At 42.0% G+C, this 58519-nt stretch overlaps 4 protein-coding genes across 5 annotated transcripts; 2 read left to right on the plus strand and 2 right to left on the minus strand.

The window, feature by feature from the left end:
- Window positions 1–7370: 7370 nt before the first annotated feature.
- LOC142378913 (retinol dehydrogenase 13) lies at window positions 7371–11311 on the minus strand. The gene is made up of 7 exons (XM_075463898.1): window positions 11025–11311; window positions 10353–10493; window positions 9783–9974; window positions 9479–9640; window positions 9231–9347; window positions 8914–9118; window positions 7371–8644 (listed from the first exon to the last, which is right to left on the minus strand). The coding sequence occupies exons 1-7, from the start codon at window positions 11098–11100 to the stop codon at window positions 8548–8550; spliced, it is 990 nt and encodes a 329-aa protein (XP_075320013.1). The 5' UTR covers window positions 11101–11311; the 3' UTR covers window positions 7371–8547.
- A 670-nt stretch (window positions 11312–11981) lies between these two features.
- Window positions 11982–15247, plus strand: tmed3 (transmembrane p24 trafficking protein 3). The gene is made up of 3 exons (XM_075463922.1): window positions 11982–12226; window positions 12586–12831; window positions 14269–15247. The coding sequence occupies exons 1-3, from the start codon at window positions 12080–12082 to the stop codon at window positions 14500–14502; spliced, it is 627 nt and encodes a 208-aa protein (XP_075320037.1). The 5' UTR covers window positions 11982–12079; the 3' UTR covers window positions 14503–15247.
- Window positions 15248–15685: 438 nt separating this feature from the next.
- LOC142378918 (isocitrate dehydrogenase [NADP], mitochondrial-like) lies at window positions 15686–19766 on the plus strand. Its single transcript, XM_075463911.1, has 11 exons — window positions 15686–15936; window positions 16887–16978; window positions 17164–17329; window positions 17503–17663; window positions 17764–17907; window positions 18040–18176; window positions 18277–18428; window positions 18528–18640; window positions 18911–19008; window positions 19099–19191; window positions 19314–19766. The coding sequence occupies exons 1-11, from the start codon at window positions 15816–15818 to the stop codon at window positions 19396–19398; spliced, it is 1362 nt and encodes a 453-aa protein (XP_075320026.1). The 5' UTR covers window positions 15686–15815; the 3' UTR covers window positions 19399–19766.
- A 1610-nt stretch (window positions 19767–21376) lies between these two features.
- On the minus strand, window positions 21377–44620 carry znf710b (zinc finger protein 710b). Of its 2 annotated transcripts, none has more exons than XM_075463944.1 (5): window positions 44515–44620; window positions 26818–28389; window positions 23964–24155; window positions 23508–23679; window positions 21377–23159 (listed from the first exon to the last, which is right to left on the minus strand). In XM_075463944.1, the coding sequence occupies exons 2-5, from the start codon at window positions 28345–28347 to the stop codon at window positions 22978–22980; spliced, it is 2076 nt and encodes a 691-aa protein (XP_075320059.1). In that variant the 5' UTR covers window positions 28348–28389; window positions 44515–44620; the 3' UTR covers window positions 21377–22977. The 2 variants fall into 2 exon arrangements, with proteins under 2 accessions (XP_075320059.1, XP_075320049.1); XM_075463934.1 differs by lacking the exon at window positions 44515–44620 and adding an exon at window positions 29690–29734.
- Between the last annotated feature and the right edge of the window lie 13899 nt (window positions 44621–58519).

Consider the following 58519-nt stretch of genomic DNA (forward strand, 5'->3'; position numbering starts at 1 on the left):
AAGCATCCTGCATTGTCCACAACCAGAAAATAAGGTCTAGCTCGTTCAGGTTTGTATGCAAAATGCAGAAATTGCATGTTGATATCCAATGAGGCTGACATTTCTCAAGATTCTCTCTAGGAAAAGCCGGGGTCCCTTGTGCAAGTTGATCTACCAGTTCCTGTATTGAGAGGTACCTGGAAAAAAGCTAAGTTAACCTTCAATAAAGCATATGAAGCACCTAACCAGTGCTGCAAATTTGACAAATTTAGCATCAATTCCTCATCTGATGCTGGCTAACACCAGAAGCTGTTGTGTGTTCACATTGTTAACACAATATTTTCCTTTACTAAACGGGTCATAGAGATGAACTACAGCAACATAAAACTTATGTCCAGATTTACCATGAGATCTACGAAGACAGACTTCACATTTATGATTTGGAATTTAGAAATACAAGACTATGCTCGAGTCCTCTCCAAAACAAATCCTCCTGTTCCAGTCATGTCTGAATTTCTATTTACCAAAACCCGCAATGACTTTGCTGCCTTTTTCACAGAATGCTTTCACAAGCATTTCCACACTGTAGAAGTCAAATTAAATCAAGTGTAATCTCCACTTGCTTAATTTGAGACCTCCTGGATATTGTTAACACATCTCTACACAGATGTGCATAGTGACAGCGCAAAACTTCTTTTGAATCCTGCTTAAAAGACAGAGACCACTTTGTGGGTATAGGTGATCACACGTCTGAGCAGACAAAAATAGCATGTGGTATTTTCCCAGGGTTAGATTCTCGGGGCAATTTTGTTCGACATTTACATGTTCCCACTAGCTCAGATTATGCACAGCAGCAAAATATGCCACCACAGTTATGTGAACAACCGACAAATCCACATCACTATATCACCTGAGGATTATTATCCTTTGCAAACACTCACTTAGTGCAGTGTTTGCATCGAATAGGGCATCAAATAAATTAACAACTGCCCTATCAAATCAGCTATGAAGGTAACAATCATCTGAAGAATATCTCAAGGATTAAATGACAAATGTGTCAGAGTGGCTGAGAATAGCTTGTCCATGCATTTATTTTCAGGAGACTTGAATACTGTCTTTATCGCGCTGGCTAAAAGATCAGTCAGACAGCTGCAGGTGATGAAAAACTCTGCTGCTCGAGTTCGATCTAAGACCAGAAGAGTGAATCATATCACTCAATACCTGATGTCTCTACAGTGGCTTCCGGTCCGTGAAAAATATGTATTTTAAAATATTGCTCTTGGTTTATAAAGCTTTAAATGGTTTAGGGCTAGAGTACATCTCAGATCTTCTTGTATATTATGAACCTTCAAGTCCAATCAGGTCATCAAGAACAGGTTTGCTTTCTGACTCCAGAGCTAGAACTAAACATAGAGAAGCTCCTAGTTTTTATGGACCACATATGTGGAACAAACTACCTGAGAGCTTCAGGTCTGTGTCAACTCTTGCTTCTATTAAGTCCAACCTTGAAACTTTCCTGTTCACCGCTGCATTTAATTGATTGATATAAAGGACTTGATTTAAAGGATTAATCATTTTCACTGCACTGTATAGCTCTCACTGATGTTTTTAGAAATGTACTTTTAATGCTTTATATTCTATGTAAATCACTGAAATCATTTTGCCTTGATGACAGTGAACCAGCAGGCACGATGCACAATGCAGTTGAGTCGTTCTAATTAATAAATGACATACCTTTTCTGCTATGACAAGTCAAAGTGTTCTCAAGAAAAGAGACCTTTTCCTTCCCAAAAACATGTTGCACAATGTGCTAATTCGTGAAGCAGAACCATTCACAACGGTTAACCGGAGTCATCCCATGTGAGCTTCCTCCCACCCAAACACGTAATGGCGACAATTCCACAGCAATTTAAATTTCAGGATCACTTAACAGAAGTTGTTCTCAGCCGTGTGGCAGAAGGTGTGCAACAAGAATCTTTACTGGTAGGAAAACTTTCTGCAGGGCCTAAGGAAGTATCTGGAGACATTCCACTGGAGTCCATCCAGGAGAGGATTCGACACTCCGGGGGGGAACTTTCCCCCCCTGTCTGCCCAAGGCCAACATAGCATGTGATGACATTTTGTGGCCTGATGTAGACAGAGCATCCAAGCTCAGGAAGATGAATTAAGAGGGAATATTCATAATGTCCATGTTTTGCTTTTTGTTGTCGCATTCCTTATGATCATTTATTTTTCCCATCACTGTGGTCATGAGATAAAATATCAAACCAGGTTGTTGAGTATGGGTGTTCTGTCATGTATTTCTAATATGTTCTGTTTGCATTTAATAGTGTTTCGAAGAGTTACATTTCTGCACATGGAGTCTTAGGGGGTTGATTCAGTTTTTATAAACTGAGAAGAAAAAACACAAAGTTTGGAGATTTAAATGAGCAGTAAACCTGCCATTGTATAAGCATGAATTTTATAAACACATTCAGAATGGTGAGGCTAAACTTAAACTGAAGTCAATATTCCTGTCTTTGTCTTTGAATACATTCTAACTACACTTATATGCACATGGAGAGGACTGGTGGGAGCCTCAGTACAGCGGGGTCAGGAATGTGCTCACTCTAATCCCGGTTGGGGACAGAAAATGTTTTAGTAGATCTCCTTTGGTCCACATGAGTAGCCCTGGTGTCTGATGTTCCCACAAAACCCCGGAACTGGATAAAGAGACGCCAGTGCCTGTTTGCTTTGCGCCAGACTTTCGAACTGAGGAGAGGAACTCAACTAAATAATCGACAACAATGCCTGCAGAGATGGCTTCAGCCCTTCCTCTGCCGATGGTATGCTAAGATATCACAAAATATCAAGAACAGAATGTCAAACCATGCGGAAAAAGGGCTGCATTTCAACAAGTGGAAGAATTTTAAACTTTTCATACCTTTATGGAGCTAAGTGAGACTAAAATATTTGAACACATCTTTAAATGAATGATACATAACAATTTTAAAAATCACCACAAAGAAATTTAGATATTTACTGTCATGTCAAAACACTTTGATTTCAAAGTACAGGCAGTTTAATTTAGCAGTGGGAAATAATTGCCTTAAAATACTTTTAAATATGACAAGTTAAGAACTTCATTGTGTCAGCTTTAAAATGATCAATTAACAATCAAACAACAATATTAAAAGGTGTTTCTTTGAATATAGATGTGGGGGATGACCTCTGACTTGAGGAGCTGATGGGAACCACTTGTTGAAAAGTCCAGAGCAGCGCAGCGTGTGCTAAACCAGGCAGACAGCTGACTCAGCGCCTGGTGTGTTGTCTATGTGCTCATTCAACAATATCGTTATCAGTGGTGACAGAATACCGCCTCAGGGCCCAAGCACCCCTCGCAATCCTCTGAAAATTCTCCACCCAGCCCCAGCCCTGAAATTTTTGTAGACACCCCTGATCCTGATTCCGGTCGACTCGTTCCCTCAGAAAAGTACCCTCAGTCCTCCTCAAAGTATGACCACAACCATGAATGTCAAACAAACTATCCTACTTCAGTGCAACACCAATGCACAGATGCCAAATACAGAGGGGCACTTAAAGGTGTAGGCTTAGAACAATTATGATCCAACCTGCTGACTGTGTTTCGATTCCCTTTTAGCTCATCGCTCCACCCACACACGTTGTGTCCCAGTGGCAACTTACTTTATGTTGAAGTCAATAGCACCCATATCAACTCTTTTAATTTTGTTGACAGTGGCTTTGCTTTCTCATTTTCTGGAGTCCAAATTGCTGTGTTTGTAGAAAAAAAAGAGCAGTTTTTATATTCTTATAAAAAACGTTATATAGGTTATTAGATTGAAAAAAAGTAATCGAAAGACAAAACCTGTACTTTGGGTCCACTGAATTTCTTATGTCCTTTTAGACCTTTTACAAACACACTTATCTATCCATCCATCTATTATCTATTCCCACTTAATCCAACTCAGGGACACGGAGGGGGCAGGAGCCTATCGCGGCAGTCATTGGGCGAGAGGCGTGGTGCACCCTGGACAGGTCGCCAGTCGATCATAGGGCCACACAGAGACAAACAACCACTCACCCTCACACTCACTCCTTGGGTCAATTTGGAGTCACCAATTAACCTAACATGGATGTTTTTTGATTTGAGATGTGAAGCGACGGTGCTAACCACCACACCCACTGTGCAGCCCCCGAAAACACTTATCAGATCCAGAAAGATACATTTAATTGAATTCAGTGAATCAGTTCTCAAAGCATAGAAAAGACTCTCTTGCATCTCTAGGATATTCATGATACCTTTGTCAGTAAAGTAAAACTCATTTCATTGTGTGCTACACATCATCCTAGAAGCATGTCTCTGGCACTTTTGCTTACTCAATACTACTCATAAATTCAGGCCTTTGGAGAGAGACAGGAAAGTGCTCATTGATAAGGGGATTTCATTCAGTAGTTAGGGCCATCAGTCAAGTCTTAAACCCAAGTCTGCTGCAATGACGACCGTTAGCCTCTATAAATAGAGTAATCTTGTTTTTCCCCTTTATACATATATAAATATATATATATATATATATAAATATATATATATATATATATATAAATATATATATATATATATATATATATATATATATATATATATATATATAAATATATATATATATGTGTGTGTGTATGACTCTTGTTCTTGTGATATATTGTCTTATACCCTAACTTGTGCTGAATAACTTCTAGTCTGCCTTACTAAACCCGTGTATAAATTGCATAATATGATAACAACATAGTGGCATCATAATTATCATTTTTATGGCTCTTTATGAGATTTTTTCATACTGCTATTTCCTTGTATTTAAGGACCTTCTTTTATACACCTACTGTCCAGTTAATGACTTAAGCACTGATGAAATCTGTAGCTGTTCATTAGTGACAGCCTACCCAGACAACCTTCGTCACTGTGGCCGCTCTGACTCAGCTCAACACAAGCACAAACAAGTCCACAAGAAGTCAAGGCATGGCCCGATCGCTCTGTTCTCTTTCAGGCCTACAAATGCAGCAAACTTGCATTCCCGCACCTGCCTGAGGCATACACTGTTCATGTCTGTACCCTGGCAAAGAAAGAGAAACTGAGAGATAGAGGGATTCAAAGGAAAAGAGCGAGAGAGAGCGAAAGACATAAGGAAAATGGCTTAAATAGAGAGGTAGAGAAAGAGACACCTGCATACCAGAGGGGCAGACAACACAAATCTCCACTTCACACACATTCTCTTTGAGGCTTTATGATCCCCACAGGGAGAAAACAGGCGCAGATGATCTGAAGTTCTTTGCTGGGGGGGAGTACATGCCACTGCCTGCACCTGTGCTAACCGACGCCGCATGTCAGGGCGTCCACTGAGATTTAACTGTGGTTCCTAGAAAACCTTAAGCCGCCTTCATCCACCATCCGAATTGCTTCACCAATTCAAAGAGAAACTTAAATCTCAGTGACTTCAATTTTTTTCTTTTTTTCCCCACTCTAAACAGCTTTGTCGTCTCTCCTACAGAGGAGCAGCCTGCCCCCTCCGTGTCCCTGAGTTTTCGTATGCCTTTTTTTTTCGCTCACGACAACCGCACTGTTATTGAAAAGAGCTCAGTGACATCAAAAGGAAGCAGCTCTTCAAGAAAGAAGAAGAATTGAAAAGACTAACAGCACGGCTTGCTCGTTTGTGCGAGTGAAACAGGAGTTATATCTTTCTCCCTCTGCTTAGGCCCCAGGACGAGAAAAAGAGGAGAGCAAATGGGAAACGGAGGTCGCACTTTCTAGGAGCAGTTGAATACAAGAGGAGCTGACAGGTATGTACGTACTGGAATGTGCTTCTCAGCCACACCTGTGTTGAACACACCCACCAAACCTGGTCTTGCATCCCACAGGCGGATCTAGCTCCTGACTGACAGCTGCAAGAACTATTTGGCTCAAGTCCTCAGAAGCCAGGGGGGCAGGTATGGTGAGTTCTGAATATGAACCAATGGCAGTAGAGAAATCCCTGCTGGCCAGGCGGGGCTGCAGTGAAATAAAACTCATCAATGGGGTGTGTCTCAAGTTTGTCAGCAGTCAAACAGCGAAGGACTGCTGTTGCTGGAACCCACTTCAACTGGTAAAACCTAACTAGTCCTCCGCAGCGTGATGATCTGAAGAGCCGGCAGAGATGGGTTACAACTTTGCTGGCGTACTGAAGGAAAAGAAACAACCTATCTCATCTGCTTGGGACCCTGGGACCTCCACTTCCAGGACTTTGACCAAAGCAGAGGCAGCCCTATGAAACCTCTGATTGGGGTTTTGAAAGCTTTCGTACACTTTTAAGCCTCTGGAGTCATTTTTGCCATGAAAAAACAATAGGTTTTTCATTACAGTATGAGTTAACAGATGGTGTTGTGATACTATGGTCGCTCACATCTCCTTATCACTTTTCCAGCCCAGCTATAGATTCTGAATCCGTTGGACGGAGAACTGATAAGGGCATGTGCATGACATTAACTACTGATACTGAGGAGCCAACATCTGAGCCAGGGAGCTTTATGGGTAATTCAGTCAATTATTAGTGATCATGTTTAATGTTGTTATTAGTGTCTATACTTTGCAGCTAAGTTTTCAGAAGGTGAACTAGATTAGTCTAGTGCTGCTTTTTGATGCTTTAAAACGATGTTAGAAAACAAGTTTTACGTTTTAAAATGTGAATTGGTTGTATTGCGTAGTGTCTCGTAATTTGTCTCAACTTTTTGTGATGATTCAGTGCCCTTTTTGAACCCCACTGCAGGACATTTAACAAAAAGTTGAATTACAAAACTGCACTACTAAGGCGTGGTGTTCCCTGACATAAAGTTTAGATACCGGCCTGATACAGCATGACAATCATCGTTTATTAACTGTATACTGAGGATGGCACAGCCGGTTAAGTGGAACACAAAATAGGTGAGTTTATTCAAGGTGTATATAACATATTCTCACTCTCCAACTTGGCATGCTTACTCTTTAATTACAGCTCAAGATGAGGGCTGTAACAAAAAAGAAAAAGAAAGATGATGGAAAATACTTACAAATACATTGTTGTGCTGTATCGCAACGAGCTGGTTCTTGCATGGAAGGATAATGACTTGAAACAGTAAAGTACGCAGTGGCTTGTGGTTTGTAATGTGAAAGTCCTGACACGATAACCGAAAAAGAAAAGAAAAAGGCTCAGACTGCCGTTCTTGAAGCCTGGGCCTGTTTCACCCTTTTTAATCATTATTGTCTTAAAATGTGCCATCAGCCTCATATGAAAACCTGATTGTGACACTTTGACATCTTCAAACGTCGTGGAAGTTTTTACTCATTTACAAATATACAGTGTCTCTGTGTTTGATCCTGTTATCAATGACTGCAAGAAGAAATGTCACCTTTCATCAGACATTTATTGCCAACATTTTTCACTTGTATGTTCAGTCGACAAATTCAGATACATTTTCACCTCAAAAAACACGACTATCAAAACATCCTCAGCATGACACTGCAAATAGCATCCATGAAACACACACACACACACACACACACACACACACACACACACACACACACACACACACTGTCCCGGCTATCAGCACGGGGGTCGAAAGCCACTTCCTTTATGTAACAGCTTTCTACCTTTTGTCTCCTATATTTCACGACTGTCGTGAGGTTGTTACAAAACTGATGGTACAAACAAAGTTCTGCTCTCACTGTATCATTTCAATTGTTATGGATCATAAATAAAAGCAGTATTTTGAAGCCTTAAAAATCTCTTTTCATTTGAAGGAAAAAGTCATTGTTGTCGCCCATATGCATTCAAGAGCTCCAAATAAAAGTCTGTGAAAAAGAGCCTCCTAATAGCAATGAAAATAAATCAGAGTAAGCATTAAGATAATTTAACTTATACGACCTTATTTGGATAAACATGTCAACATAGCATTAGCAGAGATGTAGTGCAAATCATTAAATATGCAGAATATATATTATACAAAGAGCACTGCACTGCACTTGCATATAACAGATTATATATAAGAGCACTTATTATGAGAGAATGGTGCAAAATGTTGCGGTGGAAAATCTTAATTAGTGTAAAGTTCAAACTAGACACGGTGAAGCAGCTTTTAGCTGTTATGCTGCACACAACTGGAACAAACTACCAGCAGAACTGAAATCAGCCACAACTGCAAGCACTTTTCAAACAAATCCAGGTTAAAAACATTTCTCTTTCTGTGTGCTTATGGTTGAGTTTATATCTTTCTTTTTCCCCTCTTCTTTGATTGCTTTTAACCGTGTTTTAAATTTTTATTCTATTTTTTTTTTTCTCTTTAAATTGCTGCTTTATGCTGTTCTTTTAAATGCCTTGTCTTTATGTAAAGCACATTGAGTTGCCTGTGGTATGAAATGCGCTATATAAATAAAGATGCCTTGCCTAAAGACCCTCAGCATATAAGGTGATAACGATGAATTTGAGAGCACTGTTGATCCTCTCAAACAAGGCTGCCAATGCCATCACCAGGCAGGGCTGAGAGAAGCAAAGCAGGCTGCCCTGTTTAAGCCAGACCAACCATGGAGGCACTGAGGTCCCACAGCTTCTTGGCAGCAGCATCATCCAGAGCCAGTGGCGCCGGCGTTTTCGGGGCACAGTCACTTTACAGTGAAATAAATGAAAAAAAGAAGGGGAAAAAAGTCACAAAGTTAGCAAAAGTGATGCTATGTACTGTTGATGGATCGCAAGAGGTTTGTTTGAAACAAAAGCACATGCTCTCAAATAAATCTCTATCTTTTTTTACTAGAATTTGACCCTTATAATCTGTCTTTGAGAGAAATGAAGTATTTATTGCGAGACAAAATTTCCAGCGCACACGCATAAAGAGACGGAACGGAAAGTTCAGACGTTCGCAGTCAGATGTACTTGCCTGTAGTAGAGGCCGCTTTCATTTGCCAGTTTCTCATCAACGGCGCAGTAAATGGTGGTTTGAGCTCCTTCCCAGGGACCTTTGACTATCTTCATGAAGATGGAAGCTGCAATCCTCTTCCACAGAGCCAAGGTAGGGAGCAAATAGCGACCCAACTCTGTGCGGATGACCCCAGGGTGAAGGCTGTACACGGTCACACCAGTGTCTAATGAGGGGGGTCAATCAAGTCAATTGTTACTTGTAGTGTAAGGAACGCAGTACCGCTGTTAACAGTTTGTATGCTATATAGAAAGGAATGAATGTTTACAGCACAGTACCTTTCAGTCTTGCTGCCAGCTCCCTGGAAAAGAGAACATTGGCCAGCTTGCTCTGGCGGTAGCTCACTTCAGGTTTGTAGTCTTCATCAAGGTTAATGTCATCAAAGTGTATACGACCTGCAGAAAATACAAAAGTAAACACAGAGCATGATGTTGGATAACTGAGATGGGACAGGAGACTTCTTTAGAATCGTCAGTATGTTCTTTTAAAAAAACGAGAAACAGAGATGGATAATGAAGCATTTTACCTCTCTCGTGTGCCAGGCTCGACACGACGACGACACGACTTGGAGCTGACTTCTTCAGCAGGTCAAGGAGACAGTTGGTGAGGAGAAAATGCCCCAAGTGGTTGACCCCAAACTGCATTTCAAAACCATCTTCAGTCTCCCATTTAGGACACATCATAATACCTAACAACAACCAAAAAAAACCCCAGCATCAATAAAGTTGACCCCTAATTAAAACATTCATTCTACCCTCTTGAAATTCTTTGTGGTGGTCTTGCTGAGGAGAAAACATGTCTCTTCTGCTTAATGAATCAAGAAGAAATACCCGCATTGTTGATGAGAATGTCCAGGCGCTCCTCTTTCTCCTGGACTTCTCTGGCCAGGTCTCTGACGGACTGCAGCGAGGCCAGGTCCAGTTTCTTTACCACCACGTTGCCGTTCCCACTCTTTTGACGGATCTCATCTGCTGCAATGCGGGCTCTGTTCATGTCCCTGCAGGCAAGGATCACTCTGGCTCCTGCATAAGAGCAAGAAACATCGGTGATGTGTCCTATAATAGCAAGTCCACACTAAAGGAAGTGCTGGAACAACACTGTCAAGGTAACACACATATAAAAGTGCACTCTAATTAGATTTGTTGTCATTTATCAAAAAAATAATAATAAATTCCATCATTCGTTTAATGTTTTTTTTATAATCATACAAGCCTGCTGAGTAGTCCACTAGGATACTCTGCATATGGCAACTAAAAAAAAGAAGTTTGCTTTGTTTTTTATGCTTTGTTGCCTACTTAATGTTTAATTTTCTTTGTGGGGATCCGATTCTAGTTTAGTGACGCTTCACATAAATGTACAACAAGCAAAGCCTCCCCCTTCCCTCCAGAGGAAGGTCTCACCTCTCTGGGCCATATCCAGGGCCGTCTCCTTCCCAATGCCAGTGTTGGCTCCTGTGATCAGGACGGTTTTGCCTTCCAGGCTGGCCTTGCTTCGACATACTCCCCCTGCCATCCATCTTTGCAAGGCCAGCAGGCCTACCCCTAACAGAGAACATTGTTGTTAACAAAATAATAACACCTCAAACAGAGAATAACATGTTTCCTTTTTCTTTTATTTGTTGGGATATTACTCGTTCGACTCATTGTTTACTTATCCTTATTCCAGTGATTTGACAAGATGGGAGCGTAATGAATTCCTTTGGGAAAATAAGTCACTGGCAATAGAGACTGTATCTCCTTCCTGAACTCCTAAGAGTTGAGGCTAGTTTACGATGGTGAAATACCACAATTGTCAGTATTTTGACACGAATATTCACTTAACAGCACTGACTCTCGCATGTCTGAACACTCCCAGTTCTGAAGAGTAGTAATCACGCTGGCCTCCTTTATGATGGAAGAGGTTAACTTCCTGAATTTCAGGTTTCTATCTTAACTTATATATATAATATAGGATATACGATTTAGTGCACATTGTCACCAGCAGCTAGTTCTCTTGGTCTGACATTGTGGAAAGCATAATAACTGTACAAGACACAGTTTAAACAATGCATCGTCACGATGGAATTGATTTACCTGCTACAAGAGCAACCGAGAGACCGGTCGCATGGCTCTCTACAAAGTCCTTGATATCATCTGCGTAGTTTTGCATATTTTAGGCTGTTTGCCAACTCAAATTAGTACAACTGAATATGTTAACAAACTTTAACTTTTTTTTTTTTAATCGTTAACTTCACGCAGAAACGATACGGCGTTGACTGGATAAAAACTTATACAGTGGAAAAACAGGACGAATTGACGTTTTTCCTTCCGGATTTTGGCGCAGACGGACTGTTTTGTTTTGCTAACGTTAAAGCTTTGCCGGAAGTGGAGGCGTGGATTCTAATGACAGGGGTTTTCAGAATAAGACTCCCTTTAAAATCGTAATTTGTTGTCATAGCAACCAATTCATGACCTCTTTTCATATGTATATATATATATATATATATATATAAATATTGGCCTTTGACCACGATAAAAGTCTTATTTTGTCCTTGAGAGCTACCGAAACACTGTTTCACACAGGTTTGACAGTGTATAGCAAGTAAGAATTTATCCAGTTTTTTGGGGTTTTTTTTTAACCCTTCACTTTGTCCTGCTTCTACTGCTGCAGACGACGAACACCTAGTTTCACATTTTGAATTAAATTCCATACATGACTTTTTTCTTTTGATGAAACGTATTTCCGTCCGTTTCCGGGAACAGAACGGATGCAGTAAGCTACTCGGACAGATTTGAGTGCCGTGCCTTTAGTGTGTTATTCATTTATTTTGAAAGTGCCGCGTTGCTCTAATTGGCTGAGTCCAAATTCCTCGTCTGTCGCAGTCCTTTTTGCCTGTCGTAGCTTTAACAGTTTTCTCCAACATTAATGGCTTTTAGCTGAGGTTTGTTTTGTTTGTCTTTTTTTATTTTATTCCAACTGTTGTGGACTCATTTTTTATTTTAAAAAATAAAATAAAAATAAACAAACCTGTCCCGGAAGTTCTTTGTGCTCGCGCCACGTCAGAGCTACCCAAATGTTGTCATCAATATAACTGTGTGAAGGAGTGTTTGCACTCTGCGACTGAAAGTGCTTTCTTTTGACTTTCATCATGCTCTACCTGCTGGGCCTGAGCTGCGTACTGCTGCGTGTCTGCGCGGTGTTTGGGACCGAGCTCACTTTTGAACTCCCCGACAACGATAAGCAATGTTTCTACGAGGAGCTAGAGCAAGACGTAAAGTTTGACATAGACTTCCAAGTAAGTTACCTTTTTACGCTTCTTCGCGTCCCTGTGTGTTTGAGAGATGCAGCAAAATGTACTTTTTTTTTTTTAGGCTGAAGCATTCACTCGATCGTTTTCCATCTCTTGCTCTCAGAAAGTCGAAAACATAGCCTACATATTTCTGTCCAAGTTGTGCAAAATGCATCACTTTCAGTGAATGCCCATTTGTTATCAATGCTATTCTTATAGTGTATAATCTCATAGTGTTAATCATTGTTGCATGACTGCACTTGCAGCTCAGTATTGCAGGAGATGTAAAAGCAACAAGGTTATAACTGCCTTGTCAATGACACTAACCATCAAACAATGCGTTTTTCTGTTTTGATTACTCCCAGGTCATTGCTGGAGGCAACTATGATGTGGACTGCTTTGTCACGGATCCCCGAAACAATGTTTTGTATAACGAGAGGAAAAAGCAGTATGACAGCTTCTCTCACACCACAGCTATGAAGGGAGTCTACCAGGTCTGCTTCAGCAATGAGTTTTCAACTTTCACGCATAAATTAGTGTACTTGGACTTCCGCCACGGAGATGAGGAACCTATTCTGCAAAGCATGAGCAGAAGTACAGCACTAACTCAAGTAAGTCTGCTGAGCACCGGGCAATGTTTGGATGGAGTGGAGGAAGGCAAACGAATAGAAGAGACCAAACAACAACAAAAGGCAACAGTACATACAAGCAAAAACACTAATAGGATATTGAATGAAAAATTAATACATATGATTAGATCATTAATGTTACGTTTGATCAGTTGTTGGGTGAATGGAATAGTTCAGCACCACTGTTACAATATCATCGTCAGGGTGTCAGTGGTAAGGCAGTTTAAACAAAGTCCACTGGGTGGAGACAGAGTTTTTCTGACTCATGTCAAATTATTCTTTGCAAGTCTTTGCTCTCACTGCGACTATTGATAACGCGTTGGCCCATTTCAGCTGTGTGCATCCTGGATTTTTAATTGCAACTTTTATATTATGGCTCACCAGCTACAAAATTAAAAGCACATGCCTTATGTTATGTACACCGAAATATCCCTCTGAGGGGTGTCCTGGGGTGCACAAGTATACCTGGACGCAGCTTCAGAATGGAGCAGTGTTAAATGTTAATAGTCTTATGGTTTCCAACATGGTTTTGAGATTAAAACATCAAATTTGGACATGGTCATTGCTTGATTGAATTGGCTTTGACTTGGCTTGAAGTGAGGTTATACAACACAGCTTGATGAAATCAGAACCACTAAACCACTTATCATTGAGGCTTATAGAAAAAGCAAGGCTTTAATTTGCTTGGGAGCACAGAGATTGGGCTCTGGATCAGCGGCTAAAAGGTCATGTGTTCTGATGGGTCCAGATTTACCCTGTTCCTGAGTGATGAGCGTATTAGGAAGAGCAGCAGGTGAAGTGCTTGACCCACCATGCTTGGTGCCTGTCATACAAGCCTGTGAGGGCAGCGTTATAATCTGGGGTCGCTGGTTGGTCGGGCACAGGTTCATCCAGATCAAATTTATATTCTGTAAAATCAGAATAAAACAGCAATATACATACAGTATAACAACACTATCAAGTCAAATGACAATACTATGGCAGTATACAATATATGCTAAACCAATGGTTTCATCTCATGAAATATTACCAAAAAAAACACATTCAAAGCTTACAGTTAGCATCCAGTCATAGTTGGTGTTTATGGCTAAATTTGACAGTTAAACTGGATCATATCATAGAGTTTGCTTTACACTGAGCCCCACCCCTATTCTACAGGCTGTAAGCAGATAACCTTTGGGACGTTGCGGGTCCTTTAGGCTCTGTCAGTAGTAAGATGGGGCATCTGGATGAGGTTTGTTCCTGCGCTTCCTGTTAATGCTCAACCAGATTCAAATCTGAGAGTTTGAAATCCGGTTTGTTGGTTTTAATGCAATGTCTAATCAGTTCCTATTAGATCATTTGCTGCTTATCTCAACTTCCAGTCCTAAAAATTCTTTTGCCAATTGTTTTGACTTGTATTGATCTTTCTGCTTTCAGTTGGAGTCATCCTGCGTCGCCATTCATGAGGTCTTGAAAGTGGTGGCTGACTCGCAGACACGGTACAGGCTAAGAGAAGCATACGACCGCACAAAAGCAGAGCATCTCCTTCAGCGGGTGACCTACTGGTCCGTCGGAGAGACCGCCCTGCTGTTTTTCATCGGCATCGGTCAAGTCATGCTGCTTAAGAGCTTCTTCAGTGAGAAGAAAGGCTCTGTGGTGGCAGCTACTTAAAACTCGGGTAGACAGCTGGAAGTTTGCCAGTGTGAGTGTCCATCTGGATATAAGCACATACTGTAGCCTTTGGCGTATAGATAGTTCAAGGGGTTGTTCTGTTACCGATTGCTGTCTGTGTCCAACAAACTCGAATGGTTTTGTCATGTTTTGTTACCCAGCTGAGCTGAGAAGAACCACCACACACGTGAGGATACTTGGCTGATATCTTTCAACATTTCACTGATTATTTATGATGATTCAATCGAAGTACAATATAAGCCAGGTTTAGTTTGATTTACCTATTAATTACCCAATCTGTCACACAGTAGGAGCATTGTGGGTTTTCATCTAGATATACAGCAATCACACTGAAAATTGGGGCACATGGATAGTAACCAGAGAGGCATTGCTTCTGAATGTTATTTTAATTTGTTTTATTAGTGTTTTTCATGTTTATTGTTTCAAGCTTTAAGAACTCTGCCTCGCACGGTCTTGTATGTCTTGCACAAAGTGCCTTAAAAGAGAATTTTTCCCTTTGTGTATCAAGTTTACTGATTTCATTTAAACATATATATATATATATATATATATCCTGTTATTACTGTTGGATTGGATTCTCAGTTCAAATTCATTCACTTCACATTATTGGGAAATGGAAAGGGACCAATCTTGATGACTATTTTTTTGCACCAAGTAATTTTTCGGACCAATCTGTTTGTAACCTGGTATACTGTCAATAAAATTAGATGAGAACTCGTCACAAGAGCTGTATGGACTGTGTTTACTATTGAGATTTTGAAAAAGTTCAGATTATGAAGTAAACAAGTCATAAGTCAAAATTCTAGCTGAAAATTCATAAGCAGGACTTGTGACGTCAAAACCTTCAAAAAAATCTAGCATCATAACCAGAGGCCTCCAGTATAAATGCAATGAAGAAACACTTAGCTGGAATTAACTTCTGGAATACAGAGAGAGTTTTATACATTCATTTTTGCAAATCTCTATTACAATTCAAGTCAGAATAAGTCTTTATGAAGAAACAAAATGGCACAGACGGTGTAGACTTTCCCTTTTTTAATTATTGTTTTCATAAGTTGAAGGTACGATAATATAAATTCCCAGTTTTTTTTTTTTAAATGCCGCATAGGTAAAGAAGCGAAGCCGGACTTGTTGGCCAATCAGAGCAAAGCGTTATTTGTCTACACTGACGTGGGTGGAATTTACTACCACCTACGCAATCGTAAGTTTACCTGGGTTTGCCGCTCATTCATAAGGATAGAGGGTCCAGTTCCAGTGGCTACGTTCGTGATCATAACCAATCTCCTGTATAGATGGCGGGATACCTCAAAGCTCTGACGAGCGTGTCTAGGAGCGCGGCCGCTGCGCTGTTGCAAAACCCCGCGGTGCTCTCACCGGCCACCGTCTGCCCTCACAGACCGCACCAGAGGAAGTGTAAGTGAGCTGTCAACTAAAACCACAACAGTATGACTCAAAATGCACTGCTGGCCGCTTTGTCTGTGATGCTCACAAAAAAGAATGCGGTGACATGTCTGCGTGGACAGAGTAAACGTATAGAATAGTTTTACTAAACATTACATGACAGTGGGAAGCGGCAGGAAGTCGCAGGTTGGCGACGCGCCACTGGTGAATCACACATAACAGCATGCTGGAAAAAAAAAAGGAAAAAAACAACAACTTTAGTTTAATCACTGAACTGCTAACACGCATAGACATGAACATTATCATTCTGAATACTGCAGAAAAAGTGGCAGGTGAAATGTATTTAACCTTTCTTTGATGTTTTATATTAAAACCTGAAGTCTGACGAGCAACTTGTGCCAGCCTGTCAAGTTCACGTGTTGCCAGGTGCCGAAAGGGCTGGAAGGAGTAATAAATGCTATCAAAGCCCTCATATAATCGCAAGGCCACTGAGTTTGGCAGTTGTATTTCAGTATATAAAAGATTTTATCTTTTTTTTTATATATATACATATATATATATACAGTCGATGGTGTTGCTGTCTGTGAAAGTGGTGCCAGACAGGATTCTATAAAAATGAATACATGAAATGTCTTATATGAAAGCAGTGGCTGTTCTTGTCAGAGGTGAGATAAAGTAAAAGGTCATTCCGCAGAAATTCCAGGCTTGCTGATTAGCCGTGGATTACAAATCTTTGGACTCTGCGGGAACAATCAGAATGTTTTCAGGAAGCGAGAGCTGTAATCATGGGCGTTTGAAAATTATTCTCTTGCTAGTAAAGCTTTTGGAGATAATCTTAAAAGTGACAGCTTTGTGTTTGTGCACACTTTGACACGTTCCCCCCCCCCTTCCACCATTTCCCCAAACCTCGTCCTTCCCCAGAGGTAATTAACCCTTAAAGTTTGTATCACCACATTTTCCAGATGCAACGACGCGTATCAGGGTGGACCAGCCGGTGGTGGAGATGGATGGAGATGAGATGACTCGCATCATATGGGAGTTCATCAAGGAGAAGGTAGATCGAACAAAGCAGTAAAGCTTGAGTGGCTTCTCCGGCTGGAGCTGTAGTTAGACTTTACCAATGAGTAAAATATGTGAATGTTTGCATTCAGATAATTGTCAGAGAGCTGCGTTTGTGTGTTTTCGAGGTTGCTGTGCAGTGTTGTCCTTGTGCAGATAACTTATCGACATCTTGCACAGCTCATCCTGACCAACGTCGACGTGGAGCTGAAGTATTTTGATCTGGGTCTACCCTATCGAGACCAGACGGACGACCAGGTCACCATCGACTCCGCTCTGGCAACTCAGAAATACAATGTGGCCGTCAAGTGTGCCACCATCACTCCTGACGAGGCCAGAGTTGAAGGTAAGTCAGCCTCACTCAGTGTTATTAGATGCTGACTGTGCTTATCTGTCTTTTTTAACTTTGCACCAAACTCGGGCTGTGAAACAGACTGTGTTTAGCCTTTTTAAACGTAAAAACATTTGGTTTGAAGGATGTTTACATCCTTAAATGGCAGAACAACATCATTTGTGCAGAGTTTAAACTGAAGAAGATGTGGAAGAGTCCCAATGGAACCATCAGGAACATTTTGGGCGGCACAGTTTTCCGTGAGCCCATCCTCTGTAGAAACATCCCCCGTCTTGTTCCCGGTTGGACACAAGCCATCACAATTGGCAGACATGCATTTGGAGATCAGGTATTTGAGAAAAAGAAAAAAGTAAACGTGCATTTTCTTGTCATAAATACAGTCAAACGTGAAGAAGAGCGACTTCACATACTGATGTTTGATCTCCCAGTACAGGGCCACAGACTTTGTCGTTGACAAACCCGGCAAGTTTAAGATGGTGTTTTCCCCAGCTGATGGTGCAAAGCCCCAGGAGTGGGAGGTGTACGACTTCCCCGCAGGAGGCTGTGGGATGGGAATGTACAATACTGATGAGGCAAGGATTACTCAAATGGATCCTCAAGTCTGGTGAAAGCAGATATTTCGAGTGCCTTCTCTGATGTTCCTGCACTGTGGTCGTTTATGGTTGAAATCTGGACTTTTTTTCTGTGACATTTTCTCTGCGCAGTCCATCAGTGGTTTTGCTCACAGCTGCTTCCAGTATGCCATCCAGAAGAAGTGGCCTTTATACATGAGCACCAAGAACACCATCCTCAAGTACTACGATGGCCGCTTCAAAGACATCTTTCAGGACATCTTTGAGACGTAAGTCGGATGAGAGACGAGCACTTAAGACTTTCCTGTGTGGGCTTGTCACAACTATGGATTGAACTCAAAAGTTTGATGGTTATTTGGTCTCCTTCAGCACATACAAGCCTGAGTTTGACAAGCTGAAGATCTGGTACGAGCACCGGCTCATCGACGACATGGTGGCCCAGGTCCTGAAGTCCTCCGGAGGATTTGTTTGGGCCTGCAAGAATTATGATGGAGATGTGCAGTCGGACATTCTGGCTCAGGGTAGGCACACGGCAACTAAAGAACGGGGATACAGCCACAAGTTGTAGTTTTCTCCCTCTTAATTTTTTTTTTTTTTTTTTGCATGCGCTTGGTGTCCAGGTTTTGGCTCCCTGGGTCTCATGACATCTGTATTGGTGTGTCCCGACGGCAAGACTGTTGAGGCCGAGGCTGCTCATGGCACCGTCACCAGACACTACCGCGAACACCAGAGAGTAAGAATAATGTGTGCTCTTGCATTTCTACATTGGCTTGAACTAGAAATGGACTTTTTGGCTAAACAGCTTTGCAGTGGACTCATTCAGGGCTTAGACTGTGTGTTTGGGTTTCAGGTCAGACTCGAGTTTTAGGACACAATTTTTGATTGAAGCTTCCAAAATGTTTTTTTTTTTTTCTGAGATTCTGAAGCCAAACCTTCCAAACCTGGACTGTTCACTCTCACAGCTTTTTGAATAAGCGACATTCTCTGCGTCGTTGCTCTTTAGGGCCAACCAACCAGTACCAACCCCATTGCGAGCATCTTTGCGTGGACCAGGGGCTTGGAACACAGAGGGAAACTGGATGGGAATCCTGATTTAATTAAGTATGTTATCCCATTTCAAGTATGTAGTCCTGCCACATGTGCTTGTGTAATTTGACATAATTTCTGACCAAATGTATCACTGCTCTCCAGGTTCTCTCAGACTTTAGAAAAAGTCTGTGTGGAAACTGTGGAAAACAGCGTGATGACCAAAGACCTCGCAGGCTGCATCCACGGCTTGGCCAAGTGAGTATGAGTTTTCACCATCATCCTGCTGTGAGTTTATTCGTTTCAGAAAACGATGCTTTTACATCAGCAGCTTTTTGCATTTCTTTCCAAACTGTAACCTCTGCGTTGTGATCCCACAGCTGCAAGCTGAACGAGCATTATGTCAACACGTCAGACTTTTTGGATGCCATCAAGACCAACCTGGACAAAGCTCTGGGCAAATGAAGCGCCATCAGAAGGCACACATGCCAGTTGGAGAGCCAAACCCTGTCTGTAGATTGTCAGTCTCTTTTTACTCTTTGCCTGTATTAGCCTTTTTACCTTTGTAATGGAAACAAGTTTGCCATTTCTTGTGCCAATTGTGTGCCTTAAATTGTCGTGCCCGTGTACTTTTAGGCTTTCCTACTGTCATTTTTTATATTGCACAAATTGTTTGTGTGATTGAATATTCATGCTGTTAATTAACTTAAGGTGGCATTTTCAAATAACTTTCAAAGAAGCTTCCATTTTAAATGAGGGAACAGTATGTACAAATTTGGACTATAGAGTTTACCCTGTGAGCACGAAAAATAAAACAGATTTATTGCTCATTAGTTAGCAATGCTTGGAAGTTTCTGGTTGGTTGTCAGAACAGATCACAGAACAGTTTGGGGAGTGGTTACGTTCGTGTGGGTGGAGGGGTCTTTTATCCATTACCTCACTGGAGCTTCAGCCAAATGACAAATCCAGATGTGGAACACGAGGCTAAAACAGCTGCACAAAAGCTGTCGTCCCGCAGTTCCATTTCATATTTTAATTTCACGCACTTGTGCACGAGAGCTGCCATCTGACAGTGCTTATATGCACCTCCAGTGCATGACAGAAGGCATGGTTTGCACCAGCAGGGGGGTGTATCTGATGGGAAATTTTGGCAAAGCCTTTTGTGTTGTGGCGACAACTGCAGCTTTTTACCAGCAGATGTCGACAATCAGGATCAATTAGTCAGGTTCTGCACTGTATTTTAGTGCTTGACTCTTCATTGTACTTTGAAACTACTTTGTCGATCTTTATTTTTATTTTATGATGTTCCTACCTGACCTGCATCATCAGATTATTACTGTAAACTGTTCCAATCTGTGTGTCCTACAGAGGAACTGCAGCGGTTTATTCAAACATCACCTACATCCAAACACCAACTTGTTCTTCTGGCTCATTCTCAACCATTTGGAACTCAAGTCTTGAGAGAAATTAACTTTATAGCCAACCACTGATCTGAAGGAAAGGCCTGTCTCTTGCTTTTAGGCCCTTTTTCACTGAAATGTCAAAGGAAAAAGAGCAAAGTGCCCAGATCAAAAATGAGCAGAAATTAGCATTTAGATGACCCTCATTCCTCACTTTTTTCCATTTCCTCCCAGAAGAACGTTCCCCTGGAAATGCAAAAGAACCTCCCACCTAATATCATCTGCTGCCCTCAAAGAGCTGTTTCACTTGCAAAATGATCAAGTGATCAATCTCATTCTTGGAAATTATTTTTCCTTTATGGAAGTACAGCATAATCCCGGCGCAGTGCAAAGAATCCACGAGGCCGTCACTGTAAAGCAGTTGACCACACGGTGAGCTCAGGAGGGCCTTCACTCGGTGTCGAATAAGCTTCCAGAGGTGGCAGATGTGACCCAAAAGACACACATAACAGGAAATGTGTCCCCAAACATCCTACCATGTTAAATCACAGGATTACCCATCAGCAATGTCTATTATAACGCCTAAGGAGGCCTTTGTTGTTTATTTTAAACTTGTAAAATTTGTTGAAATCCATCCGAAGGTAAAATCCTATAATAAGCCTTTAAATCCTATAAGTATAGCCTTTTGACCTGGCACGAGATTAACTTTTTTTTTGTTTTAAGTAATTACAATTCATCCTGAGGGTCACAAGACCATGTTGAAAAGTCAAAGACTATCCATTCGATAGCTTTAAAGATATATTAGTTAGGAATTCGTAATCATCCTGACGGTGGCAGGAGAGGATACGCGAGCACTGCTGAAATCCCCAGGCATTTATTCACCGAAACAATGATTTTCACGGTTATCCATCCAATAGTTTTGACGTTTCATTATGGACTAAGACTGGCAGGCAGGCCAGCACTGCCATTCTAAGAGCCATAACACGGGTGTAGCTGAAGGATTTAATCCCTGACACACTGACAGATTAAAACGAACACATTCATCATTTAAACTAGAGGACCTTTATTAAATAATTCATGGTCAATTTCCATGAGGTCTCAGTTTAATATTTCTCATCTCAAAAAAAGAACTAGTCGACCATTCTTCAGGTTTAGTGTGCATATCAAGGCTGACCTGCATGGCAGGACAGGGGGAGCTGAATTTCTTCCCCAACGCAGAATCTGAGAAGCAGGACCACGTCAGACCACTTTTAATTCAGTCATTTCAAAATCAAACTGAGCCGGACTGGCAGATAATAGATTTTCATCTCTTCAGCCTAGAGATAGTTTTTTTTAACAAGTTTTTATCGTAATTTCCGATGTTTGTTTTTTTTCTTCTTTTGCCTGAATTAAAAGTGACGTGAACCCAGCCCTGGATTAAGGAGTGCTGAAACAACTAACAAAGAGAGCCTAAACCTCTGATTCTCCAAACAAACTGCTCATTCTTCAACTCGTATATGGACAGACGACTGTGAAATATCTATATCAGGTAATCTGCAATTTACAAAATCCTAATGGGAACAGAACTCTGCTTGAGTTTAATAATATTGCCTTTATGGGACTTTAGAGATTCTACAATCTTGTTTCCCCAACCCTGCTCTTCTCCTTGAGGCAAATGAATTCCCTCCTACTGAAAACAGCTTTCATGGGAAAAAGAAAGGTTTCAATGAAAAAGTGCTTTGTATTGTTCACCCAGTAATTAAAAAAAAAAAAAAAACTAGAGCGGTGTTTTCACTGCCCGGGACAGAGCATTAACGTGGAAGAAAAATGGCGGCTAACACACAGCATGGAGCAGAATCATTTGTACAGTGACAGAGCTTTAACATGCCAACAATTTCATCTTCGGGTTTGAAACCGACAGCGGAGACGGTAACTAACTTTGGCGGTGAATGCCCTGTGCAAGAAAAAAAAAAAAAAAAGCACAAATGCATTGAAAGCTGAACGTGTTTAAACTTAAAAACGGACAGCGGGGCAGCAACGGTTCACTACAGTTGCGACCGGTTGTGAGAGAGCATTCAAACCTATGAATATGTTGTGACTATGTATCCAAACTTTGATATACAGCGAGTAAATAGGTGACACGGTGGAAGCTTTGTTGCAAATGTTTGTAGCTGGCACTTTGAGTCAAAAATATAAGGGCATACGTAGGTTGTGAATGAAAAAAAGATGGCAAACGATAAACTTCTATCATATCAAATGTAACCGATGGCTCTGCAACTTTGTCTTTTTTCTTTTTTTTTCTTCAAATAACTGATACATACACACAACATACAGATTTAACTGTCCATCAGTAAGAGTCTTTGAGTCTGTAAGTGAAGTAATCCTGTAAAAGGAGCTCCAGACCGCGTCACCCAGTTTCAGCGTCTCTGCAATAGGCAACAGAGTTGAAACGTCCCCTTTGAAGCGTTCCTCCTTCCTGGCCTCCTATCATCGTCCCCAGATCCATTTGTTCTGGAAGGAGGCCAAAACTAAAAGAAAGCCACTTTCCCAGAGTCTCCCAAAGCCTCTGTAACTACTCTGTAATTTCCTTCAGGCTTCAAAAGGAAAGAAAAAGGAAAAAAGGAAAAAGAAAGACGTAAACGCATCTTCTCTGGTGCACTGACACTCATGGTGTAGTGTAGCTGTTTGTATCCTTCCCAAAATTGTAATACTCCTCCATGTCGTCCATGTTTGCTGTAGTGAGTTTAGTGAGGTTTTGGGAGCTACCATTGTCCATACTGTCTGGTGATGTGAAACTGAAGTTCTGGCCTTCATACTCCCCCTGGCTTTCCATTTCTGGAAGAACTTCTGAAAAATTCAACACATTTCGGGATAAATACCCTTCCAAAACTCCTAATTGCATTTTTTCCAGTTTCAAGCTCCTGAAAAATTGTTAGCATTGAAAATAAAATGCCCTGATATAATGTCCAGAAGTAATTCAACACTAACAAAAAAAAAAAACTCAAATTGGACTTAGATTAGATTCGATGCAGCACTTATCTGACACACATTAAACAAATAAATGACTTCTAAGATTAACAACCCCCAACCCAACGATATTAAGTTATATGAATCTCATTTCAGATGTCGCTAAGGGACAGAATGCACAGTCAAGGAACCTTTACTTAATATTCATAGAATTAAAGCGGGCCTCACCTTGTCCCTCTGGTGAGACGTCCATTCCATGCTTGACCTTCATGTGCCTGCTGAGGTTTCCCTTCAGGTTGAACTTACTGGTGCAGTAAGGACACTTAAAGGGCTTACTGCCAGCATGGAGGTGCATGTGGCCCAGCAGGTTGTACATTCTGTTGAAAGACTTGCCACATACCTGATGAAAATAAACAGAAACTTAACTTAAAAGGTTGACATTCGTGACATACACATTAAACATGCACCCTGCGGCGTTTGCTGGCAGGTTGTAGTAAGTGAAAACAGTTGCTTCTAATTTCTGGGACTTTCTTTTCATTCCACTTGTGCAAAGTCACTGATGTCAGAGCAGGAAGCAACTCATAGGAGAATCATGCAGCTGCTACCTTCTCTTTACAGAATCCCGGTGCACTCAACTGAAACGAAGAGAACTCTTAACACCCGCTGCTGAGTTGAAATGCTCACCTTGCATTTGAATGGCTTCACGGGCAGGTGTACGATCATGTGAGTCTTCAGGGTCTGCTTCTGGATGAAGCTCTTGAAGCAGACGTGACACTGGAAAGGTCTGACGCTGTTGTGGATGAGCATGTGCCTCTTCAGGTTGGCAGACAGGGTGAACTCTCTGGAACACACTTCACACTTGTGGCCTTTCATCCCCTGCGGAGTGCGAACACGAGTAAAAAAAAAAAAAAAAGAAAAACATTACGAAATGATTTCTGCAAATGTTTACTAGGCTGCATGTAGTCACAGCCAGGATAGGCTCCAGTCTGAACTGCCCGGAATGCCTCATTTGTAGTTTAGACTACTCTTCCGTTGCTCTTTGGCATCACTATGTGACATTACTGCATCGTGCCGGCCTTATGGGATAAGCTGCTGCCTGCACCTGCGACACCAGAGAAAGCCTTCTCATTTCTTGGATACACGTCCTGTGGTTCCTGCCCCTAAAAAGCCTCTTAAGGAGACTGGCAGCAGCTCCAGACATGTATTTAGAGGACTCATGTCTTCACTGAGCAGCTCCGCAGACTCAAAACAAATCTAGAATTTGATGCCAGCAACACACACAGGCAGAAAACTGTGGCATGCTTTCTGTTGTGTTGCATCGGTTTCTATTCTATTCTAAATATAGCCTTATTGATGCTGGTAGTGCATGCTCTCTGAACAGGTACTGCATGTCCTCTCATACCGTTTATATCATGCTTCTGGATTTATTGAGTGTTATATTGTGTTCGACCTCACATTTGCATGGCAGCGCAAAGCAGTACAATTGATCTAAGAAAGCACACGTGACAGAAGACAGTGTTGCCTTCACTCCACCCCCTAAAACCAGCTGTTATGTACAGAGGTGTAAATACATGGTTCATGACTAAAGCATGTCACACATGTTTCATTGAGACCTCAGGAAATTGTGACAAAGGTGACAAAAGGTATTACCCAGGGTGTAGACACAGACATAATAAAGCTATTTCTGCTGCGCATCACAGTTAAACTGCATTTAAATGCACCAGCGCATAACAAAAAAGCCCTATTACTCAAGAACGTGCATCTTTAAGTCTTCCTGGACATTAAAATAATCCAGCAAAAGTTGGATTATTTTGAGGAGTCTAAAACATTCAATCTGAAACCATCCTCTGGTTTAATTTTTTCTCCCACAAAAACAACAAGTGAGAAGCAACTTCCTGCAAAATGCTCTGACCAAAGGGCGCATTTAAAGGTTCGATCTAACAGACAGAGTTGCTATCTTGACACGCAATGTCAGGGGTACAATTATATCCATATCCTGCCAGAGAGAGATGGTGCCCATTTGTCTGGCTTTACAAAAATCTATGGCAGCCATTTTAAGTGTACGAAAAGAGATTATTTTATTGCAGGAGAAAAGCCATCTCTATCCATCTTCATTCTACCCCTGTAACAATTTCAACCTCAAGCCACAGGAAACATAAAGGCTGAGAGGCAGACAGCTTAAGAAAATCTAAGGCCTTGTAAATGAATGTGCTGCTTACTCGTCCTCTCCACCCAGCGCTCAGTTAGTTGAGCAAAGTCTGGGATAGACTGAGTGTATTCTGGGTCAATGAGAGGGACAAATATATATTACCCTGGTTGACGAGAGAGTGTTTGTGTGAGAAAACAAATTTGGCAGACTGTCTGTCCGCCCACCGTCTCCGCAACAAATGGGTTGCGTTGCTGGTGTCCACCAGAGGAAGCGGTGAGCAGACAGCAGGGATAAACACGAACCACCAGAGAGAACACTGACAGCTCGCCATGTATCTCCAACGGAATCACGATGAGTGGGACTTTAAATTCTTTGTGACAATGTGATATTTCTATCCGTCGATGTTTTGTTCCTTTATCAATCTTCATGACTAAAACTGAAATTGTTATGTTCACAGGTTGAGAGTTGCAGGGCTCTTCGTGTTTCTCTTCCTCACCTGAATATGTTCAGAACAGCTCTGGGGAACTGACCAATTACAGACATTTCACTTAAAAGGGGACTGAGGAGTACAAGAAGACGCTTTCTGTGTTGTGAAGATTGAAATCTTAGAGGAAAGGAAATCACTTGACAGAAGAAAAAAAATCTATTCTGCTTCTTCGTCCTTTTCTTTTCGGCATTTCTCTGCTAAAATTGCAGATGAGCCTTTTCGAATGACGAGGTCAAAGCATTTATGCAGGGAAGCATCATTATGTGCAAAAGAGGGGTAATTATAACCTATTTTCACTGAGAATTCACACCATTTCTAGAATCTTAAACAGCTCTGGTCTGAATTGTTAATATGCACGAACCCCTTTCAAAGCTGGGAACTCAATTTTCTTGATGATGTCCCCAGGACACACATCCTGGAGCCGACTCTATGGAATAGTGAACAGGTGATTAACTGTGCTCGGAGTCACTGCAAGCAATTTCCTCATACAGATCTGCTAGCACTCGACTGACAAAAACTTTATGTTGACTAAAGGTCCGTTAGGAATGAAGAAGCTTCCTACTTTTTACATCGGACTTTTAGTCTCCATTAATACTTAACCTGAGTGCTGCTTGGTCTACAGAGTGCCAGGCTAAGAGTTCTTACCGGTCTACTTCAACCAGATATCAGTGAGGAAAGGACAGACAAATACCTGAGGTGACACCTTTGTACAACAGAGATGTGGCCTCCCTTTAAAGATCAGAAAGCTCTCCTTTTTGTGTGTGTGTGTCTGAGCTTTCACTCTCCACTATGAGTAAAAGAGTCCCTCACTCTAATGGTGTATACAGGTAACATTTAGAGGGTGTCTGTAATTAAAGCAGTCAGGAAGTCTGAGTGGGAGTGGGAGGTTCAGGAGGAAGTACCTTATGGGTCAGTGAGTGCTGACGTAAGTGGTGCAGCTGTACAAACTCCAGGCCGCACTGAGAGCAGGTGTAAGGCCTCGGGCTCTGGTGCTTCAGGAGGTGGTTCTGGAGTTGGCTACGGTAGGCGAAAGACTTGTTGCACTCGGTGCACTGGAAGGTGTGGGGGCCTTGGTGGCTGGTCTGGTGCCGTTTGAGGTGGGCATAGGTGGGGAACTCCATGCCGCACTGTGAGCAGACGTGGCAGCGTCCTCGCTCGTGTTTCACCTCGTGCGCCCGCAGTTCGCTGGGATAGGCGAAGCCACGGCGGCAGAAGCGGCAGCTGTAGGGCTTGACGTCAGTGTGTTGCAGCATGTGCCGCTTCAGGTGGCTGGTCTGGGTGAAGCCCTTCTTGCAGACGGTGCACTTGTGGGGCCGCGTGCCTTGGTGGGTTAGCAGATGGGTTTGGAGATGACTGGGCTGCTTGAAGAGTTTCCCACAATGTGGACAGGCATGTGGTTTGATGCCATTGTGGCCCAGGATGTGCGTGACCAGGTTGTACTTGGACGTGTACGATTTATCACACATGCGACACTTCCAGCGCTTCAGACCATCTCCAACATCTACGCAGTACGATTCATCAATCTGGATATTGATGTCTAGCCGGTCAACTCTACGACCGCCATGACGCCGAGGGGGCTGGGGATGTGGAGGCTGCTGGTGCTGTGCTCCGCCACTCCCGTCTGTCCACATCATGTTCTGGCTGCCATCTTCGTACTCGGTACCCATGCCCATTTCTGTCGAATCATAGCTGCCCACTTCGCTGGTCTGGAAGTAGCTGCTGATGGCTTCCTCCTGCTGCGTGGGCTTCATCATGGTGTTCCCCTGGTGTTCTACTTCCTCTTCATCCTCTCTGCCGCCGCGACCGTGACCTCCCATGGGCCGCGGGCCCTGAAGTCCTCTGTGGCCCGGCTCTGGTCCTCTGTGGACCACCTGGGGTGGAGGAGGATGGACGTGTGTGTTAGCTTGCTGCTGGTTTGTTACTTCCCGCTCACACTCTGCGCAGTTCTTGTTGGTGCCTCTGAGAGTGGCCGGATCCACTTGAACTAAACCACCTCTGGGAACCATATTGTTCAGCATGTGGACACAGGAGGACATTCCAGAGGTCACTACCTCCCCTTTCACGTGGGACGTGGATACGTCCGCGCCCTGAAGGCCATGGCGATCGGGGACAACCATTTTTGTGTCCGGATGTTGAGGCGGCCCCTGTTGCCACCTCCTCTGACTGCAGCTGGGTTGCATCTGACCGTCTTCTCCCAAGTTGTCTCCTAGGTAATCTCCGTTGGCTCCGATAAGCTGGTCGGCGTACTCGTAGTCAACTCCGTCTACTGGGGGTGCGGGGGACTCTTTGGGTTCACCGGTGTAGAAGCCGTTGGGTGCTATGGTAGCTCCAAACACTTCATTCTGGGAGATGAGACCTAGCACGGCGGCCTGGGCCAAGGACAGCACGACTACAGGATCTGTCTGTGTGCTTATGTCCACCAGCCTGGCCATTACCTTGGGCTCACATCTACCCAGGCGCCGGCTCGCCTCCTCCTGGAACAAAAACGGGACACAAACACACAGATATCAGTCAAGTTATGAGCATCTCGAGAAAGCAAATGCAAATGAAGTACATATCTAACTGTAAAGACATAATTATTAGCAATAACAGTTTTCTTATTAAATCAGCATTTATGAGACCATACAGTCAACCACTATTAAAGTAGAAAAGTTCAGGTTATAACTTGGCAACAGCCCAGAGAGCAACCTTCATCAAAAGTGAGTCGATAAGAGAAGAAAAGCAACTGATCAGTATTTTGTTCTCAGTTTCAAGAAGAAGAAAGACAGAGATTTTGATTTTCAAGTGTCATTTATTTCATCATTGAAGAGGATGCGCAATCCAGACATTTCCTCCCTGCAGAGACGAACCTACTCCCAAATCAATCTCTCTAGTAAAAGTAGTCAGACTAAAGGGAGGCTGGCCTGAAGCAAACCCTGAGATCTGGAGACTGAAACACAGGAACTACGAAAGACAGCTTCCTAATCCACCGTGCTAACCATGTATGGCTTGTGTGTGTTGGGAAGGACTGATCTCCACACACACCAAAGTGCAAGAGGGGGGAAAATGAAAAAGAAATCTGAGCAAGATTTAAAAAAAAAAAAGGATGGGAAAGCAGGAGAGGAGACAAAAACATAGAAATTAAAGGAGACAAGAAGAGAAGAAATGAGGGCTTAGAGCAGGCAGGAGACTTATGAAGGGAAAAAAAAAAAGAGGAGAGGAGAAAAGAAAAGAAAAGAAAAGAAATAAAAGAGAAAATGAAAGGTAGAGAGAGAGATGGAGGAGAGAAGGGAAAAAGAGAAGGGGGTGGGCAGGAGGAAGACAGGAAGTCTGAGTGAAAAGAGTGAGAGGGTGATTGTGAGGCGGCGGGCAAAAGAGAGCAAGTGCAAGAAAGAGAAAGAAAGATATGTAGAGACAGAGAGAAGGAAGGAAGGGAGGGAGAGGCAGTGAGTAACCTGGAGACAGAGGGAGAAAAGAAAATGCCAAAATGAAAGCCAGACAAAATGAAAATGTGAGGTGAAACAGACAAGTGTGAAAAAGAGAGCCACAAAGAGTTCAGAACAGCTTAAATGAAGGTGATGATGAGTTTTACACCCGAGACTATTCTTAATTTGGGACAAATATGAAATACACTAACAGCAACTTTACAAACAAAGAAAATCAGAACTGAATGGAAGCATCTCTGACCACAGTTCTCCACCCATCTTTCAGCCTCACTGGAATCAAACCCATGGTGCCCACCGCCTCAGTAACCCACCACTCCAACATGCTACGACAGGGAGCTAATGAACTCACCACACTCCTCCTGCTGTGAGGTTTCAGGTGCTTTAAGGATCTCATTCTTCAGTGCGAGTGTTGAAAGAGAAGAGGCTACGTCCGCCTCCTATTTATGTGTGAGGAATGAGGAGGAGGCGGAGCTAACGTTATCCTCCTCCTCCTCCTCCTTCTTCCTCCTCAGCACAGCTTCGGTAGTGACTCTGGTCACACCAGCACACACGCACGCACACACACACAAAAGACACAAACAAACAAGCAGACACAAAATGTTGCTCTGCCAAATAAGCATGTGGCCAGCAGGTTCAAAAACAAACACACGGCTCACCAGCTCATACATCACTGATGCACAAGGCTTCTTGATTGTCTGGTGATAAATGGGCTAAGTCCCCTTAAAGTAGCAAAAATGCCCCCCCCACATACACAACAACAAAATCAACATCATATCAGTCTGAAATTATGGATCCTTCAGGCTGCCACCAGCCTCACTCACCCTCCTTTCCTCCATTTCTGTCATTCCTCATCTTTGTTTCTTTCTCTCCCCCTCTCTCTCTCCTTTTCTGTGTTTTATCTATCCATCTCTTTCCCTCTGCATCCCTTTCCCGTGTCTGTCTCTCATTTATCAAGTGAGGTTTAGGAGTGAGAAAAAGTGTTACAAGATTGTTTTGTGCACAGACTTGGATCCGAGCACGTGAGAGTAGGACGAAGACAGAGATGAGAAGGTGACTGACAAGGAGATGAGCAAATGGAAGAGAGAGTGAGGGGAGGTGAGAGCGGATGGAAAGAATAATCGAGGAGAAGAGAGGGGAGGGGAAGGACAGAACGAGAGAAAGAGACAGAGGGGGATGGGAGCAGAATGCGGTAAAAGAAAAAGAAGAAATAGACGATGGATGGAGGGAGGAATGAGACAAAAATCTGAGTCGAAGGAGAGAACAAAGATATTTCTCTTTCTTCCATGTTGCATCAAACACCTCTCGTCTCAATCCCAGATGCACTGACAAATTGAGCAGCTGATTGACACATTAGGAAATGTTGGGGTTCGAGTGTAAACTTTAATCTCTTCTCAAGCCGTCTCAGGACTGGTGCACCTCCAGTGAATTAAGGATGCGTGGAGAGATGAGGTAGCTGCCGAAGTCCACAAAGGTCATGTATCGCCTGCCAATGACGAAACTAGGCTTACAAAATTCCAAACGCTGAAATAAACAATGCACAACTAAGTACACTCACATTTACAACTGCAGTTCTAGCAGGCCTATAAATAAAGGCCTGGCCTTATGTGCAAGCATCATGGGTCCATTTGTTGGATCAGCAAAAACAAAATGCTTGGTAGGCTACTCACACTTTTTTTTTTTTTAAGTATTTTTTGGGGCTTTTTATGATGAAGTTTTTCACCCCCTTTTCACCTGAAACATCTAAATCGTGACATAATTTATTCCAAACTGTGCTGTATTCTCTGGAGCATAGACTGTATTTAGTTGTAACATGCCTCCAACATGCAGGTGTGCTCATATGACTTAAAACGCAATGTCAGCCTAGTCAAGGACTGCAAATATCAATGCTTCTTCTAGTTGGTGAAGAATCTGAAAACAAAGTTTTCCATGAAATGTCAAACTCAATATTTTTAATTGGGGAAAGAAAATATATATTTTTTTGTTACCAGCACAGACTCGTGACGTGAATTCTCCTAACAATGACCTGCTTTTTCCATGAGGGCAAAGTCCGACATTATCTGGACTCAACAGAAATTTCAACATTGTGGAGAGAAAAAAAACAACAACAATATTTTGCAAAGGAAACTAATCAAGTTTTCAACAACTTGTCTCACCCTAACCCTAACATATGTGGCACTCCATGGGTCACTGGAAGCTGCCAAAACTGAACAATTGACACCATTGTACATTATGAATGAGAGTGTGAGCCAAAGCGGTAAGTTTGGAAGGTTTGTCCCTTCTTCAGCATACTGTGCACACACACAACATTCATATCCACAAAAGGGAAAATCTTTCTTTTACGTCAATGACACGTCCCTCCCATGACAAAGAGGAACACTGACAGCCTGACTTTTAAATGCAATGAGAGGGAAAAGCACTGCACTGTGTTCACTATGAGCTTGTTTTCCTTCTTTCTGCATAGTTCCTCTTCAAACCTAATCAAAAGTGCTGATTATGGGGTGGTCGGTGGCGTAGTGGGTTAAGCAGCCGCCCCATGTACAGAGGCTTAGTCCTCGATGCAGCAGGCCCCGGTTCAACTCCCGCACCGAGCGGCCCTTTGCTGCGTGTCTTCCCCATCTCTCTGCCCCCTGCTTCTTGTCTCTCTCACACTGTCCTATCATTAAAGGCATAAAAAGCCCATAAAAATATATAAAAAAAAAAAAGTGCTGATTATTTCAGACTCGGTCCTAGACATACATTTTTTCCATGAAAACTAAACTAAACAGATTATTCCCCAATAGCGACGCCACGGTATGCCAAGGGGCGTGACTTCTGTTTCAGCCAGGAGAACCTCTGCTCTCGAGTCCTGTTCACGGCCCTACGTTTAAATGCTCTCAAGTCATCTGTTCTCACTCAGGGAGCATTACATATGAGCGAGAATTTTTAGCCAAAATGACATGACACCTAAATGGGAAGCCAAAACAATCAGAAGAAGCCTTCCAAACAGATCTAGATGTGCATGCTAAAAAAACAAAAACAAACAAAAAAAAAAACCTTTGTGAGCCGTTACAAAAACTGCAAACGATGCAAAAAACACACAATCCATTTCAAAGCACATTTCTCGCTGAATTAAACAGATATGCTGAGCAGCAGTGGCCGACAGCGACTCAAAATCTAAAAGACGTGAAGTACATCCAGCCGGACACAACGTGGATGAATCAAAAGACTCTACTTTTCTATGGATTCATTTTATCATTTTATTCTGCTTACATATTACGAAAGTACCTGCTGCAACTTTAGTTCCACCTCAGTTAAACCACAGATGTGTCAGAGAGAGTTGCCACATGGAAGCTTCTTTGTTGTTGTACACTGAAGCTGTCATCTATGCGATTTTACAAATCTGCCCACACGCGTATTTGCATAATGGTCTTCGCTCACCTTTATGAAAACAGCTGGGTGAGACCAAAGCAAACATCATTTTTTTCACATTAGGTTCAGCTGTTTGATAGAGCTGACTGGCTGACGGGTGGATTTCATGCCATATAAGTGATGTAATATCATTGTGGCCCCGGTCCTCTGCTGCATCCTATCTGCCAGGTGCAATTTATGATTAAAGAGCCTAAAAGACCAACAGACATATATTTTTTTTGTTCATGTTCCTATATTTATTTCCATTCTTTATAAGAGTTGTGAATGTGAATGATCAAATTATTTGTTGACTTGTCAGCATCGTAAAATGGCTATGAAGAGGTTTTCAAGTCAGACTAACTCAGATATGAAAGTAGTGCAGGTCCAGCACTGGTAACTCATTCAGACTTCCTGAAAGGGGACATACAGTATGCAATTATTTTTTTACACTTTACCCGTTTCTCTTCACCTGAATGTGTCTGTGTCATGTCTGAATGAGCATTCCAGTGCTTTTCCAGAACAAATCAATGGGAATCTTCGTTGCACTTGCAGACCTACTGACGTAATGAGCATATACGGGGCGTGGAAAGTGCTAGTACGGGCAGATACTTTATCTTAACTTATGGGGATCTGTGTCAAGGATAAAAAAAAAAATCTTGATCAGGACATCCCCACTCTACGGTGCTGTACAAAACTTTAATTTAAGGTATGTTTACTTAACCTGTGTGTGTGTGTGTGTGTGTGTGTGTGTGTGTGTGTGTGTGTGTGTGTGGCCTTTAGTCAAAATAGGCAGAAACAAAATATGTGTCTTTGAAGTCGGATGCCTCTGGAACAGAGAGGCCATGCCAGGCCAAATAAGAAAACAATTATATTATCATTCAGAGATCACAAGTTAAATAAGTCATCATCTGGAGCTAACAAGGGTCATTTTGTAATGTTGTTACCTTGCCTATGTTGTTACAGAACAATGCATTTTGTTCATTAGACTTAGCAAAGTTGGTTCTCCAGTCACCACAAACAGTGGGATAGCATGAAGGGCAGCAAACTATCATCTACCTACAGACGTCACCGTCTGTCCTCGAGAGCAGACATTTACTAAACTCAGGACAGCAAACACACATGTGTTGACTTACTGTGACAGATCCTCCCCAACTGTCATGACAACAACAAAAAAATTGCAGACATCTGCCACTCTCAGCTTCCATAGATACATCACAACGTAGAAATATGTTAATCAACCTAACCCTAACCTCTTAACTGACTTGAAAGTATCAGATCCAGTGGCTAATTCCATGTTTTACACAGTATACCGTCTATGATTTCACGCAGTGACCCTGTAATGAACTGGCAACCCGGTGTACCCCACCTCTCAGCCAGTGGAGGCTGGGATAGGCTCCAACCCTGAATTGGATTAAGTTGATGGATGGAAATTGATGGATGGTTTCACGCAGAGCCAGTATGACAATAAGTTGGTCCCCTTCACCCTGAGGGTGAACTATCCCGAGTGGAAAACATAGTAGAGAAAAGTACACAATGCTAAAAATCAGTGGAGTCAAATAAAGATATACCAAGAAGTGGTATGAACTCTGTGAACTTGACAGGTGAGGTCACCTGGCCCATCAAGCTTACACTTCCCTGAGGATCATGACTGTTATTTGTGGTTGGGCTGTAGGCCAGCACAGTTAGCCACTTGTTGAGTACATGCAAACAAAGAAACCACTAGCTTTGTGCCAGAGGGAGCAGACAGTTATCTTTCAGTTAACGTGAATGACTGCTGAAAATGGCACCGTAGCTGGACGGGATAAATATATCCACTATACATGCTTTGGGTGGAAGATACAGCTCTTATTTACTTTCAACCCGTCAGGTTTGTCTTTTTCAGATACATAAAACTGTTTTTTTTCATAAAGTTTGTATCATAAATGTCAGGGAGAAGTGCGGTAAACAACAAGATAGAGAGAACATGGAGGAAAGAAGGAAAGAGAGGGAAATGGCAGAAGACAAAATGGGGGCGTAATAGAGGAAGCAGAGTGAGAGAGAAAGAAGGAGAGAACAGATGATTGCATGGAATGAAAAAGGGATTGAAGGGGGAGGGAGGGAGGGGAGGAGATAAAGAGAGGGGGATGGGAGGGGGGGAGTGAGCGAGCGAGTGAAATGGAGGAGAGAAAGAGAGAGGGAGAGAAAAGTGAGAGGCAGCAGTGGGGGAGGGGACAGTGTAGTGTGAGAGCGAGACAGAAAAAAGACAGAAAAAAAAGAGAGATGAGATGGGAGCGACGGGAGAGCGAGGCAGAGGGAGGGAGGGGCAGTGTGCAACGTGAGAAAGAGGAAGAGAAGAAGAGGAGAGTGGGAGGGGTGAGGCCTGATGGAAACCCAGAGCAAAAGAAAGGGAGAAAAAAAAAAAGACAGAAACATGGAGGGAGGGAGAATGAAAGAGAGAGAGAGAAGGACCAGAAAGAGGGGGTAGGGAAGAGAGCTGGAGAGAGAAAAACAGAGAGAGGCATAAAAAAGGGAGCAAGTGAGGGAGGAAGAGAGCACAAAACCTTTGTCGCTCTGTTTTGTGGTTCCATAAACATGGCTGCAGCCAAAGGAGAAAAGGAAGAATGGTACTGTTGGTCTCCACAAGTCCCGTCTTTTCTAACACAATAACATCCCCAGCATCAGTAATCACCATCCTTGTTAATCCCTAAAACATCCCAGACTTTGACTCTACCCGACTGCTCAGGCCCTCACATATCAGCTCATCTTCAGTTTCCACAGATGGACATCGGCTTTATTCCAGAGGTTCTCAGATCAAGACGGGTTCCTGTGCCACGAGACATTGGCATCGTAGGACGAGGGCTTAGCTTGAAGTTGCTCAAATCGCACAAATGATAGATTGTGCAGAAATAGTAAAGAGCAGGCCCATCATGGAGATCATCATTTATGCACGTAAAGCCAAATGGACTGAACATATGTTGTTTTTCCAGTTACTTGAATGGCGATTTTTTTTGTCAGTAGACTTTGGAGTTATAATATCAAGATGTTATTACAGCAGAGAAACAGTCTGAAAATGTATTAAGTGACATAGGCTTAACGAGCTGTTTTCCTGTCACTTTTGGACAGATTTTTGGAAAAATATGTGGATGAGAACAGCTTCATTGGGAATTTTGGCTGTAATAATACACACTTAAATTTGACTTTTTTCCCAAAAAGGTAACATGCTATCACTTGATCTTTGCCGTTACCGACTTCTTCGCCTGTGTCCTTGAGCTCATTGGCCAGTTTGAGTCTAGTTGAGCGTATACTGCACACGCAGGAGCACCTCGACTGTCAGTGACGTTTATTAAGAAGAACAATTCGATTGACACAACTTATTTATTTGATAATCATTTCCTCATTTCTGAACAACAAAATGGCCGAATTGAGGTAATGAAATGACTGGATTCGAACCATGAGCCGCCAACTGAACCTGATAGAAAGAGCCAACACAGCACTGGTGAGTGAGCTGCTGGCACATACACAGTGTTACTCATGTGGTTTGTTACCCGCCTGAGGACTGTACGCCGTATGAGAGGAAAAAAAAAACCATCCCGTTTCTAAACATTTTTGATCATGTGATCATTTTACAGGAATATACAGCCAAAAAACCTCAGAGAGCAGTCGTCTATGAATTTGATTCAGACACAAAGCTCAGTAAGTTAGATGGCCGGCTGACAATAGAATCATACTGGGTTCAATCTCAGATCGATTTTCTTTCATTCAATGCTGTTATTTACTAACCTGACTCACGTCATCTGGCTGCGTTCACCAACTACACGTGGGGGCGTTCCCTTTCCTCACACAACCATCTGAGGAGCCTGGGAGTCATATGTGTTTCGTCCGATTAGAAAATAATCAGAGCCAATCATTAATCGCTGGGCGTTATAGCCGCGTTATGGCCGCGTTATGGCCGCCCATTCATGCTCCAGAGGGCGGGAGTCAGGTAAGCTCTGAGCTACGTCACGGGTTGAGTCATTGTGAGTGGCTGCAGTGGCGTGTCAGTCAAGATGACGGACAGATTCTTCATCCAATCACATGTACGAGTCTTAGAAAAACTAGCCCCATTTGAAATCATGTCGGTTGTGGGCTCGTCCCAGATGGTATGCGAATACCAGAGGGCGGGAGTCAGGTAAGTTATTTACAGCTTTACTTCCACCTATTCTTGTAACAAATAAAAACAACAATGCCCTCTGAGGGCTGCACACCTTTAAGAAAGAGAATGGAAGATGACACAGCAACTGGGGTGACCTTGGCTCTAAAGAAAACTTCAAAATCTGATGATGCCAAGGTGAGTTCTGGGGTTATGAAAAAAAAAATGCATTTCTGCTGTAGTTTCTGGGGAGATTCGTAGTTTTAATGTTTTTGCAATTAGCATCAAAGGCAATGAGAAAAGCGTAGGACACAAAACAAGAGAATCTGTGTCTAATTTGAGTAAATGAGGTTTCAGAAATAGAAACTAGAAACATCACAAACTGGGATGGCGCGTGGAGCACAACAGAGCTCAAGACATGAAGCCTGTGCAGTGCACATTTAAAACCACCATCATCAGCAGCAGCAGCACCCATCTTTAGAGTACCATATTTTTAGTGAGCTGATGTATCTGCACAGAGCCTGAAAGATACAAAAGGGCAGAGAGGAAAGAAGAAGTTTCTGCGTAGCTAACGAGCTCGTCCTCTGGCTATAGCATAAAGAGATGTTTAATTTTGTGTTGCCATCCTGTCACAGAACAGATACCAAATGGAATCCTGATTCTTTTGACGCTACCTTCTTTGTTCGCCCAAGGGCCGCGGAAAGTTCATTCTAATGTAAACCGACATGCTCAGTTGAGCGATGAATTATAAATGAAAAACTAGCACCAAAAAAAAAAAAAAGAAGGAAGGATAGTGATACACTGATACCGACTGTGTGAGTTGTCAGATCATTTTAAGACAGGTGTGTGCCACTCATACACATCGAATACCCTTTCTTTCTCATTCTGTTTAAATAACACTTTCATTCATTCAGTCGCTGAAGGACATCAGTCATCCTCAGGTGCCATCCCAACCCCTGACCTCACGTCACTTTTAAGTTAAAAATGATTCCATCGGGTTAGATTTGAAAGACAAAAATTTAACCCTAATATCAGTTACTCCATATTAGCACACAGCCCCTTTCCTTTCTTCTTTAATCCCTCACATGATCAACTGTGCAGTTCGGCGCACCCACATCTTCAATTCAGGTAACACGAGCCCATTTGGAAGGCAGTCAGAGTTTGACTACTGGACATGTTTTGTCATTTTATCCATACACAGGACATAGAAAATACAAACAAACACAGAATGATCATATTTAAAATACGATTTGTGTAATTAGGATTGGGCCTTTTTTGGTTGAACTGCAACATAAAGAAACTGTTGTGTCAGCCTTCTGTATTTCTTCCTTAAACACCGGTGAGGATTGTAATGGTTTGAAAACTCATTGGGATGGTTTGAGTACTCATTAAGAGTGAAAATGGTGGCGGCTTTGCAAACGCATGGTATGAGTGTGACCATTGACAGTCCAGGAAAGGTATGTTCTACATTTTAAAGCTTCCACAGACTCTTTGTTCCCTGAACTCAACAATATTCAAAGTTAACCGTTACGGATTATATTTAAGTGCTTTTTAAAAGTTTTTTTGCATACAAATCAGTTATCTTAGTCACTGCTAAGCCACTGTGTCGGTACGTGCTACATAAACTCTAAACCAGCTCGGCCAAAATGCAATTTATTAATCATCTCAGATTTTTTTTTCCATTATAGGAACACAGCCTGAGCTCATCTTCCTGGTTCTACGTGAACGGCCAGGTTCATCGGGCGCATAAATGATATGAACTGATCAAATCCCATGCTAAAACATGGTAAACAAGCTGCACTGGACGTTTCTAGTAGTCCAAGAAACTGTTTTGTTTCATCCTGACGCACAACAACAATATGGTACACTGTGTGTGCTGTGAACCATTTATCAAATATTTGACTCCAAATTTTCAGTTCAACCCCATAAAAAAGGACTACACAGCAATTAGGACTATGTGGGGAACACACACGCAGCCGACAGCAGCAGCACTGACACAGGTTGCCAAACTGCATCTATTTCAAAGAGCAGAATCAATGCACTGAGCGCAGAGGTTGTGCACCACTGGGAATGGGCCAAACTGAATTGACCTGTGGTTCAGCGACCCAGAAAGCTCTGTTTCTCCAAAGGTTCCCTGGATTCAAGAAAATCATAAGAAAAGAGAAAACATACAGACAGCCTTCTACGCATTGCATTGAAGCTTTTATCTGAAGCCACATTACATTACCTGTATGGAGATGCCATGAAAGCTCCCAGCAGGTGTCAACTGCATCTTTCAGCTAACCTGCTTGCAGAGCTTGAGGCAAGCAGAATGTGATACTTGGGAGCGCAGAGCATTGGGAATAAAGTCCCAAATTCCCAAACGCATGGTGCATTTGCCGTTCCCTTGTAAACTGTCATCTTTTTCACTGCTTAAATGTGAGTGAAAGCAGCTAGATCACTCTGAAGATAAACACTCACACGCTGCCCTAAAGAGGAACCCTAAAAACAGTCTTTTACCATCTTCATAAATGTCAGCTCTGCTGCTCCTTTAAATGCTGCTGTGGGCCTACCATTTTGTTTCAGCACTTTGGTGGCTGTTGCAGTTTCAAACTACATCACTCTTTCCCCACGTTTCCATGGATACCCCCTTTTTCTCTCTCTCCAGGCCTTTACCCACTTATTTTTATTTTTTATTTAGTCCTTCCTTCTTATCTTTTTTCTTCAAGTATTAGCCCGATCCTTCCTTCGTTGCCGTTTTCCCCCTAAGCGTCTTGTCCAGATCTTCTTTTAAAGCATTCGCTGCATGGTGGTCGAGACCTTTCCGTACTCGCTCCCAGTCACATAAAACACACAAAACAGGACATTTAAAGTAAAACAAAAATCCACGAAGGGAAATGCTCTTCCCTTGTTCTTCACCAGGCAGAGATCTGCTACACCACAGCGCTTCCACGGATCAAACTGAGATCGAGTGACTCGCTCAAGAGCACTTCAGGCGAAGGGAGTATGTTGAGAAAGGGAATCTGGATGGTGCATTTAATATAGAGAAGAAGAATAAGGAATGATTTTTGCACCAATACTGGACTTAATATCGGAGATTAGGGTTATTGGGATATTTTCACATTACAGCATCTATTGAGAATGTTTTGTGCAAGAGCTTATGTGGAAATCATTTTGGTTTGCATTCAACCATAACTTTGTAAAAAAAAAGTACGAGAAAACGGAAATTACATTATTTAAATGAAATGTTCTGCCAGGCAACCACTCCACCTGTAAAAATCAGTGCACCTCACATGCTTTTAGGAGAGATGAAATAAGTAGCTTGGTTTGAATATCTTTGAATGGTCCTGTGCTCTCGGCTGCATCTGCCTCCTAAAGCTCTTCCAGACCAACATCATGATGTCATATGATTTTTTTTTTTTTAAGGACTCCTTGGTCTTCTGATTGCTGAAGAGAGATTTCTATGAGCACGCCTGTATTTCTAGGATCACCACTCGGAGAACAGATTGAATCCGGGGCTGATGAAGGAGGAATGTATTTCTGGTGATGGATAAATGACACAGGACACACCATTTCAATGTGATCTTCACTATCCAAGGATGCCATTAATGTCTGATGTCCGACTCAAAAAAACCTCCATAAATCTGCTAAGACATCATAGAGGTGTTCTCCAAAGAGTCCAAGTATCTCAGCTTTTCTAAATCATACAGAAAGAAGTGTCTACATGTAAATGAGCCCTCACGTTCTTCCAAACAATGTAAAAGAAATTTGCGCTTCACTGTTCTGGACCTGCAGGACAACTGCTTTTCACCCAATCACAGCCTCCGTCTTAACCAGTTATCAGCACTAATGGCTCGGCCACAACACGACAATCATACCAACACTGCATTATGGCTGCATCATCTGTAAAACTGTAAAAAAGTGCTGACATAAACAGCACTGCACGACGTCATGACTTAACTCACATCCCTCAAAAGACACACAGAGGCAGGGACAGTGTGAAAGGACGGGGAAGAAAAGACAGGGTGGGACACAGAGACGTAGCCACAACGCGCGCACGCTAGGGCACACATGGCTAAAATTACATCGAATAGGGCATGAAGTAGGCCACTGCTCTGCATTATGCTGGAGAGCGGTAGTTAGCTAACTGAAGAGAAGCTCGCAGGGACCTAAGTGCAAAGGCTCCTCCTGAATATATAGTAGGTACAGACTGATGATTATGGGTCTGTTGGTGTGTTCAGCTAATAAATCAGGCATTTTTCTAACCAAAGAACTGACTTTCAGTATTTCTTTTTTCCTTGTCATAACATAATCAGCATGTGTATGTTAGCCCAATAAACTGCTGGCAAATATATGTGTAGCACTGCTAATCTTTTTCCATGAAGGTTTGGGGGTAAACTGGCAGGCTGAAACGATCTATGATGAAACACCTAACCTTGACACGAATAATCTGCGAATAAAATAGCTCTTTGTGATATTTTCCAAGTAAAAAGAAAATCTTAATCCTGTCCGCTTTGTGGATTTTAACATTACAAAAAAAAAAAACACTGGTACAGGATGAGAAGAAAAAAACGTATCATTAAAGTGACATTTTCCTGATCCTGTGAGACGCACGATTGGGCTGCGAGAGAAATGGCAATCCACTATCCACCCCAATAGTTGTTGAGATGTTTCACGCTGAACCAACAGACTTAACACTGCAATCTGGTGAACCCTGCCACTGGCGTGAGGAAAAACGTGTCCCCGGCACAGACGAGTCTGGGGTCAATCTAGACCGCAACTTGCCTGCCATCTTAAAAACAAACGCGTGTCTTTTACTCGCAAGGAATCAAACTGCGTGACAAGGTTCCTGGCGATAACAACAGTCGACGAGGCTGTTACTGTTCGGGTTCACTATCGCCCACACGGCCGTAACAGTTAGATTAATGCAAAGACGGTCGTGTTACAAACTGCGAAAACGTTCCGTCAGAAGCTCGCCAAAACTGCACCCAAACTGTTATGCAATGCACATTGATTAATGAAGCCAGCCACATTAAGCTGTCAGCGTGCTTCGGGGACTAATTTGGTTTTATTTTTGACAAACCAACATCACAACGCCTTTTTTCTCTCCTTTAAATCCAGAAAGGTCTGAGCATTGTGCCCACACATTGCACTTGCACAGCACATCCAAACTGGCAGCGCACGCTGGAGGTCGTTCAGCATGGTTGTATCCAACAGGCACCACACATTAGGCCTTTGTGCTTTGAGAAACATCAGCCTTTTTTTCTTGTTTTTTTTTTTTTAACCCTGCCTGCAGCACAGCCAAGCGCTGCAATGTGCTGACACCATCAGCAGCTATTCTAAAGCCTCTTCCATGGCTACATTCCCACATCCTAGTAAAGAATAGAGGGAGTATATCACGAAAAGCCTTATTTCCATTTCATCTTAATTCATAAATGTGTCTAATTCTCAGGTAGGATGATTGTTTGTTTTTTTTACTTTTGTGGATATTTTTTAATATTGTGGATACGCTCTCCGTTTGGCCCTGATGCCGCCGATGATCCATGAACGGCTGGCTCATGATTCCCTGAGCAGCATACAGATTATGTAGTCGCAGCAGCAGTGTAATAACATGTTATTGATCCACACTTGGGTAAATTCATTTTTCACTGTGCAACTCAAACTGGGCAAGCACAGGAAAAACAACAAAAAAAAAACTGCAGTTGAACTGGCAGACATGAATCCTACAGATAGAAAATTATCAGGAATTGCTAAAAAAATTCAAACAGTGCTTCTTATTAATCTTGATTTTTGTGACAATAATGGTTGTGGGATCAAAACCCTGTCCTGCCATGACAAATAACACATTGGGACCAATCCTATCGTAATAATCATTTAATAACACGAAAAAGCAGCGCGGGGTCAAAAGACGGCAAGTTTGAGAAGAACACTTATATTTGCTTGAGAGCCCATCAAACAAAAATAGATGCGATAGCTGTCATGAAACAGGCCAAGTTAAAGAGCTTCTTAACTGCATTCAGGGAGGCAGAGCACTGCAATGGATGTGGACATGACTGGTCATCCTCCACCACTGCTCCACAGTTTATTAGTCCCAAAAAAACAAGGCACATAAAGAGCCAACTCTTTCAAAGGCAGAGGTGGAGAAGTCAACAGTCTGAGAATATCAGGCTGACATCACTTAAACACCTATGAGGAGAAAAAGGAAGCAAAGATGCTGCTGTGAAGAGTTTACTTGAAATCTTTGGGATTCCCTGAGAAACCCCAACAGAAACGCGATAAGAGGGTGCAGTGCACGGCGGTGGTTGACGCCCTCCGGTCCTCCGAGCACCGAAACGATCGAGCAAAAGCATCATTTCAGGAGACTCCTTGGTTTAGGCCGACATCAGAAATGGGTCACTTTCAAATATGCTCAACAATAAGTTCTGCAGCAGCACTTAGGATCTGCAAGGCAGTGATACCTTAGTGAACACTGCTGACTCATTTGAATATTCCCATCCAGGCAACCATCAATCAAATGACCTAAGACCACAAGGGGAGGATGTCTTTTTAATTACTGCCAGCCACTGAAGTGCATCAGAGCACATCAACAGGCCCCAGGCTGCCAACTGGTATGCACAGTATGCAGCTGACTTACTGCATACAGTGCACCATCCTCATTACTTGATTAGACACTGCATGGTAGGAATCTACGGGGTCAGTAGTGTGATTACTCACTCTGCCTTTGCATTTCATTACATAAAGCTGCACTGAGACAGTGCGGGTGCATATGCAAACCCAGTGAGCCACACAGGACCCCTACTTCCACCGACAAGCCAGGATGAGGGGCACAGCCCCTCATTAGTGCAATGGAGAATACCTGAATGGCCTATCAATGATCTGTGGCAGCCTTGAGAGTCAGCCAACTGGTGGCAGGATGTCTTCCACGCAGCCCGGGCTACAGGTTATGTGCTGCAGTGCATCTTCCAGGTGCTTTGCGGTGTGAAACAAACCCCTTCTCTGCTCTGCCAACAAAATATGGGACCCGTTCTCCAGAGCTGTCAGACACCAGCTTTATCTCGGTATCCACTGGGACTGATGCATGCGTTAGCTTGCTGAAAATAAACCAGTATCCACCCCTCCCACCAAAAATAGAAGAAAAAAAAAACTTGTAGTGCACATTTGAAGAGAAATGCGCCACAACTTAACATCACAAACTTTCTTCAAAACAGGCCTCCCCAAAGACACCTCAGCCTCTTGGTGTCTCGGCATGAGGAGGTGTAAATGTGCATCTGATGGGCTAACGTAGCTCGGTGTCGCCCCTACCCCTTCATGCGTCTCTTTTCCCCCATTCTCTCCATCCCCCTCTCGACGCCATCTGTTTGTGGCACGAGAGAATGTGGAAGTAAAAAAAAAAAAAAAAAAGAAGAAGAAGAAAAGAAAAGACGACATTTTGACTGTAGTTGCTGACCTACATCGCGCATTTGTGTTCGACGTCGAGGGAAGCGGCACAGAAGGACGGCTGTCCGGAGCGTACAATAGCTGCACAAATCGCGCATACATTTTTGTATCCCGGTCAGGAGGAATTTGATAAGTTACGGTTGAAACACTCCTCCTCCGCCTCTCCGGGCCGGACAAGTCAACGCTCCGGCAACCACATATGCACATATACACCGCCCCCCGCGCACAAAAAAGAGGCGAAAGGTGGAAAAAGCACAACTTACCTGATTCCAAAATCGGTTTATGGTGGCGACGTGACTGTGGTTATTACTAAAATGGGAAAAACAGTTAACGGTGGGTCCCCGTTGTGTGTAGCAGGAAGGAGGGAAGGGAAGGGAAAGGGGGCTGACGTGAATGAATAAACAACTGAGCTCCTCCTCAACGCCACGAGTAAAGCGTAATGTGACTGACTTAAGTGGAATTAACCATGAAATGTACGTACCCTCTGCTGATAAATGCCGGTGCTTGGGAAAGCCTTGACAACGTTGAAAACGCTGCTTTTACGCGATCCAAATCCTTTTACACGATTTTCATTTCTAAAATGATCATTTTCGGATAAGCCCGCGTTAGGATTGCGCCAACAATGTATTTCATGTGAGAGAAGAAAAAAAAACTAACAAAACAATTTCCCTGCTTTTGTTTTTTAGTTTTTCTTTTTTGATAATGTATTTTTATTGTGAAATACAGAATGCGTTCGTCGTTAACAAAACCCACCAGGTGGCGCTGTGACTCTGATGCTGAGTGACTGCACTCTGTCACGGCACAGTGATGGTTTCCAGTGTTGGCCAGCTTTTTTTTTTTGGGGGGGGGGGGTGGATTCGAGCTAGTTTAGTTTGTTGTGTGCCTTTTAGTCAGCCTAAATAATGTTTGTCACCGTGCATGGGCAAGACAAAAGCAGTGTTTGTCCAGGTTCAGCAACTGGACTTTGGCCAATTTTATGATTTCTGGGGGGCGTCATTCACACCGTAGGCTACTTGAGTAATTTGATCTGGTCTGGCATATTTCCACCATCATGTGGCCAAGAAACAAGTGTGGTTACATGGGCAGGAGCAACGAAAAGGGAACAATTTTTTTTCCTGTGACTGGCAAACTGAATATGATGTAATGTCATTACATCCATGCTTGTACCATCCATGTACAATGGACGAATTGAGGAAAAAACCTTAATCCATACAATACGAGGACCTGTTGGCTCTGGTATGCTGGGAGGGCTTGTGTGTAGCAGGCATGGTTTATGTCCTCTTTAAAGGGAAGGGTCACTGCAATTCATTGCAGTTTTATTTTTCTTTCTGTGAGATCAAGGCCTTGATCCTATGATGAAACCTATCTTTCCTGAAGGATTGCTGTCTCTCACGGCTGCCCATAATTGCAAACATAGAGTAAGAAGAGTCATAGAATGGATTGAAAAGTATAAAGAATTTTGTGGGTTGGCAGATTTTGACCAAACTGAAAGCATATGAGAGCTTTTGGACCAACGTGTTCAATAGTACTCGCCACCATCATGGAGCTCCACACCTCTGTAGTGACAGCATACAGTGGCTCAACACCAAATACTCTGAAACACTTTATTCTTGTTTTTTTTAAATCGTCACTTGTCTCTAGGTGTTCATAGAGATGAATTAAACATAATTTCTCAGGATGGGCATGAGGAAATATCCCCAAAATGTGAAATAATGAAGGAATTTTTATTCCTACATTGTGCATAATCTAAGAATGCAACGGGATGAACAAAAAAACTGCAACAAATAATTAGTAATATTTAATTTGCACATTCAGCTTTGACATAATATCTGTATTTACTACTCAGGAGATTACAGTGGGACTACAATATAATGATAATGATAATATTTCTACCGTTTTTATCAGTTACTGTGTCATAGATTGGGACTTACAAGACAATGTTGTCCAACTGAGCTGCTGCTGTTTGTTTCACGAGGGATACATCTCTTACACTAGAGGGCACAATCACGCCGGTCAACTCTTGACTGATGATAAAACATCTCTTCCTGTGTCCAAGGGATTCACATCTCACATGCTTGAGATTCCTAAATTAAATTATCACCATTGACATGTGAAGAGTTACATCAGTGTCTCTTTTCTAAACAGTCAGAAACGATCAAAACGGGATCGCTGACCACGCTTGCCGTCAGACCATTTTAACACACACATGCAGGAAAGCCATGGCTCAGTTGATCAAGTTAATTTGGCACTGGCAATCAGTGAATTACTTAGGTTTCGTGCAGTGTTACAGATTTTCTTGCATTGCTCTGTGAAGTCAGTCCACCCAGGACACTGTGATGTCAGCCCTCCTGCTGCCTGTGATTATCCAGCAGCATTGATAGAGTTCGCTCCTTTACATAATAAGTTCTACGGTGTCCTTGAGTGTTCAGCGGCCTGTCAATACAACTGTGTTATGAATTTAAATGGCTGTGGGTCAGTGGTCTCAAAACTTTAGTTCAAACTGTGTCAGCAGAACGAGATAAACTTTTATCGATTGTTAAGAGGGTAAGAATCCAGCTCATTTATGGAATGATAGGAGTGAGACAAAAAAGACATAGATCTGTGAAAGAATCAGGATAACATACACTTTGTCAAAGCAGAAATGTGTCACTTGTGTTAAACACTGACCATCTGAGGGTTTTTCACAGCCTTCACCACAACATATGGCTTTTTGTCATCTTTTAGCTTAGGAAGTGTTCCCCAAACCATCATCAGTGCATAAAATAATATAGCCTGCTCCAGTTCCAGGTCAACATATTAATATTCAGCTCTGCTGTTGGTTCATCATTAAAAGCTACCATGATGATTTGTCTGCCAGCTTTTTGCTTCACAGATCTCCGTGTAGTCTTTGGAAAAGGCTCTGACATGTTGTACCTGTGGGTGGTTATTTAACAGCAAGGCCCATCTCCTCCTCGCCCACTTCTTCTCTGTCCTCTCTGTCTAGACTGTGATTACCATCTGCTTCATCAGTCAGGACTGTCGACTGTTTACAGTGCACTCTGTCTCTGTCTCTCTCTCTCACACACACACACACACACACATCTAATGTAATATACAATCCATAAATCCAACGCTCAGAGTACAATCATTTAACATCTGAGGCTAATGTCCACTCTACACAATATCTCAAGATAAATGCAAGAACAGTGAGATGAGTTCAAAGTTTGTGGCTGCTTTTGTTTTTCAGGGTTAGGGATGGGTTGCACAATGATTAATGCAAAACAGGCGATCTTTTAAAAGCAAAATACATCAGAGAGAATACTGGCCACTTGTTATGGCCTCAGCTGGCAGACACTTGTGCTGTGATCAAGTGTAATTTTCTTCTAAATCCACACATAGAGCCAACAGTGATGTCACCAGCAAGAGTTGTGTAACTGACAGTTATTTACTGACAAGAAAAACAAAGGATATGGAATTTTTTTGTCTTTATACTGGCTTTACATCACCATGGTAACATTGTCATTGTGAACCTATTAGCATGATGATGTTAGCGTTTAGCTCAAAGTACCATTATGTGACGATATCTATTTCTATAAACATTCAAACATGCAGTACTCTTGTAAAGTGAATACTAAACAGTAATGTAAGCCAGAGCTGTAAGGTTAAACTGTACCACCTTGAAAACAACAAAATAACGCTTATATCACACGTCTAACTTCTCAAATTCCAGACATTCATGAAGATTAAAGAGCCCAGTGTGCTTAATTTGTACCACCAGTGGTACCAGTTTTTTTTTACTTTCGCACTACTGCCATGTGTTTGCTATTCACTTCAGGCAGTGTAGTATTCTGTTTTATTCTGTTTTCCCATTCACGTGACAGTGTGTTTTTGTTAGGGTGTAACGGTATTACCTCATTCGTCCTCTGACAGCTCGCTCCAAGCTTTCAGTGCTTTCTAGAGATGTACAGGCAGGGCGTGTTGGAGCAACTGAAGTTCACATGTTCAAATTCAAACCCACTGTGATCACACAAACCTGTTGTGTAAGACAAAAAAACCCTACTGTGCTGTCATGAGGCACTTAAAACACAGAGCGTTCTTTGCTGCACAGCTGTGTCAGAGCTGTGCATAGTCTAGAATTTTTAAAAAAGTATATCGACTGCTGACATGTCACTCAGATGGAGGACATGTGTGTGACCCATCGCAGTAGTGTGAGTGCTGCAGCGGGGTCACATCGTCTCGAGAATCCCCCCAAGTTTAATATAGCCAAGGTCCTTCTCACCCCCTGATGAGAGAACAGTACTTAAGACAGGGGGCATCTTCCTCCTGCTTGACATCCTGCCCCCAAGCCAGGTTTTGATACTATTTGAAGGTACATGGATCCGGTTAGGTTTGTTCAGGATTATAGTGTTAGAAACATGTGAACGTGCAGACAGACTGTCCATAAAAAAGAAAGAGGGGGGGTACACTTGAAACACAATCAGAGAAGTTATTTTACATCCCAACTTCTATGTAGTTGCAAATGAGACTTGTGTAATGGCTACAATTTAATTGAAACCTTCACTTTTGAGAAATGTTCTTGATATGAATGCTTAAGAGCGTCAAGAGCCTGATTATGATTCTGCAGCAAGCTGTACAGTGTGGTTACATTATTCACAAAGAAACATGATCCAGACTGTGAAACATGGCAGCCTCTGAGTCCAGGGAAAAAGCGGCAAGCTTAAAAGTTTTATGATTACTACGTTGTGTGCTTTTCAACAAGCAGTGCCGTCATTATAGAGTAGTCTCAATTCCAGGAGGCTGCCTAACCACTACAAGTGGGGAATGCACAGAAGCAGCACAAGGTCAGACAACACTTGTCAGACAAAACAGTGGGACTGATGGGTTCCAAGACAACTGGGCCTTTTATATACCACACACAGTCCAGCAAATACTGATAACAGAAAGTAAATGGTTTTTCAAACTTCTCTGCAAGATTACCTCCTTTTTCAGGTTATCTCGTTTTACATGGACCTTGTTTAGCTTTAATTACTTTGTAATTATGATTATCTCAAATACATAGCATAGTTAAAGTGATATGATAATTGACCAATGCGATTAAATCCTTGGTTGATTGAGCAACTCTTGTGCTTCCTGTTGCAAGTGTGGTTTAATGCAAAGGTCGCTGAAATCCTCAGAACCTTACGTTTCCTTTTTGCCCTTCTTAACCATAACACCTGGCCCAAAAGTTCACACAGGCAGCAACATGAATCGATGTTGTCAGGTTAACAGAGTGCTTTATTACAGCAGTGGAAATAGTGGAAATGTTTTCATGTCTGTAGAGGATATTTTTAGTACTTGGTGCCGAAGGTGGCAGCATCCAGTTACCTTGAAAATCACTTTTTAATCAGCATGGCAGGAAGAAAAACATATTTCCTTTGAATAATTCTTGTTCATTTCAGACACAGTAGCACACAACACTCAAAGCCATTTCATTTTAGTAAATATATATATAAAAAGAGTCTGAAAGCATAATGATGGATTTTAGATCAAATTAATTGTTTTATATGAAAAACTACATTAAGTCTAAAATCCAACTTATCAATTGACTCGTTTTTGTCTCTCAAACGTAAAAGAATTGAAATTTTGCCTAAACTCAAAACAAATTAACATGTGCTGCTACAACCCACTGAACAACAGGACAGTAAATTGAGCGTACTTAATCTTCTCTTTGTCACGCACACAGAATTCCAGCACAGCAGAGCCTCACAGCAACAAGAAAAAGTTACATCAGGAGAACTGTGACTCTTACTGAAGGATTATCTGCATTGATTTCTATGTTGCGTTCAATAAAATGCAGTTAAACATAAGATGGGGTGTTTGCTTACCACCTACAGCAGCATTTTTTGTCATTCAATAGCAGATCTCTGAAAGTGGAGCAGGATTTTGCCAGCTGCTCCACTGAGGACGCAGTTTCAGCTTAAAACCTTTCTGCTAATGAGCTTTTCTCCATTCTGGACATCTTTATGGACTGATTGCCCATTAATGTCTTTGCATCTGTGTGTAGTGGTGTGTAGGTTTGCAAAGGAGAACACAAACTTGTGAATGACGTCAGTGAGATGCGTCACAGTGTCATCTGAACGAACACTCAGTTTATAATGCTGTGGTGTATCTTTATCTTTTGCTCCTACATTACAAATATTGTACCAGTTCATGTGTGAGAAAGCAGTCCTGATTATCTGTCAGAAACTGAACAGGCTGAGTTTTTTGTTGTTGTTCTACAAACCTTTTTTTCTGTTTTCATTTCAGCACATAGGAGAATGTAAGCCGTGCACCTGTTTGGAGTTTCTCCGTCTCGCTTTGAAAAATAGAATATTTTTGTCGCCTGGGGTTAGAGGCTAGCACAGGTGCTGCCACTGTTTGATGTAGACACTCTGACTCGGGAAAATCCACCCACCTGCATCCATCAGGGTTATTGAAAACTTTCCCCTCTAAGAATCCACAGTGGGCGTTTTAGTTGACATTAAAGATGAGTGTTTGGCACATGACAAAAGGGATGGAGAGTGAAGTTTAAAAGTGAGAGGACGTTAACCTGAGGGCTGGTTTATTGGCCACCACTAAGGGACCGACAGAGGTCATGCACTTTATGCTTTAAATCCTTCTCGTGTGCATGAATTTCATTTGCTTTGATGCACAAATAAATCAATAAAATGTTCATCCACTATTATTCAGGAAGAGGAAGCAGAAGTCTCATGTAAGAAAGGGTGGCTGTGGCTCAGTGGTTAGAGTCGGTTGTCCGATAACCGGAAGGTTGGTGGTTCAATTCCCACTTTCACCACTCAAAAAGATTGGTGGAACTGATAGATGGAGGGGTGTCAGTCCACATCCTTGTCATGGCTGAGGTGCCCTTGAGCAAGGCACCATGCTCCCCGGGCACTTCATAGCTGCCCACTGCTCCAGGTTGGCATCTGTCTCTGAGTGTGTGTGACCATGTGCGTGTGTGTCAAACAGGTGCTAACCTGGATGGGTTAAAAGTGGAAGATAAATTTCGTGTGTATGCATGTATACATGACAATAAAGTGGAACTTAATCTCTTAATAAAACATATTCAAACAACGGTTTTGTTTCCATTTCTTTACTGTCTCACAAGTAGGGGGATCAGAAATGTTGGTGCGAGTTTGCAGGAGGTGACTGAAGTGTCACACAGGCCAAATTTGCCAAAAAAAAAACACAAGACGGGACAAACTGATTCCTGCTGTACTTCATACTTCAAACAACTTGCTGGCATTTCATTTTGCTGTTAATGAGAAGAAAAAATAGAATTGGGAGGAATTTTATCTTACACATTTCAAATTCACAACAGCCAAATTTAAAATCCCCATTTGTAAAAAAAAAAAATTTAGTTTAACCTTTTTGACATGATGTTTTTCATGTGTGACGTATCAAGAATTGGATCGACCATGAACACTGAGGCTGAGGTTTTCTGCTTAAAGTCTGATGGGCACCACCTAAAGTCTCATAGGGGTGAGCTCAGTTTTATGTGCAAGATTGAAGGAGCTGACTACTATGTGAATGTGGCATTAGAGAAAATTTGCATGTGCTGTGAGGAACTGCTTAAATGAGCTAGCTAGGAGGAGTAATTATTACAAGCTGGTGGAGAAGACAGAAGAATAGAATAATTTTGTTTCGTAGCGATGTAAAATGTATCACAGATGAGTGTTTTGGGGATTAATAGCTGTTGAAAGGGAACTTAAAGATTTTTTGCTCTTTCCTTTTACTTCTGTGTCTTGATTGTGCAGTCAAACAAAAAAGAATTAAGGGTCATAAACTATATGGCAGTCAAAAAAATGACTAAAATGAGAGTAAATCCCAGCCTTCTTGTTTTGTCACTTTCATTTATTTTGTCATCTCGCCAATCCAAACTTTTGCTAGACCCAGTCTGCAGGATGTGAGACAGATTTCTACGATCACTATTGCACAGTCTGGATCAGAGTGAGCGCTTGGTGGCATTCATAGTTAGCCAAGAAGAGGAAGAGTCCGAGAGCATGACAGAGAAGAGGAAGGAAAGACAGATAAGTTCATACAGAACAGGTATATTTGCACGCAAGTTTTGTACATAATGGTAAGAATATCGTATTCAAACTGATTAAATTGAGTTAACCTCCAGTAACTGACCAGTATAGACATGTCTTAACTCTTTCAGCATGGGTCCCATGCATGGGATTTAAAACGGAAAATAAACGTTCGCATTTTAATCACAAATATATGTTAAATGAAAAAAAATGGCCTTTTTTAAAAAAAAAAAGAGGGTCTTCAGTTAAGCAACTTCTTCTGCTTTTTCCCATAAGGAAAATACATAAAATCAGCTCCATACTTTAACTTCCCTTATTTTGCATTCCGTGAGTTTTCTTTAGCTTTTCCCCAAACAAAGCTTTGATGGAGGAAACACTTTAAAGTGGACAGAGGAAAAAAGGCTTGAACCTCACCACTTTACATCAAAAAACCCACATCCATTTCAAGTTATTAATGTGTGATTCTGGCCACTGACTCAAAATGTCACTGCAACACATTCCTGAGCAGTAGTTTCACAGATGCTTTTATGTATCAATTAACTCCGACCTTTCAAAGGTTATTTGTTATCTATTGGATCAAAAGAGAAGGCTGGGATGATGCTTCAGCACTTCCTGCGACCATTGAGTCACTTTGACTCTCAAAGACTGATTGTATCATATCATTAAAGAGAAGCAAAAAGTCCCAGTGGCCTTGTTGGTCACAACTCTGTGGCTTTATTGTAGGCAGCGATGGGTTTATTACTTTTCCCAGCTCTCAAAGGTGCATTAAACTACTTCAAGATGAGCTGTTTGCTGAATGTGAGATGAATCCATCAAAATTTGTGCGGTCAAATCCAAAGATTCAGAACTTAAAACGTCCGTTTAGCTGAAGTCGATTTTAATGGCGCCACAAGAGTATTGCTATTTAGCTTTATTTTGGTTGTTTTGTGTGTGGAACAGTGAAACAAATAGTTGATTGTTTTGGACATGTTCTGGCAGATTTGTGATGCACCAGGTAAGTCTTAGTGATTAATACCTGTAACAATATACATTCTGACATAAATACCTCTTCTTATTCTATAGTTAAAAATAAACTATATGTTTTTATTTTTTTTTTAACTATGAATGGATATACAACAAAGTCCTTTTAAGGTTTCACTGGAAGCTTTGTCATCTGGTCCTATGGATGTAACACTAAACATAAACATGATGAAACCTCGTCAATAAGGTTCAAATGACTGTGTGTGATGTCAAAAGAAAAATCTGAGGGGACTTTCACAGTGTCAAATCTACATCGCAAAGTTAGATCAATCTATTGTTTCTGGGCCTAGCGTATTATCATACCCTCTTTTAGCTCCTATATTGCTTTATAAGCTTTGAAGATCATTACATTCTGCTATTTACATTTTACACAGTGTCCCAACTTCTTTGAAAAAGGTGTTGATTTGTTACCTTTCGTATGATGTTAAAATTGTCCTATAGGTAACATTTGTCCCAGTTTTTTTGCATTATTTGTTGGTAAACATATTGTGCACTCCAACCTTTTCCATGCTGCAGCATAATGTAATATCTCAAGCTAGGCCGAAGACATGAAAACATTTATCCGGATACCCCAGAAGTGACCAAATCATGCATAAAGTATTGGCAGTAAGTAGAGACTGATTAATGGATTGACGCTCAAGTACAGGATATGACGAGCTTCTCAGGACAATTAATGTGTGTGTACTCTCCAAGTCTGTCATGTATTGCATCATATCCTTTCTTTCCCCTCCTGACTGATTCGGTTCATATGTGCTGGGATGGGCCTGGCTGAACTGTAGACCGATTACTTTTTTACTTCTCAACAAGGTCAGGAGTTAACAATGTGAGGGTGTGTTTTTTTGTCTGCTCTCCCCTTGCTCTCCTTCTGCCTCTCTATGGCTTTCTTCTCAGATGTGTCAGTCCATCAGTGATTGATCTCTGCCCCCGTAGGACTTGACTCATCTTTCACCTGCAGCCTGCCTCACAGCTGTTCACTGAGCTCAGGCCCACATGCATGACCACACAGCTCTGCACCACAGAATTTGATCTTCTCAAGAGCTATGTGGTTTTTGGAAAGTCCAAAGACTGATACATCACACGCCTCTTTCTACATGATTCATCTTGCTTCCAGTATTTCTCCCCCTTCAGAGTTTCTTCCACTGCATATTTGTTTACTTTTTACATCAGAGTTTCAGGGTTGACAGATCAGTCCACATGTTAGCTCTGCCTCCTTTTTTGCCGTTTTGTATAAAAATCAGTGCTTTCATTCAATGCGTGTCCCACCCTTTATTGCCATTCCCAGGAGCTCAGAAATAAAAAGCCACTTTTCAGCTGCACAGGCTGTAATTCCATGTTGTCAGGGCCCATTGTATTGCAGAAGCTGCATCTGTTCTTGCCTTGTATTGTCTATTGACGATGTGGGAGCAGCCTCAGCGGGCACAATTATGCAGCTTCACAAACCAGCAAAACACCCTTTCCCTGCACATGGATGAGCGTTTTCTTGAAGCCAAAGGTGAGGGAAGACTGGATAAATATGTTTATCCTCCTTGGCAACAGACCTCTAAGCTTAATGCTAACACTCCGCTCCCTAGCGCCTACAGTACCTTGTTAATGTAAATGAGCAGGTCACATACCCTCAGCACTGGCTTAGCCACAGTATCTCTCTGTGTTTGTTTGGCCTTGGCTTTTGGTTTAGGGCAGACATTATACTTGCAGAGAGTTTTAAACCAAAATCCTTGCTTTAAACAGACAGACTCTCGTGTGTTTGGAAAGCTGTCAACACAACTTTTGGTGGTGTGACAGCGATTAACAGAAGATCTCTTGTATCTAGACATAAGACAATGCACCAAGATCAATGACTGTTTCACAAAGCAGTGGACTTTAGTTGTTAAAAAAAAAAAAAACATCTAAGAATTTAAATGAATTGTGGTGACTGGCAGAGCTGTGGACATTTTTCTGTATTTTACTCTTATCATGATGCGACATGCTCTGGCTGAACTGGGGTAGCAGAATAAAACAGCAGACACTGCCAAACTGTTAAAAAGAATATGTTGAAGTATATACAGAAGTATTTTGCGTCAACTCCAACTTATGAAAACACTTTGCCAAACATTGTGATTTATCCTCTCACTGTAACTAAACACTAGTGTTCCAAAACACATAAAGCACATGCCTGGCTGTTACACAACTGATATGAACAGTGATTTATATCTCCACAACAGCTGATATGAAACAGAACACCAATAATCAGGTTGTTTATTTCAACTTCTTCAGCGCAGCCTTCCAGTTATGTTAGAAAAAAAAAAAAATGCAGCATCAAAGACTCAAAAGTGAAGACCATTAAGAAAGAGTCAAGTTTCCACAATGTGAAACTCGGATCAGAATTCCTTTACTGGAACAAGACAAACAAACATCAGCAATGTGCGCCAGTTTTAATACCATTGGTCCTGAATAAATCGCTTCCTAGAAAAATGACGCAATCCCTTTGGTCCAGCTGGGAGGAAATGTGCTCTGACGGCTGTGCTAGGTTCTTGGAGCCAAATAAAATAAACAAATAAATAATTACAGCATTGCTTCACACTCCTACACCGCAAGTCGTCTTAAATCACTGTCCAAGTTCATGTTCAACCTTTAACCTCAGAGTGAAGTTTTTCACAGAAAGGAGCAGAAAACTGGCCGTCGGCAGAAAGTTCCCGCCCTCTTGTTAGGCAGCTTGAACCTTTAAACTTAGGAGGGTGCTTCAGAGCGTATGAACGAAAACAGCGTAAGTTGACGGTGAAATCGAAATTCAATGCACCTCATAAAATGTGCAGAAATGACATAAAAGTAGTTAATTAATGACTTGCACTCTTATTCATTGTAACTCAAACAAGAGGCAATAGTTTGCAAGTCATTCGAAGTCGATATTTTACAAAAAGTACCTCAAGACCACATTTAAAATGTTGGAGCTGAGACATTTTATTGTTTCAGGAAAATATACATTTATTTTAATATGATGCCAGCAAGAAAAAAAAAGTTGTTATTTCTATGGAGGTGTCAGCTTGATAAAGTCCTAAACAAGTAAGGTTTATGAAACAAAAAAAGAGGTCAACCACAGGTTACCTGCCTGAGAGGCAAACTCACAGGCAGCAAGCAGGCAAAACATAGGATCCAAAAACATTCAGGAGCGTAATATACAGGCAGGGCCAAGGCAGCAGGCATAATACCACAAGCAGGCTGGGGTCGTACACTCACTGGGTAGACAGGGATAAGCAACTGAAAAACAAGTCACAGAGAGACCGGGCAAACCCTCAGAAAAACAACAGAAACAGGAGAGTATATATACAGAAGGAGTAGTGTCTGATTACTGTATATCATTCTGACTCTGCAGATGATCAATGCTACAGTGTCTTTTGCACCCACATACCATCTCTGATGACTTTTTATCCTCCTTTATCTTTTTTAGAGTTAGTGTATTCATCAAAAGCCAGAGATCATTCCTTCTCAGTGCTGGCATTTAGCCTCGTCCCGAATGTTCAAAGATCATCTGAATCTTTCAATGATGCGTATTGTTGATGATACAATCCCAAAGATTTTCCATAATGTTTCATTATTACAACTGACATCAAAGGTTGAATTGTTAACCTATTTTTCTCGGTGTGGTTGAACTGCTCCCAATCTTTACTCCTGAAAAAAAAATAGTAATCAGCCTCTTTGGAAAGCCTCATCTTTCTTCATACCCAATCCCCTTAAAGCTTAAATGATTTGCAAATTCTGCTTTTGTTTATTTATATGTTTTATTGCAAGTAGAGAAGATGCTCTTAGGAAAGCATCCAGCTCTTGCCAAATATCTCTTTAATTACATTCTTTCCCTTTGCACACATTTGTTCTCCCTGTGGAGGAGAGAGAGGGGGGATGGGTCTCAACTAGTGTGCCCCTGATGGATCACATCTAACCGCAGTTCTGTTTGTCGGTCAAATAGCACAAACCAAGTGTATTACACTACAGTGTTAGAATGAAAATTATGCAATGAACCCAAGCTACAAACCAAGTCACTTGGTTTATTGGCAGCATTTAAAAGCAGAATGAAGAAAGTCATGCTGCCAGCATCAGCTGCCTGACAAATATGTTTTCAGCCACAAATAGTCCTTTGAAGAGGAAAAACATCCCGATTTATAATTAACATGTTGTCAGGTTAGTTGGAAATTGTCTATGCTGTTGTGTTGTTAAAAGTGGACCATAAACGCCCTCTATTCATTGTATAAAATATGAAATGTAAAATAAAGTGTTTTTTTTTTTTTTAACACAACAGCCAGTGTGACCAAAATCTGTTCCCATTTAGTCAATAGGAAGTTGACCTCATCAAGAAGAAAATGGTCAGATGTCTGACATCATGGGGGACCTATCCACTGCAATAATAATCCCCCTAACACATCTCAAAGAGCTTCCTCTCCCCCTTTTTAGTTTTATGTGTGTGTGTGTGTGTGTGTGTGTGTGTGTGTGTGTGTGTGTGTGTGTGTGTGTGTGTGTGTATCCTGTTTAAGGAGACAGAGGCAGAATATGTGTGTATTCATTCCTGGACTGGCCCACGCACAAAACACTATTGAGAAGCATCACGGACATCCGCCTCAAGCTCCACTTGATGTCACATTACTTACAATAAGGCAATAATTACAGGGCCTTCCCCTACAGTGCTGTGAATGGACGTCTGCCACTTTTTGACAGGTCTTATTGCTTCTTGGGAGTTTAATGCCCTTAACATTTAACGAGGTCCAAAGCGGCTGGCCTGACATTTGCACATGACCCTGACAGATCATATACAGCCAATCAAAGAGGGGGAACAATGAGGATTTCATGGTGCATTTCCAGTTGAGTTAGAGATATGTGGGATTTTTCTTGTTAACAGTAACAAGAGTGGAAGAATGGAGAAGGAAGTACACCGATGGGGAATCACATCAGGTTTACCAGCTAATTTCAACAACAAAGAACTAATCAACACTTTGATTAATTAGTTTATTGACTCACTCCTTCATTTACAACCACTCAGTTTCTCCCATTTTTGCAGCTCTGTTAAATTGTGTAAAGTGCTTCAAGTCTATGGCAATATTAGCCATCAATGAACAAAATGCTTTCGTCAGCTTTTTCCCATTTCCCTTATGTTCCCACTATGCCATCAGTCTTGCGGGTGGCTGGCTGCCAAGCTGATTAATTGGCTGGCTGGCTGGCTGGCTGGCTGCTGTGCCATCTGACGGTGATTGTGTGA

This window comes from Odontesthes bonariensis, chromosome 1 (genome assembly GCF_027942865.1).
Source record: "Odontesthes bonariensis isolate fOdoBon6 chromosome 1, fOdoBon6.hap1, whole genome shotgun sequence".
In the NCBI taxonomy this organism is placed as follows: Eukaryota; Metazoa; Chordata; class Actinopteri; order Atheriniformes; family Atherinopsidae; genus Odontesthes; species Odontesthes bonariensis.

Coding starts and splice junctions, on each gene's coding strand:
- tmed3 (XM_075463922.1), top strand. CDS start 12,080: ATGCTCTACCTGCTGGGCCTGAGCTGCGTACTGCTGCGTGTCTGCGCG. Junction 12,227..12,585: donor AGTTTGACATAGACTTCCAA/GTAAGTTACCTT, acceptor GATTACTCCCAG/GTCATTGCTGGAGGCAACTA. Junction 12,832..14,268: donor GAAGTACAGCACTAACTCAA/GTAAGTCTGCTG, acceptor TTCTGCTTTCAG/TTGGAGTCATCCTGCGTCGC.
- LOC142378918 (XM_075463911.1), top strand. CDS start 15,816: ATGGCGGGATACCTCAAAGCTCTGACGAGCGTGTCTAGGAGCGCGGCC. Junction 17,908..18,039: donor GAATGTACAATACTGATGAG/GCAAGGATTACT, acceptor TTCTCTGCGCAG/TCCATCAGTGGTTTTGCTCA. Junction 18,177..18,276: donor TTTCAGGACATCTTTGAGAC/GTAAGTCGGATG, acceptor GGTCTCCTTCAG/CACATACAAGCCTGAGTTTG.
- LOC142378913 (XM_075463898.1), bottom strand. CDS start 11,100: ATGCAAAACTACGCAGATGATATCAAGGACTTTGTAGAGAGCCATGCG. Junction 9,975..10,352: donor CCTGGATATGGCCCAGAGAG/GTGAGACCTTCC, acceptor GCTCTTATGCAG/GAGCCAGAGTGATCCTTGCC. Junction 9,348..9,478: donor GAGCCTGGCACACGAGAGAG/GTAAAATGCTTC, acceptor TATTTTCTGCAG/GTCGTATACACTTTGATGAC.
- znf710b (XM_075463934.1), bottom strand. CDS start 29,734: ATGAGATCCTTAAAGCACCTGAAACCTCACAGCAGGAGGAGTGTG. Junction 28,390..29,689: donor CTCACAGCAGGAGGAGTGTG/GTGAGTTCATTA, acceptor TTTTTGTTCCAG/GAGGAGGCGAGCCGGCGCCT. Junction 23,160..23,507: donor CGTCTCACCAGAGGGACAAG/GTGAGGCCCGCT, acceptor TGAATTTTTCAG/AAGTTCTTCCAGAAATGGAA.